Source organism: Setaria viridis, chromosome 5 (assembly GCF_005286985.2).
Source record: "Setaria viridis chromosome 5, Setaria_viridis_v4.0, whole genome shotgun sequence".
In the NCBI taxonomy this organism is placed as follows: domain Eukaryota; kingdom Viridiplantae; phylum Streptophyta; class Magnoliopsida; order Poales; family Poaceae; genus Setaria; species Setaria viridis.
The window spans coordinates 15,629,714-15,693,874 of NC_048267.2; the positions used below are offsets into that span (position 1 = coordinate 15,629,714).

Consider the following 64,161-nt stretch of genomic DNA (forward strand, 5'->3'; position numbering starts at 1 on the left):
CCAACAAAGGATCGAACATTTTGGTCCATCCTACTCACTTTTCCTCTAACGGATCACACATCTGTACATATTTTTCCCAAAAATTAGAATTCATTCTAATTTGTACCCGAGGATTAATGTGGCAACCGTCCACATTCCAGCACCATGTTATGTCACATCCTCCACGTCCACGCAGCCAGTCTTCCTTGGTTCTCGTGTAGGCATGGTTACTTGAGACCAATTTATACTATTCCCTTATTTAATTCCCAATGGATCGTTCTCCTACTCACATGCTCATAGAAACCAAGATGGATCAAATTTTATGTTTCATTTAATGAGAATGTAGTTGGAATAGTGAATCTATTTTTTGAGAGATCGAAAATCAATATGGAAGGATTATGAACAAAAAATGTGATTCTATTTGGCTATCACTCAAAAGCAAGGAAATCCTTGCTCACCTTGCCAAAATTCAAACCAAGCGTCTTTTTCCCAATAAAGGATCGCAAATGTTAGTCCGATCTATTCAATTTTTCAAGAACGGATCATACGTCTGATTGATGCTAATATAATGCATAAGAAGAACGTACAAATCTTTCTTGCATGGATTACAATAGGATTAAGGTAGCATAAAAGTTCACATAACTTCTTCATGATTTATCTTGCAGAGAGAGCACTAACAGAAAAAGGCTTAAGGCTGCATCTTCTCCTTTTGGAATGATTCCATTGCGTCGAGGTGGTGTTGGACGTTGGTCCTTAGAACCTCCAACACCCTGAAGAACACCGGCAGCTCGTCCGCCCCAAGAGCTTCCATGTCCACCTTGTTGGAGGTATGCCCTAGAGGCAATCATAGAGATGATGATATTCCATTTGTATCCATGATTTGTATGTTGTGTTCATTGAATATCCATTGAAGGCTACTTGAATTGATTTGCAATTATGTGAATTGTATGTGAAACTCTTTACTTGTATGGTTATTCTAAAGTTGTCCCTAGTCGGAGTTCATGTGAGGACACACATGAATATTAGACTAGCACATGTATTAGTTGATGACTATGTTTCACAAGTCATGGACATGGAGATGTTGAACTAATAATGTGGACACATGTGGAGACATGTGTTAGGACTGACCCAATGCGAGAAGTAGTTCTCTCTTTAAACAACATATATGCTTTGTCCTTAGACCTGAGATTGTCGCATGTATTCTAGATGTGGATCGACCTACTTAGGGGCTATCAAACGCTACGCCGTAACAGGGTAGTTATAAAGGTAGCTTTCGGGTTTGTCAAGAAGCATGCTATGAGACATGGTCAATCAAGATGGGATTTGCCCCTCTCTGATTGAGAGTGATATCTCTGGGCCCCTCGAGTGATCAGATCCGAAAATGCATGGCCATGCTACGTACGGTTAAGAGTTAACCTACAAAGGGATTCCGAATCACAGGATCGAGAAAGAGCGGTCGGCTTGAAGCTAGACCAAATATCGTGAGGCAAAGGGAATAACATGTATATTATGTTGTGATGGTTCGTCTGATATGATCTTCGTATGCGTATAGGAGTTGGCACGTCTTGCTAGAGGCCGCTACCGACTATTGGGCCGAGTAGGAGTACTCGGGCCATGTCTATACGTATTCGAACCCATAGGGTCACACACTTAAGGGGCTGGAAGCCCAATTCGGATCTGATCCGAGTTGGATTAGGTTTAGGAGTACTAATGGGCCTCGGATCCAGAGGCCCGTCAGGAACCCCTATAAATAGAGGGGTGGGGGCGCCCTAGGGTTTACACCTTTTGGCTGAACACACTTGCCGCGCCTCCCACGCCCTCGCCTGTTGCAACTCGCGGATCTAGCAATCCGGCTTGCGACGCTTCCTCCCTGCACGTGTGGATACCTTGGAGGTGTTGCGCCTGCAGCACTTGGACGAGCCATCGACGAGCCGCCGATGAGCCACGACGAGCCGACGACGAGCCGCGGTACCGGAGGCGATCTTGCTGTGCACGTGGACGAGCTGCTGAGGAGCTGCTGGACGTGATCGACTACGTACGACTACGTTGATCGACTACGTACGACTACGTGATCGTCTTCACTGCATCGACGCACATCTACATCTTCCGCACCAGTAGTGCGTCGAGTGGTAATCCCGTGATCCTTATACGGCAGTTCTTCCTGGTTTTACGCGGTAGAAATTTTGATTTGCGCTAGCGTAGCCTACCTCGTATCCCAACACACCTCCCACCAGTTCTGTTTTCCTGCGCTCGTCTAAGCCGCCAAGATCTTCGACCATGCGGCAGCCTGACGTGCCCTTTCCGCCTCGACCAGGAAAGTGGTCTCCTCCACCTCCCACTTCATTCCGTCAACCCTAGCGGCAGCCTCCCCCACCGTTTCAGAACAAGCTGGAGCAGCTATGGATCTCGGGGAGGTAGGTGCAGATGATGGAATCGATAGTGGGTTCTCTGTAGGCTTTGGGCTCGTCGGTGGGGCAAAATGCGTCGACGGTGATGTGGGTGCTAAACTCCTAGGGGAGGTCTTTTGTCAAGGAGAAGAGTGTGTTGGTGCACTCTGAGAAGCTTGTCTGGCCCTGAGCCATGCTGGTGGATTTGGGCATAAGGATGAGCAGCTCGTCGGGCGGTGGTGGAGATTGGAAAGATGCAAGGAAGAGAGCAGAGGCAGTGAACAATAGGGGATTTCTTTTGTGCCTTAAATAGGAAGCAGAGTATAGAGGACTGTCAGCTTATATAAGAAGATACACAACATAAGTTCCTCTGTTCTGAAATAGTAATGAACAAACCATGACCATTCTTATTAGATCGCATTCTTAAGTACACATACATGATACATCCCCACAGATCACACTCGTACAGTGGCACAGGTGCACACACACACACAACAACGAAACCATACAAATTTTAAATACTAAACTGGTGTACTGTCACTAGGCACCGACAGGTTAAAACCACTGATCCAGACGATACAAATAAAGTCATCTCTGTTACACGAAAGTGTCATAACACGCAGATGCAATGCATTGGACACGAACATGGCACTGAGGAGACAACGGACACAGTCATGGAGATGGAGATGGCATAAGCTTATTCTGGCATATTTGCGGCAGCACGGAATGCAGCAAAACGAGGTTCGTCGCGAAGATAGTCCTCCAATGCACGATGCCTAGCCCTCGAGTCCAGGGTAACATGACTCGAGTGACCAATACTAGAAACATGTTGCGGGATGTCACGAATACACCACGTTCAGTGGGCAAGAAAGCGGTAGGGCATACAAAGTGACCATTGCGAAGCACACGAGTGTAACCGTGGTCCTGTAGCCAAGCGAACTCAGATTTCTTCAGCTCCTCTGTTTCATCGTCATCCACTTCTTCCATGTCGTACAAATCATATGGATCAACGAAGCCTAGCTGCTGCAGAGGTGGCACAGCATTGAAGTTGCCTGCTCCGTTCGTTTGACCAGCCATCCTCCTATAGACACTTACCAACAGAACTAAAAATGATAAGCAATGACCACAAGCAATGATGGTAACCTATAAACAAGATGCGGAAGCTATGAGCTCACCTCTCACAGGGTGCAGAACCAAGTAGGTCGCCTAGAACAACCACTAACAATGCGTGTAAGATGAAGAGCCAATGAGAAAAGACCTTGGAGGCATGCCTATTTATTGAAGCATCATGACCGATCAACAACGCAATGCACCTTCTCCCAGCTCACACCTCACGGGATTACAATAGCCATGAAAATACGTGGGATGCTCGGAATATGCAGGCCTACACAGATCAGGAATCCTGCCACAAGAATAGAGAGAATATGCAAGCTTTCATTCACGGGTAGGCATGCAAAATATTCGGTGGGTACACGAGTGCGCTTTGGTCAGGATAAAAAGAAGGAAAATCCTCACATCCACATGAGTTATAAAAATAGACACATAGGCATTATAGTTGGAGAAAACAGTCGGTTAGCAACTGGAAACACACCCATGTTCACTAAAGCGTGGGCCTCTTCCAGATATTCATCTCCTGCCTGTGTTGTATGCAAGATGAAATGCACCTAGCTTTGCTGACAAATGGGTTCGATAAGAGCGCACAATCTTGTCGATGACCCCGTAGCAAGTGCAGCTTACCAAAGTTTCATTTCGCACCCAGGAACATGAAAGCGGGATCTTCAAATTCTGTATTCCCTCGCCTCCCCCCCTAAAAAATAATAAAAACATGGCTACCGTAGTGCCCCTCCAAATTCCCGCCTTGTATTTCCAAAATCAGTACTCTCCTCTCTGATGACCGTAAAGTCCAACTAGATCTACGATGGTGGCTGACCTTGGCGGCAGCGGGGTACCTCAGCGGTGGTGGCAAGCTCCACGGGCGTCGAGTATCAAGGTGCGGCATGGTCCACGGCACTCTTGGAGGAACATCTCAGCATCCTTGTGGCGGCGGCACCCATGCTTGTGCAGCTGAGCAGTTGATCGAGGATGTCGCGCAAGAACTGGCTACCCCATCCAACCATGAGCCACTGCACCTTCGAGCTGCACAAGTGAGAATCTCATTTCTTTTTTCTGTAGTTCCCTCCAATTTTCTAGATCTACATCTACTTCACCAGAGAGCACTCTGCTCAAGTTTATTTCTATCTAGAGTGGAGCCTAGTTACGCCTCGAAGTGGCCATGACCCCCATGCTGCTGGAGTATTTCTTTAGCGAAAAATAAATTTCTTGATGTATTGTGTTAGATTTGAGATCCTTCTCTTACCTTGGCTACTCTAGATCTATTTGCAAGGATAGCATCTGCATTTCTATGGTCATGGTACATTATGTTCCTTATATCTAAGATAATTGACCAAATACTTATTGTGTAGGGCCTACTATCATGTTCCTACATTGCTAAAATTCAATCACATGTCGTGGTATGTAACTAAACAACTCATTATCCTACTCCTGTATTCTTTACTTTATTCAGTTGCTTTGTTTAAGATTGAAGTTTGACTTCTGCTCATTTCATTTGTAGGTTGAAATATTGAAAACAATCCTTAGGGTTGCAGTACAAAATTCTAGTCCTCATGATTTGCAGTAAAGTCCCTTCCTTGATTATGTGGCCGTGCAGCTAGCCTCAGCTACAAGCTCAAGATCTGAAGTTTCTTTGGGAGGGCTACAAGAAGCTGCAGAACTAAGACAACAAGTTGTTCAACAGGAGAAAATGATTTGTAGGCTCAATTTCAAGGTGGCCGTGCTCGATTGGATTCTTTAAGCCAAGGATGTCGTGCAGCTTCGTGCGGATGTCGTCTTAAGGCCGGCGACCCCCTCCGGGCTAGCATCTCCCTCCCAGTTAGCGTGGCTGTGGGGACGCACTAGCACAGTAGCGTGGTGGAGCTCGGTTGCCCGAGGAGTGCTGGACCGAGAGAGAAGAGAAGGTAGAGGATGACAGAGTGACATACCCTGCATGACAGGCACCCCACCTCACTATCAAAAAGCTAGGTTGTCAAACGACCTCTGCTTTTGGAGAAGGCAGCTTTCAGAAGCCACCCTTCCAGGAGCAAAAGCTAAAAGCCAGCTTTCAAGGAAACCAAAGCTCAAACAAACAGGGCCTAAGCTTGAGTTTGAAGCTTTTCAAACTTTTACCTCTTAGAAGTTATTCATACTTGAAAAAAATTAGGATGTGAAAGTTGAAAGTAAAATTTACTTTATTTGATGTAGCCATAGGTTTATTAATTAGATCCAGACCGTAAAAAAACATTCTGCAAGTTCAAATTAAACTTTTGCATGCCAAAAAAGTCATTATTTTGCTAGTTCAAATTCAAATATGATAGATGTTCCAAGTTCATGTTTTTCCCCCAAAATAATTATTTCTTGTACAAATTCATGGATATTGGCAAATTCAATGTTTGAACTTTGAACTATTTTACTGAACGTTGAGGTAAATGTGGAGTATTTATAAGATCAATCTATCTCTTTAGTGGATTTTTTGTAAAAAGGGAAAACTTCCCGGCCTCTGCGACCACACACAAGTTTTACAATATTATTATCCCACACGATGATCACAAATAATAAGAAAAAAAATCTGTGATACATGAAAAAAAATATTTAGGCTTCGTTTGGATGTCAATATTGGAGGGCATGGAATTGAATTGGGTTCAATACCAAATCAGCTATGGTATTGAAATGAGGTGCAATTCCAATTCTGTTGTTTGGATATCATTGTATTGGTGTTTGGAATCTTAGCAAAGAATTCAATTCAATTTTCTGTTTGGATGTACAAAAGCAGAATTGGTATTTGTTCGGATTCTTCCACCATGGCTAACGACCACTACTCCGGCAACCCCTTGCCGCCGTTGCCGCACAAAGGGTTCTCCGGCCCATGAAGAGGAGAGTGGCGGCGCCCCTCCTAAATCCAAAGCACCGGAGGAGGCCAGGCGAGAGGCGACAGCCTTCACCTCCTCCCGCTCCGGCACGTCGGTAGAGGAAGAGGAGATGGGGGCGGCTCGCCGGTGGAGGGAGGGGAGGTAGGGGCGGCCCGTCGGGATGGCAGTAGGGGACTGGCGAGGAGCCGCGCGACTCGCTGGCGGAGGGGCGCGGGGCTCATCGCGGAGGGAGGCAAGGGAGGGGTGGCGCAACTCCTTGCTTGCCCCACGGCCTTCGCCTCCTCTCGCTCCAGCGCGGTAGCAGAGGAAGGGGAGATGAGGGTGGCCCACTAGTGGAGGGATGGGAGGCAGGGGTGGCCCGCCGGGAGGGTGGTAGGAGACTGGGGAGGAGCCGCGCGGCTCACAGGTGGAGGGGCGCGGGGCTCGTAGCAGAGGGAGGCAAGGGAGGGGTGGCGCGGCTCCGTGCTCACCCCGTGGCCTTCGCCTCCTCCCGCTCCAGCACGGCGGTAGAGGGAGGGGAGATGGTGGCGGCCTGCCGGTGGAGAGAGGGGAGGCAGGGGTGGCCCGCCGGGAGGGCAGCGCGCGCCGCCAGATGACGGGCGGAGGGAGGGAGCTGTGGTGCGAGGGAGATGAAGGGGCGGGGGAAAGACAGATTCCAGTGAATACCGAGCGGGTTGGGTCTTGAGGGTGAAGGGGTGAGGGTGGGATAAATACCGGGTGGTGTTGAGTTTGATTTCCAATTCTGAATTCCAGGACATCCAAACAATTGGCATTCGGAGCTACCAATTCCAATTACCAATTCTGAGCTCCAATACTGACATCCAAATGGGGCCTTACAACATTTTCATGTGTCCCAACCCTAAGTGAGTAGGAAAATTCGTTAAATGCCACCTTATGCAAAAATGTAGGTAGCTGAAGTGCTACCTAATTGTAGGATATGAGAGAAGAAATTGTATTGGGTATATAAGCCGGAAATCAACAAAACAGGGGCTCGATTAAGATGTAATTTATAGCAATGACACCGTGTCTTTCTATCGTGCTCTAAAAACCAAGACTTGCCCCTAACCAGTTGTAGGATGAACACTTTTTCCTAGTGCTAAATTATATGTTTTATTGCTGCTAGTCATGCTGAAATGATAGTTAACTTCTTCTTTTTTTTTGAAAATTTAACTTGGAACTTCAAAAAGCCTTTGGTGGTGAGAGCGTACTTTTGATTTCACTTGAGAGAGAGAGAGTACTTTCGCTACATGGACCATGGAGACTATGTTAGTCAATCTCATTACCACTTAAAACAAAGCAACAGCTCCGCTTCTTTCTAATTTAATATCACTGCCGTAGGAAATGGGGCATTGCACTTGCATTAGAAATGGCTAGAAGTTTTTTTAAAAAATAAGTCATCAAATATATTCGTAAGGCTTAATTCAGAACAAATGACTTTGATAATAAATAGAGCTCTTTTACGTTGCACAATACTACTATTTACTGGTATATTTAGTGGTATATAGTATATAGAAGATCTAACCATCCATTATTATGGATAATTTAGTAACTATTATATTGTAGAAAATGATGTTTTAAATGGAATGATCTTTTGGACTTTATGCTAGTGTCAAAAACATATGACAGTGATGTCAATTTTATTTTTTTTCCATCATACCCTTATACTACCTATACTATATATGTATACTACTCATACCATAGATGAAGTTTTCAAAAGTATAAAATTAATCTTGACCATCGGATGTTTTTTATACTAGTCCTTTTCGAACATTAGTATAGTCTAGTATTGTGCACCGTAAAAGAGCTCAATAAATAAAATTGATGAGGATATCACCATCAACGATACATCCACGCCGACACAAGTACTAGTTTCTAGTCCTATTACTCGCACCTGTGCTTGTCAAATTAATGATCAAGTAAGTTCACTCTTAAATTCCTATCCATCATATTTATACCATGGAGACACGTACACTCTTGTTTTGATTAGGAACCAGGGAGAAGACCGAAACGGAAAAGGATTCGCGTAGGCTGGATTCGGACTGCAGGACAGCACCAAATTGTGATGGTCACCACAGTCACATACGGACTCGGATTGGGGTGTTCAAGTACTTCATGGAATCCTTAGGAAGTCTATTTTCATATGGATCTAGACTCAAGTCCATATCTGTTATGAGGCGGCCGCAATGACCCAATTACTATCAAGAGATTTTTTATCCAAAGGTGTCGCGTCGCCTTATTTTGGCCCAATGGGCCGTGTATCAAGTCGAGTTCATTAGGGAAACGTCCTAAGGTTGGAGCACGATCCCAACACCCTGGTGGTCATCCTCCCACCTTCATATACCCCTTAGCAACCACCAAATTGTTGGGTCTTGTTTAGATCAAGTTTAGCTCTCGCTACTTGCTTGTAAGCGCGTGTGCTGGCTCAGCCGCCTGTCTTCTTGTCTTCGGAACCCCACCTTATTTGAGATTGAGTTTGAAACCTTCATCTACATTGTTATACTTATTCTTACTAGTTCTTCGATTGCTTGCAGGACGAGTGCCCTAGTGGCCGGGTGACGCGCTCCACAAGATCACGGCAACCATTGAAGGTGGTGTATCAGTTGCTAAGGTGTAGCATCCTTGGAAGGCTGTAATTGGGCTGTGAACGTCGTCTCCATCCACCAATTGAGTTATCCCATGCCTCTCATCCAAAGATCAGAAATAAATTCTAGTGAGTTCATATCAAAAATGAAAGTCACACCACACAAATCCAAGAAGAAACGAATGAACTTGATACTATATGAAGGCTGATTTATGGCCCTTTGAAAGGTACCAAAATATAACTAATGGGGTTCCAAAATTAGCAAGCAACACTAAAATTTGGTACATTCATCAGTATAATTTGATGGTACTTTTTGATACGCCTTTACTATTGAAGGGACCGTGACTACCCTAAGATAGGGTGGATTGGATGTTCTAAAAATTAAGACTCCAAATACATGTAAAAACCTATTCCAAATTCTATCTATATGTGCACTAGGTTTTTCTATGTGTTGCTATCTCTATTGCAAAAGAGTTTTGCAGCCTAGGTTCCAATTCTATAAACTACACATAGCAATTCTAGGAAAGGTAAACGCGGAAATAAAGTACAATAAAAAATGTGAAAGGTAAATGAGGTAAAGAAGGCAAACTCCCTTCACGGCAACACGACAATTTTTACCAAAGTATTGGAAAGCAAAGCTTTCCACTATTTCGAAATGTCCGCGCAAGGGCTTAAGCTCCCCGCGGTCAAGTAACTCCGTAGGATAGCCGACGGACCTTCCCCACAAACAAGTGGGTCTCCACCTAGACAATCCCGGATGTTCCTCGCCGCTCTTCACTTGGTAAAGCTTCGATAAAATACCAAGGGCCTCTCCTCCCTCTCACAAGCACCGGCGTCCCAAGCCAAGAAACTAGCCATTGCAACTTCTGCGTATCACCGACTGATTCGGTGGTGTGCAGGATGTAGCAACTAATGAATTGGTGCATGCCACCTCAGCTAGCCGTTGGGCAACTGACACCCGAGCCCCACATGCATCATCGACTGATTTGGTGGCATGTGCTGGGCATCAACGAATGAATCAGTGACCCCTGAGCCACAGTCTTCATCTATCTTCCTTCACCGACTAATCCACCTCCTTGTTTACTGGTCCCACTGTATGAATCGGTGAGGTGATAAATACGCTTCAAACCTCACGGACTGATTCGGTGAAGCTCATTGTTAACACTGAATGGGTTGGTGGTCACAGTGCACGTGCTTGTCTTGACCCTACCGCTGTCCTATGATCACCGACTGATTCGGTGATGTCGGTGACTCTCCTAATCATCACCTATGAATCGGTGATTGCATCAGTGCATTGTCTTTAGCAGGATTCGCTTCAAATCTTCATGTGTCTTTTGTCCCGGTTTCAATACCATCATTTATAAGCCTAGATTTTTACAATCATTTGGATGTTATAGAATTCTTCTAAGTCTTTCTTTTTCTTCTCATTTTGATGGCTTTGAAATTCATCCTCGGGATTCATAAGACACCTACAAAGATACATCTTGCAAACATATTATTCCTAATAACTATGTTGTAGTTAATCACCAAAATCATTACGGCCTAGGCTATTTTCCTTACAACTATAAATATGATGAAAAAAGTTTTTCTTCTTGAAAAAAAATCGGACTACGTAAACTCATCAAGCTAGGAGAGTTTCACGACAAGAACCACATCTATTTTAGTAGATGACACCGACAGTAACTGTTGCGTCCAAGTGATGTTGACCAGTGGCGCATTTTCTCACGTGTGGTTTTCCTTCGTGATGACGCCGTCGGTGCATGGAGCGAAAATCTTATTGGGCGAACGTACGCCGATGGCCAATAGTGACGAACGAGGAGACGTGGCGCATTCTCCTCCAAGCGCTCCAATCACCCATCGTCTTCATCCTCCAGCAAGAAGAGAAAGAGGAGAGAACTCAGAGAGAGAAGAGGACGGGAAGGCTACCGGGGTGGGAGGTGGGCGGAGCGGCCGGTGGCGAAGGCTGGCGGTTTAGGGTTAGGATTTGGGTTTCTGAGTTGGGGAGGGTTCCATGGCTGGCGGGTGGAACGGAATGTCCAGCGGCGGTTGCGGGTTGTGGGCAGCGAGGACAGCGGCGATGGCGCCGCCGGCCGGGTGGCGGGGGACCCCCGGTGGGTGGTGCCGGCGGCGAGAGCGAGCGGCGATAGTAGTTAGCGAAGGGCGGGGAGGCGCGATGGGGGTGGTAGGTGGGCGGAGCGGCGCGGTGGCTGGTCGCCGCCGGGCGCGGGCGGTGGTGGAGGCTGGCGGTGGCAGTGGTGGTGCGGCAGAATAACGAGGTGAGAAAGAAAGAAGAACGAGGTGAGGAAGAAAGCGGAAGGAAGAAGGAAGAGAGGGGGAAGAGATAAGGTGGGTCCCACTGTTCGCTGGTGACGCGTGCGCGCTCAATAGGAGCCCCGTGCGTGGCCTGTATCCAACGATCGAGAGAAGAAAATGACAGTTAATTCCCACTAAGCAGGGAATCGTCTTTGATCCGACGACGATGCCATCTCCTGAACGTTGAAATCCGCATAAACAGTAGTTAATCTATAATCTTCCCGTTCTCGTTGGCGTAGATCGCGATAAAGGCCGTGCTCATCCTCGCACCATGGTGATCCGCGCGTGAAAGCATATATGGAGAGCCGGACCTGGATCCATAATTAGTCAACCCGATCACCAATCGCGCGCGCGGCGCGGCGTCGCCGAAGCTCTCGCCTCATCCTGTGTAATGGCAATATATAAGAAACACCCTCGTTACAAGCACGCTGGTGTTCTCCAATATTTAAGATTACTTTTTTTGGCCAAGTTGTCACAAGCAAGTGCATGCATTGCCCATTTCCCCATGCTATATATTCCTTTCATCTCTTTTAGCCAAGAGTTTGGAGCTCATTTCTTTTTTTTTCGTTTTCCTTCCATCTCTTTTAGCAGTTTGGGAATTTGATCGTTAGATCCACAAACATTTAATCTGTCGTCAACAGTTTAGCTAAGTACAGCGGCGCATCCCTCTTTCATCGATACAAAATGTACCTTCTCTATTTTGAACGGGAGTATTTCAATAAGAATACATTTTGAATGAACAGCCATTAGGAGATAGATTTGCATCTCTTTGCCCTGCTAAGTAAGTCGAAGATGCTCTCTGGCTCTCTGCCAGGCCACGCACGGGGCTTTTCTTTGTTGTTCACGCAGAGTAGGCGATGCCCGGCCAATTTGACTTGACTTTGTAAACTTCAACCAGCTGGTACTGCATACTATAAACACAACCCAGCAGCAAAATCACATGGCAAATGGAACTCATGCCTAGGAATTCGAACTGCATGTGACCAAGTATCTGACCTGAAACTGAATGCACTGAATGACACTTAAATTGAAAGCATGAGCCATGCAAGGTGATGGTTCGGTGCCAAAAATATTCTCCACTGGTGAGATTCGCTTGAGCTAGCTAATTTTGTAGTAGGACCCAAAAGCAATAAAAAATGCCGTTTTTTTTTCTCTCCGGCCAAAGCCACGGAAGGGGAAGAGAGCTGATGCAAAGATGATGTTCCAATCTTTGGCAAGGCAAGGATTTGCTGTTGTCTAGTGCTGAAGAGTAGATTCCTGTGCTGCCAACTCATCAATCGATTTTTTTTTTCTCCCACTGGGCAAACTCTAGGCAACCGTTCCAAACGTCTCATGATTATAAAAAAAAATTCGACATGCAGGGTCTTACGTGTCGTGAAAATTCCCGAACCTCGGCCTCACCCTTACACAGGACCCGTAACTCTTATGAGACTACCATACGGGGTAAGATAGTCCCCGAACTTTTGCCAAGAGAGAAGACTTTCTCAATAGACCGAGAAAATCCTCGAACCTCAGCCCCACCCTTACACAAGATCCGTAACCCTTATGAGACTACTACTAGGCTGGCGACCACTACAACTACCTCAAGTAGGAGGGTCGGGCCTTGAACTATGCTTTGATTACAGTGATAGAGAAGAGAATTTTTTTTAACCCTAGCCTGAAATTCACTCCCACAAAGAATCAAACCCAGAACCTCTATCTAACCAACTCAACTAGAGTCCCATTCGCTCTCATATCATTATGTTTAAAAGTAATAAAATTAGACATACAGATTTGTTTGGTTTATGGTCGGGATGCAATTTTTGTTCTCTCGAGGACAATGTATCGACCCAACACTCATTTAGTTGAATTTATATATATTTTAAAGCAATAGAAGAGAGATAAAAACTAATGAACAAGCTAACTGACCCAAAACTGTTCGGGGTGCCACTACTTGCACCCCTGTTTATGACCTAGTAAGCCAAGCAAATATTTTGGCCCTGCCCACGAAGGCTCTATTTGTTTGGGACAAAAAAAAGAAGAAGATAATGCATTTATAAAATTCTGTCATAACTCGGTTGTGCAAAAATGTAAGCCCTGAGTTTGGGTAGCAAAAAAATTTCCTTGGCCACAAATCCACTGTATTTTTGGTTGCCCTAATTTTGGCACCGCCCCAATTTTAGCATTTTTTTAGCTTGGTCCCTTGGAGTCGTCAACCAAACGGTGCAGCCAAATGTAAGAGAGGGCCCAAGTAGTAGAAAATATTATTATAAGAGGAGTTATTTTTAAAATTTTATTTGATCTAGATGGTGAAAATCTGTGTACGCACTACAATATGAGGTACACCAATCTTGGCGCTGTCTCAGCGCCAGTGTAGAGGAGCTATAAACCTCGTATGGGTAGTCGTTTGAGCAAAATTTTACTGATGACATGACATCGTTACGTGCAAATTTCGCTCTTGTATGTTGGGAAAATGGAAGTACTATGTATGTTAACATTAACACTAAGGGTGCCTTTGATTGGACTTTTGGAAGCAGTTTTGCTTCTTAAAAACCAAAAGCCAACCAAAGGGGTAGGAACTCATAGGTGCTTTGGGGGCAAAAGCAGCTTTCTCTCTGGTACAAAACCCACAGCAGCTTTCCCCCGCTTTCTTCGGCTGTGGAAACGATATTTTCGAAAAAATTACCTACTTACCATCGGTTATGAGCATACCCCTTCGATTTCTTTCTCTTCCACGTCAACTCTCTCTCTCTAGCTCGTTCCTCTCACGGCGGCCCCTGCTCCCTCTCTGATGATGCCCCCCCTCCCCACTCCAGCATCCCTCTCCGCCTCCCTCCACTCTCCTCCTCCTAGGCCGGCGGCCCCTCTTTTTCTCCCAGGCCGGTAGGGCGGTGCTCCAATGGCAGCCGAAGCCGCGTGGGCTCACCTGTGCAGTGGAGGTCGGTTCCGGCAAGCATGGCGGCGGAGAGAGGGAGGTAGTAGGCGCAAGGGCACAAGGGGTTCACCTGAGCTCGGTTTTGATGGGTGCTTGGGGTCGAGGACGGCCGGAAGTAGTAGGTCGTCGGTGGTGGGCGGAGCTCCAGGTGCCGGGGCGCATGGGCGGCTGTGGGAACCGAGATTCCCAGCGGTCCGGTTGTCGAGGCTCGTCGGAGGTGGGTCAGAGGCGGACGGGGGGGGGGGAGTTGAGGAGGTGCGGGCACGAGGGATTGGAGGGAGCTGGCCGAGGCGTGAGGGATTTGGCTGGCGGCCTGTCTCTGCTCGTTGGAGAAGAATGGGGAGGAAGGAAAACGGGAGGAATGGGCAACCGCCACCACCATTGCAAACCTTGTTGGTCAGGACCCCTCCATCGCACCCGGCTGTGCCCATCCACACCCCTGAGCCCGGCCATGCCCCTCCACACCCCCGGCCGGCGGCCTAGCACGCGCCCTTCCACCATGCCCGGTCGTGCCCCTCCCCTCCCCCACCGCCTGGGATGCACCCCTCCGCACCATCTGGCCACGCCGCCACCCACACCGCCCTGGAGATGCGAGAGGGAAGAGAGAGGAAAAGAAGAGAGAAAAAAGAAAAACATGTCACTGATTGTGGGGCTCAAATGTCAGTGAAAGGGTTTCTACAATTGCACATCTGTTTTCAACTAAACGGCTTTCAGTTTTCTCACAGCTAACAATTCACAGCCCACAGCAGATTTTTTACAGCTCACAATATCTTTTTCACAGCTCACAGTCCAACCAAACACACCTTAAAAATGAAGTGCATGTAGTAAATTACTGAAGAGAAATATTTCCTCTTCTTCTTTAGGGAGAACCTAACGTACTTAGAATATATACATAGCGCACGTTGGTTAGGCGGCGGTCTCATCTCCGATCCGTAGTCGCAACAACCCAAGTACAATTTCAGTTTGTTGTTTTCTGAGACCAGCATAAATTATGGAGCAACAATGGAACTGTTTTATAAATCCTAAAGAACTGCCACTGGTCGAACTTTTTGCAGCATGACCAAATTTAATGGAGCTTTGTTAATTCGCTAGTCTGCTTGTCGCTACTGCCGTTGCGAGTTTGCCACGACGACGACAATAATATATAGACGTGTGCATCATTGCTCATCTAGCCTGCACAAGTCTTTAGTTTGGATATCTTCGTGTTGGCGCGTCACATGTATGTTTGTTGCGTTGCTAGCCAACTGTACACTTGTACTACTTGGGGTCGTGGGCACCTACCGCTCGTGCCACCTTTGTTCGGCTGTTCCAATCCCACTCTGACCGAAACACATGCGATCGCCGATGCAATCCATCATTTGACGCCAACAACTGCTCAGTTTCCGATCGCCACTACCACCGAAAGCCCGGACTGGAAACCCTTTTCATTCGCTAGCTACTATCTCACTCTTTTCATTTGCTGTCAAGGTCAAGAACAGCATTGTTTACAGTTGGGGTCAGTAGCCGTCACAAATTGACACACGCAACTGGAACAGAGTAGGTGTGGCCACTGGCCAGTAGAGATCGACGACCGATATACAATACTGTTGTTAGCTCTCAACCGCAGTACATGAGTACAGCGATGCAACCGGCAGCATATCCAGCTAAAACCCCAATGATGCAAGCAGCTGCTTGGGACTCCGTAGATTATGTGACGCCAAGCCTGAATTCCCGTGTCGATCAGGCCGCCGAGATTGGCGACAAGATTTATCAAACCGCCGCGCGAGCCGCGGCGATCGAGCGTGGCCGGTCGTGTTGATGCCGTGCCACCAAATTAACCAGACGACGAGTGGAGGCTTTCCGCGTCCGGCCGGTGACGGCGACACGGCAACCACCGGCACATGCAGGTACGCACGGCCCGACGGTGACCGGTTGAGCACCGGACAGGGCTCGGCCTGTCCGGGACACTGCCTCCTTGCCAATCCTTAACGTAAGTAAAAGCACGAGTCCTGTGGACAAAGGCTCGGCAGCTAGCGACGCTGATTACGGCATGACTGGCGGTACCTTCTGGCAGTCATCATAGAACAGAATCACCTCCTCTTTCTTGTTTCCTAATGTGCCCTTTTTAACGATCTCACCACTGCCAGCTCAGCTGTAACAAGGATGCAAAATATGAGTGCGCAGATCGAATACCTGTAGGTGCCCGCATGCACGAGGCAAAAGCATGCTGCTAGAATTGCGGCGCACATCTAAAATTTCCAAACTGTATTTACATCACTAGCTAGACCAATAATTTGAAGGAGGTACATAAACCATGGTCCCAACTGATTCTTCATAATCTGAACAAGACCCACAAAGTTAATGCATCTGCATCGGCATTGCAATGTCATGCTGCCTTTGACGTACCAAAATACCATGTCAGCCAGAACTGATCAGGCACATGTAAAAATTAAAAATGAACAGAAGAGCAGTTTCAAGACTTGCATAGATCATGTGATGGGTTCCTTCACAGAGTGGCGTCATGTTTCTCTGGACCTCTTTTCACATGCTCCCCAAATAGAAATGTGGGCTGCATCAGTAGGCAGCTTCATATTAATAACTCGTTAAAAAGTTGATACTTGCCTCCCTTACATCCACATTAACCAAATGTCCTACTGTTGTGATTGTATACACTACTGTCCTAATGTCCTACTCCCTCCGTCCCAAAAATTACTATTCGTTTTGACTTTTTTAGGTACATAACTTTTGCTACGTATCTAGACATAGCATATATCTAGGTGCATAGCAAAAGCTATGAATCTTGAAAAAGACAACGAATAGTAATTTGGGATGGAGGGAGTACTTCATAATTCATATATGGAATTGTTAGACAGCAAGAATTTAATTACATGGAGGATACACTAAATGATCAATACAACAGATCTTGGCTTGCAATACCATTCATTCGAAGTGGATAGTTACAGCTACTATCTGGTCCAATTTAGTTTCAATTTAAACATTTGTCATCTTGGGAAAGATTGGGCAGTCAAAGACTCCAGTGCTTCTATGCAGCCACAGATCTTCAATATTACCTGATTGCCTAAGTGCTTGTAGTGGAACAAATAACCTTTTTTGATCGAAAATAATAGGGGAAAATGATGTACAAAGCCTACTCAGACCAGAAAATCAGAAGTAAAGGCTATAAAAGGATTAATCCAAGACAAAGGGAAGGACCCTAACAGATCTTTTAGTCTGTGCAATGCTAGATACAACAAATAAAATCGCAATAGTATAAAAGGAGACAATATCAGTTGATTTAAAAAGCAGATAGAAGACATGTAAAACTGCAGAATAAAAGGAAATAAACGAGTAGTTTAGTAGGGTAATAGACATGCGCAGTAAGAAATAAACAAGTCACAGACTGCTAGCAAACTAAGTATGTTAACCATATCCTAGATAATACTGCCATTAAAGAAGTATTCAGATCACTTAATCTTTAGGTTGACTAGGATTACAAATAATATTGTATACATGTTATATTATATATAAATACACGCCAATCTGAAGCAAAGAAACTAACAGCTGGTCGCCTGGTACTGGGCAGGCCTCTAGTGCACCTTCTCTGACTGTTAGAAAAGATACTATTGTGATTTCTACTTCAGCCAGGAAAAAAAATGGAAATAAAAATGAATGCAAGATCAGGCCATGTCATGTCTACAACTCCCAGATGGATATCATGTATCTTGTGAGTGCTGCATCAAAATGTATAGGAACCTATGTGGTTTCAATTGCCCGTCTTTGAGGCAGCACCTACAAGCCTGAAGCAGACTAAGTAGCATGTTTTTACAAAATGGATATAATAGGCATACAGCTGCAGGATGCCTATAAAGTTCTAATGCAATTTATGCCAATCCTGAAGCAGACTAAAGTGGCATGAGATGCAGTTAGACGGCGCATCAGAAGTGCAAAAGGGCACTTTAAGTTTCATTTCACGCACTAACATGAATGCGCATGCACAAATTGGCATCGAAGGCTTCGTTTGCCTGACAAAATGTATATCCACACGGATGGGCTGAATTGAGTTCTAATTCTTAGCCCATCCTGCCAATCCATATGGTTTGAAGCAATATTTGGCCCAGTAAAACAAACCCTACAAACAGAGTTCCATGACTTGAACCAGAATCAGGTAAAAGCAACTGAGAAAATAGATGGGCAGTTTTCTCCACTCAAACAGGCTACATGGCACTGGTATTGAGTAATTTCTACATCAAAACAGTAAATCTTGCAGATTTTGTTTCATCACTAAATGTTTCAAATGCTGCCATCCAATTTCAAGACTCCTAAGAGACCAAACAAGCTTATTTGTGCAGGTCTCCTGAAACAACAGATCACCGTTTTTAACCTCCTAAACCTTATCAGGATCATAGCAGGTTCTTCTGGGCAAGTAATACCCCCACTGCTGTACACATGACAACAGAGATCAGACCATCTCTAGATCTCAAGCGCTCCTTCCATGTCAAGGGCTCAGAGACTTTCCTCAACACTTCCTGAAACTGTTGTTTGGTGTCATCCAGTGACCCAGAATTGTCAATCACTATGTCTGCTTCCGACTTCTTCCAGTCCAGCGCAAGCTGTGCATTGATTCTGTTCTGAGCTTGTTCTTCAGAGCACCCATCTCTTGACATGAGCCTCTCGATCTGGGTTTCTGGATTAACCCAGACAACAATGACTGGATTTGTCCATCTATCCATCTTTGTCTCAAACAACAGCGGGATGTCGAGGACGACAACCTTGCATCCCTTCATCCACAGTTTTGCCATCTCCCAGAATATGCCAGAAGAAATATGTGGCGCCAGAAGACTGAAAGTGACCAAGAAACCGTGTACAATTAGAAATGCTGTCACTAAAGTGGCAACTGTTGGTAAAAGATGAATTAGTAATTAAGGCTAACTGAATAACTATGCCAATTTTAACAGAATAAGTCCCCAGAAGATGTTAGTGTGAAGGAATTTTTATGCTTAAGGACTAGTCATGAGATATATAAGTGCAAAAAACTGTGCAGACCAGTGTCACAGTTTATTATAGCATCTTTCAATGCAGTAAACATTAGTTTCTCCAGCATTCAAGGAGTACCCGTGTACACCTTATCACATTTTATTATTAGTACCAAACAAAGATCAATATTAATGCAGCACATAGTTTGGTATGAATAGAAGCATATGGCAAAACTATGTCATTTTCCATGCCAACCAAAAGATATTAGAGTATTTGATAAAAGAAATATGTGATGTTTCTCTTCCTAATATAATTATTTTTTAGTAATAACTATAGAAGTACATCCACTCATAAATCTGCATTCACAAAAAAAAATGTAAAATATTTAATTTAGTGAAAGCTGTACCGGTTAAGAAGTTGGCGTTTTGATGGGTCAGAAAACACAATTTGTCCCAAGCGAGCTCTGTCAATTTCTCCATTGTCCAACAAAATTTCTTCCCCAAAGGCTTTTACAATTTTCTTCCAACCTCCAGTACCTTTCTGCACTACATTCTACATATGCATAGGTCCAGAATTTAGTATAACGGTTATAGAACAAACATTTGTCATTTCTCATAGGCTTATGCTCATGGCACCAAGAAAAAAATTCAGAAGTCTAAAGTACCATTAGTATTTAATAGACATGATTTGCAGTGCGAGTTATGCATGTAAACCATGCTTGCTAGCAGCTATTGTGGTTTGCAAGTACAATAGTTGTTAGGTGGTATATTAAAAGGGCAGAAAAATATTGCTCCAGGCATTATGGTGGCACTGATTCAGTTCCATTTGGTAATTTGGTATCCAAGCTATTATTTAATATTCATCATGAATTAAAGGAACAATTGTATGAGTTTACAGCCTTCAACCCACACCAACTATGTTTGAGAAGTTGCAAATCCCTGTTGTGATGTTATTATTGGTTGAAGATCTGTTCTAACCAGTTCCCACAGGAAGAAAAGAATGACAAACTGAAACCAGTTGAGGAATCCTTTTTCGGAAAAAAAAAGTGAATGTTACATTTATCTGCAAAGCTTGAGATGGATGCCACAGCTCTATGTGAAAATTAACGGGATTTCTTCTTGGAACATAACATAGGCACTAAGAGCTAACCGGTGGACTCCAATTATCAACACTGAATGCTTAGCTCCACAGTGAGAACCAGGCTCTACCTCTTGTTTTTGCCAAAAGCATAATTGCCACGAATGTATGTGACAAGTAAGGGTTTTTCAGAACAAAAGGATGCAAAGACTAAATACGTACGGACCTGGTTCTTGATTTTGGTCAAAAGCACAGTTGGGGAAACGAGAGGCGTAATTGACAAGAGTCTGAAGCTTACAGTGAGGCCTAAAGTGTACCAAATTTAATAACATCATACAAAAGCCGGCAGCTTAAAGCTTACAACTTTGAGGCTAAAACTAAGTCGGCTTTACACGGGAAGCGTCAGTAAACTTTAGGATCGGGCAGACCGCATAGCATACCCGAGCAACGACGTCGGCGTCGACGACGGGGACGCTGGCGTCCTTGAAGAGGTTGGACACGGTGCTCTTCCCGGACGCGATCCCGCCCGTCAACCCCACCAGCCTCATCTCCTCGGTTTCCCCTTCTCGGTGTAAACGACAATAGCGTACATCCTCAGAAGCCGATCTTACTTTCACAGGGAACTGAGCACTAGAACGAGAGGAGATCCAAATCGGGGGAGAGAGAAGTTTACCCGGAGGTGTCGCAGTGGAGGGCGCTCCGGCGGTGTTGGATCCGGCAGCGATGGAGCCTGAAGCAGCAAGGGAGCGGTGTAGGCAGTAGGCGAGACGGCCGGCGGCGCAGGTGGTCTTGGCGGCGCAGCGATGGGGTCGTTTGGGCTGTCAACGAGCGAGCTCGACAATAGTTCGGGCCCAGGTCGAGGGAGCCCGCCTTTCTGTGGAGGCTGGCGTGTTTAGAAAAGACCTCATGGGCTCGTTCGTGGCGTCGTGGTGGCGCTTCGGGAGGGGATAGCCCAGGCCCAGACTCAGCCCCAAGCCGCCTCCTCGTCGAAGACGAGTACGCTGACAATAATGGTTATGCCCCGGCAACCACATCCCATCAGCAATGGAGACGACTTCCTTGTAAAGTTACAATTGGCAGCGATGGCCTCGGTGAGTGGTGGCAGTGCACGTCTGCCGTGAGCGGTTTGGAAGGATCATGTGCAGCCACTTATTACGCGCCGTAAAGCGATTTTGGCCCTTCTTCGGAGGGACCAAGATCGACTTGTGGTCGTGGAACCTATCAGTCGGGCAGCGGTGGCGGTGGAGAATTTTTGGCACCTCGGCCGTATCGTCGTGAATTCACCGTCTTTCGGACGAGCTCCTCCACTCCTCCGTGAAATCACCGTGTCCCATCCCGAAGCCGATCCACCGGGTTAAGGTCCTCGATTATTGTATTACAGGTACAGGAACCCGCCCCTCAGTTTTTGCCAGGCTGAATGATGTTCTCAGTGTTCATCTCAGCTTCATTTTCAGTTTCAGTTATAGAGCTTGATGGCGTTGAATGACGGCATGTTGCAGGATTTCTTCAAAGAAGGAACATCGGCAGTCAAATAGTATTGGGGAAAACGTGTAACAAGAATGGCAGGAAGGTAAATGCGATCCCCCTCTTCCATACTGGTAATTTTTTGGACCTAACAGCACCTTTCAAGATTGAACTTAAGTTGCATTTGCAACATATGAAAAAATGTAATGAGTAATGACTTCTCTGTTCACTCCAACATCAGGTAAATAATTTTTTTGAGAATGTCTGCAAGCTTTCAGAGGATGGTCACAAGTTTTGCGTGAAGACTGAAGAACAGCAGGCCAGTTAGCTTTGGGTAAGAATAAGACCCAACCTTGTAACTTCTTTTTCGAACATGGTACAATCATTCATCGATCCTAAACTATGTTATGTCTGTATCGGCCCAATCTAATAGAATTTGTTATTGAGTTAAAATTAAATTATGAAATGTCACCTGTACTAGTAGTATTTTCCTTCCGAGGAACACCATAGGATAAAGTAAAGTCATGTTACATTTTCTTTTTCACCTGACATAGTACGAACTGCTTTGGTTCATGGGCATTTCCTCAACTTTGCCTGGGTATTCCGTGCTTTCTTCTATATCAAAGCTGCTGATTGATTGTCCAGTGAGAAAGTTCTCTGTCTTGGTGTCACGATGCAACCATGGATGTTTTGAAAGTTTCCTTAGTCTGCTAAGCTCCTCGGAAACCTCCTTCATGGAGGGCCTGTTGTCACTGCACATATCCAAACAGTGTTTCGCTAGCTCTCCAAGTCCTCTGAGAAACTCCCTGCTTTCATGCTCTTTTATTTGACTGTCCAACAAGCATCAAGATTGTTCTCCTTCATAGCCAATAGAAAATTTGATGACAAGCTTCTTTGTGTCTCATGGCTTCCAAGTTTGGAGGGCATCTGCCCAGTGAGAATCTCCGAAAGGACAACACCAAAGCTGTAAACATCGCTCGTCTGTCAACTGGCATGTTTGCATATATTCAGGATCAAGATAACCACATATCCCTTGAACCATTGTCACAAACTGGGCTTCATCAGTTGGTGCTAGTATGGAGGCACCAAAATCTGATACCTTTGCCATATGATTCTCATCAAGAAGGATGTTAGAGGTCTTCACGTCACCATGTATGATCGGTGGATTTGCATAGGAGTGTAAAAAGGCAAGCCCATCAGCTGCCTCGTTGACAATCCTGAGCAGAGAACTGAAAGGGATATGCAATGTGCGGTTCTTGCCATGAATAAGATCAAACAACGTCCCATTTGGGATGAACTCGTACACTAACATCGGTACCTCCACCTCAAGGCAGCAACCCAGTAGCTTAACGATGTTCTTGCGATTGATCTGGGAAAGAATCAGCATTTCTTTACCAAACTCCTTCTTGATCAAATTTCTTTAGCTAGTTGCAAAGCTTCTGGCCAATCGTCTCGCCCCCAAGCTTGATCATCTAATCGACGTAAACCAAAGCGCGTTCATCAAGCAACGTTCGATACATGACAATTTCAAGTTCGTTCAACAGGCGGCCAGAACGCTGCACCGCAAGAAGAAAGCCTCGTTCCTGCTCAAATTGGACATATCCAAGGCGTTTGATTCAGTATCTTGGTCATTCCTTCTTCAGGTACTCCAAGCCATGGGCTTCGGTGTCAAATGGCGAGATTGGATTTCTGCCTTGATCTCCACTGCTTCAACAAGGGTGCTGCTCAACGGTACACCTGGACGCATCATTCACAATGCCAGAGAGTTAAGGCAGGGTGACCCGCTATCCCCCATGTTGTTCATCCTACTGATGGAACTGTTGCACAGATTGATCAAGAAGGCGGTTCAGGGCGGGGTGCTAACAGCACCTAGGGATCAGGCCATTCACAACCAGTGTTCCATTTATGCCGACAACCTTATACTCTTTGCTGCTCCTCATGTTCAGGAGATGATCACAATCAGAGAGGTACTTCAGTTCTTCGAGAACGCATCAGGGCTTCATACCAACCTGCAGAAAGCTTAATAGCACCTATAGCTTGCACAGAGGGACAGATCAACAGGATTAGGAGCATCCTACCTGCAAAGGGTAGCTGATTTCCCTATCCAATACTTGGGTCTGCCTTTGACTGTTGGGCGCCTCAAGAAAACAGATTTGCAGCCTTTGATCGACAAAGTTTCTGCAAGCATACCGACTTGGAGGGCGCCCTAATGAACAAGGCCGGTAGATTGACAACAGTGAAGGTGGTCATGAGCTCCATTTGCACTCACACGTTCATCTTCCTGAAAATCCCTGATTGGGTAGTGCATGAGATTGACAAAAGACACCAAGGGTCCTTTGGGCAGGGAAGGACAAAGCTCATGGCGGTCAGTGCCTGGTCACCTGGCCATCAGCTTGCAGACCGACTGATTTGGGGGGACTTGGCATTACTGACTTGCGGATTGCATCGCTAGCTCTCAGAATGAGATGGTTGTGGCTACAAAAGACCGATTCCAACAGACCCTGGAAACACCTGCCACTGGAATTTGGGTAGGATTCGGTCCTTCAACACATGTCCCAGGCGTCCATCAAGGTACATCTTGGGGACGGCAACTTGGCATTGTTTTGGACAGACAAATGGTTAGGTCAATCATCCACATGCATTATTGCTCCGGAGCTATGGAAGTTGATCAGACCGAGAATCAGAAGAACAAGGACAGTGGCGCAAGCGTTACAGCACAAGCAGTGGATTCGCGACATTGTTGGACGGGCTACAGTAAGCGCTATCGCGCAGTATGTGCAGCTTTGGCATGCGGTGGCTGGGATTCAGTTAGCGGACGAAGTTGAGGACAGGGTTTCTTGGAGATGGGCATCTCATGAGATTACTCTGCTAGATCATCCTACAAAGCCTTCTTCCAAGGCGCCACCAAATTTGCAGCGGCGAAACCGATCTGGCGAGCGTGAGCACCGCTCAAAGTAAAAGTTTTTCATGTGGCTGGCGGTTAAGGACAGATTATGGACAGCGGAGAGGAGGCAACGCCGTGGATTGCAGGATCAAGCGGCCTGTGCGCTGTGCGACTAGGAGTTGGAAACCTCTGAACATCTTTTTGCAAAATGCTCTTATACCCAACAGGTCTGGCACATCATCAGCACAGCTCTGAATATTCAGAATGTAACGCCAACACATGACACAACGTTGATTGACTGATGGCTGCACAAGAGGAATGGATTGAACGCGCTTAAAAGGAAAGTATTAGGAAGTATATGTGTACATTAGGAAGTATTTATTCTTTCCATGTACACTTCATATATTCCTTGTACTCCAAGCCATATCGGCCATATATAGAGAGAGAGAGGTCACCTCCCCTCATTAGAGTGTGTGGTGTTTCCCATACTTCTATACATGGTGTCATAAGATTAGATCATGGGCCTCTCCTTCTCTCCCTTGCACCTCCCTCCTGTCGCGCGAAACCCTACCCGCACCGCCCCTCCTGCCATGCCGCCGCCGCCCCCTCCGCTGCTCCTCCTGTCGCTCACGCCCCCCCTCCCAACCGTGCGCCATGGCCACCCACTCCTCCACCGACTCCTCCCTATTTGGCGGGGATCCTCTGACCTCTGGCGACACCACCGTCCCTGCTGGTGCCCCTGTGCTACCGTCTGGCGCGCCTCTTGGCGCCGGTGGTGGCACCCTTGTGCCACCGCCTCCTGGTCCGCCTCCTAGCCCTGGCAGTGGCACTCCTGTGCCACCCCCCGGCCCCTGTCCTGGCGCCGGTGGTGGCGTCCCTCCTGGTGGCGGTTTGCATCTTATTCATGCGTCGCTGCCCGTCGTCCACCCCTACGACATCGTCTCTGTCAAGTCTCACGTTCCCATGACGTTGACGATGAAGTCCTCCGCCTACTCCAAGTGAGCATCCTTCTTCAAGTCCATGTGCAGCAAGTTCCGCCTCAAGTCGCACATTGACGACACGGTGGCACCCCATCCCCACGACCCTAACTGCGATCAAGCAAATTGCTGCGTCCGCTCCTGGTTCTTTGGCTCTGTCGACAACTCCGTCCTCAACCTCGCCATGACCAACGACGATCAGACCGCCTAGGATCTCTGGCTCGTAATTAAGGGACTCTTTAGCGCCAACAAGCAGTCTCGAGCGATCTTCCTCATCCACGACTTCCACTCCATGACGCAGAATGACTCCTCCATCACTGAGTACTGCCAGCGCAAGAAGACCTTCACCGACGCCCTCCGCAACGTCGGCCATTCCATTCAGGACTCCCAGCATGTCCTGAATCTCCTCCGCAGCCTCAACCCATGCTTCTCCAACACCGCCGATGACATCGCCAATTCCACTGCCGGCTTCCCAACCTTCGCCTAGGCACGTGACATGCTCGCCTTGAAAGAACTTTGCCTCGCCAACGATGAGAAGATCTCCAACTCCACCGCCCTCCTCGCCAGGAACTCCTCGTCGTCTTCATTCTTCGGCTGTACAAGCGGGTGTCGCCCACCGTCTGGTTCTGTCCAGACTGGCGGCAGCCGCAGCGGCCGCGGCAACAGCAGTAGCAGAGGCCGCGGTGGCGGCAGCGGTGGCAAGAAGAAGTGGCAGAAGAAGGGCAGTGGCGGCTTCCAAGCACCCTCAACAACGGGCCCCCACGGCCCACTGGCCCGTGGTTCTGCTTCAGTCTGGGGGCCGGCTCCTACGGCGCTACGGGCTACCAGTAGGCTGGTGGTCAGTACCCATCGAGCAGTGGGGGCTGGTGCGCCGGCGCCCCTAGCCTCCTCGACCCCCCTCCGCAGGCCCACGCCGCCTACGCCCCTATTCAGGTGCCCACTCAGGTGCCAACCTGGGACCAGGCGGGTCTGGTTGCCGCCCTAAACCAGATGGCACTGCAGAACAGCGGCTGGGTGGTTGACTCAGGTGCATCCAGCCACATGTCATCCTCAGATGGTATTCTTCTTTCCCGCCTCCCTCCCTCTCACTCTTCCATTACTGTCGGTAACGGTCATACCCTTCTCGTCACGTGTCGTGGCAACTCCACCCCCACCTCCCACTTTCGTCTTAACAATATCCTTATTGTTCTTTTTCTGATTTGTAATCTGATTTCTGTTTGTTAATTTACTAAGGACAATAACTGCACCATAGAGTTTGACACTTTTGGTTTTCTATCAAGGATTTTCCGACCAGATGTGTGATTCTTCGCTGCAATAACGCCGACGATCTTTACACTATGCCTCCAGCAGCCAGCTTTGCAGCGCGCCACGCCAGCTTTGCATCTCTGTCTTAGTCATGGTCCTGCCGCCATTGCAACTCTTAGACAGACTTCATCTATTGCTTGTAATAAAGATAGTCATACTCTATGTCATTCATGTCAATTAGGGAAATATGTAAGGTTACTTTCTCACATTCTAGCTCTCGCAGTTCTGCTCCTTTTGAGTTAGTTCACTGTGATGTTTGGACTTCTTCCGTAGCTAGCATTTCTGGTTATCGCTACTACCTAGTCATTTTGGACAACTTCTCGCATTTTTGTTGGACATTTTCTCTAGTTCACAAGTCTGAAGTCGCCTCACACATCATTGATTTCTACACCTATGCTCACACGCAGTTTAGTCTTCCTGTTCGAAGCGTCCAAGCTGACAACGGGATCGAGTTTGTCAATAAGACTCTCACATATTTTTTGACTTCTCAGGGTATCCACTTGCACCTCTCGTGTCCCTATACTTCTCCCTAGAATGGGAAAGCCGAGCGTGTCTTCTGCACCCTTAATAACATGACTCGCACCTTACTCATTCACGCCTCCATGGCCACCTCATACTGGGCCAAGGCGCTCACAACTGCCACCTATCTTCTGAACCGGCGCCCCTACTCTGTAGTTTAGAATGACATTTCCTACCGCCTCCTCTATTTCTAGCCTCCCGAGTACTCTCACTTGCGTGTATTCGGTTGTCTTTGCTACCCTAACCTCTCATCCATGGCACGCCACAAACTTGCTCCTGGTTCCGCACCCAGTGTCTTCCTCGGTTATCCCTCATCTCACAAGGGGTATCGCTGCCTTGACTTGTCCACCCGTCGAGTCATCATCTCTCTCCATGTTGTCTTCGACGAGTCTGTTTTTCCCTTCTCCTCCCACCCCACCCACCCATCGCAGCTCGACTTCCTTTTGTCGAGTCCCTCCGATGCTCCTGCTCCCACCTTGGTCGCTCCGTCCTCGGACGTTGAGCAACCGCGGTCCTCACCCGTTGTTTTGTAGAAAATAACTGACTGACGATGACTCCTTCATGGGCGGGATGCCACCCTCTTCCTCGCCCGTTGGCCTCACCAGCAGGTCCACCGGTAGTGCCATCCTTGCTCCCTCCCTCAGGGGCCCTCCTCTTCGCCTAGCACCCCCAGCCCGCTGGTGGCGCCCCTACCCCGTCACTACACCCTGCGGCCACCTGCAGCCTTGGTGCTTGCCCCAGCGCCTCCTGCACCCCGGTGCCCGCTGCTCTGGCGCCGCCTCCCGTGCCCACAGCCCCGGTGCCCGCTGCTCTGGCGCCGCCTCCCGTGCCCACGGCCCTGGCGCCTGCAGCTATGCCGCTACCTGCGCCCGCCCCATCACCACCTCCTGCTCCACCGCGTCCTGTCACTCGGTCTATGACTGGGCCATCAGCCGGATTTGACAGCCTCGACTTCTTCTTCGCCCTCTCTGATTCCGGTGAACTACCACAGTGCTCTGGCTGATGCCAACTGGTGTGCTGCGATGGTCGACGAGTTCCAGGCCCTCCTCGACAATGACACCTGGTGTCTCGTCCCTCGGTCGCCCGGTGCCAATGTCGTGTCAGGCAAGTGGATCTTCCAGCATAAGTTCCACATCGATGGGTCCCTCTCCCGGCACAAGGCGCACTGGGTGGTTCGTGGCTTCTTCCAGCGTCATGGCATCGACTACGACAAGACCTTCAGTCCAGTTGTCAAACTGGTGACGATACGGACCGTCCTCAGCATCGCCTCTTCTTGTGTTTGGCCGATCCACCAGCTGGACGTGAAGAATGCGTTTCTTCACAGACACCTCACGGAGACTGTCTACTGCTAGCAGCCTCCAGGCTTCCTCGACCCCGCCGCCCCAAATCACGTCTCTCCTGCAGAAGTCCTTGTATGGACTGAAGCAGTCCCTGAGGGCATGGTACCAGCGGTTCGCCTTCTTCCTTCGATAGCTCGGCTTCGTCACCTCCACCTCCAACACCTCCCTCTTTGTTTGTAAAGAGGGGCCGAGCGTTGCCTACTTGCTACTCTACGTTGACGAAATCGTCCTCACCGCCTCGTCCTCGACCCTTCTCCGGCATATCATGGGGCGCGTTCACTCTGAGTTCGCCATGACGGATCTTGGTGACCTGCACCACTTCCTCCCAGGGCCTGTTTATGTCCTAGTGACAGTACGCCCTGGATCTTCTTCAGCGTGCTGGCATGGCTAAGTGTCACTCTACAACGACTCCCGTTGACACTCATGCCAAGCTCTCGGCACACGACAGCGCCAAGATCTAGGATGGCTCTGAGTATCGAAGTCTCGCTAGGGCTCTTTAGTACCTCACTCTGACTAGACCTGACTTGACGTATGTGGTTCAGCAGATGTGCCTCTTCATGCATGACCCGCACGAGCCCCATCTGGCCCTGATCAAAGGGCACGCTCTCCTCCGGGCTTCCCATCGGCACCGGGCCTGTCCTGTCTCTGACTGCCTACTCCGACAGCAACTGGGCTGGCTGCCCGGACTCTCGATGCTCCACCTCCAGCTTCTGCGTCTACCTCAGTGACAATCTGGTGTCTTGGTCCTCCAAGCGCCAGACCAAGGTGTCTTGTTCCAATGCTGAGGCGGAGTACCGGGCTGTGGTCCATGTTGTGGCGAAGTGTTGCTAGCTTCGCCAACTTCTTCAAGAGCTTCATGTACCGCTTGCTTTGGCCACTGTTGTCTACTGTGACAACGTGAGTGCTGTCTATATGACAGCCAACCCGATGCATCATCGGCGCACAAAGCACATCGAGATTGATATTCACTTCGTCTGTGAGAAGGTGGCATTAGGTGAGGTTCGGGTCCTCCACGTGCCGTCTCTCACCAGTTCGCGGACATTATGACGAAGGGCCTGCCAACTCCTTTGTTTACTGAGTTTAGGTCTAGTCTTTGCGTCCGTGATCCTCCCGCTGCGACCGTGGGCGGGTATTAGGAAGTATATGTGTATATTAGGATGTATTTATTCTTTCCATGTGCACTTGATGTATTCCTTGTGCTCCAAGCCATATTGGCCATATATATAGAGAGGTCACCCCCCTCATTAGGGTGTGTGGTATTTCCCATCTACTGCTCTACAGAAAGGCCTAGACTCCAACTTCATGCTCATTTCGTGAAGAATTTGGAAAGAATGCAACGACCGGGTCTTCAACAGATCACCGGCGAAGCCCCCTGCACAGTTGGCTCAAGAAATTTCAAATAAAGCCCACCTTTGGTGTGCTGCTGGTGCCAAGTTTCTCACCACTCTAGCATGGCCAGTGTCAGTCGGATCGCTTGAGCACACATAGCTCTTTAGCTGTTGTAGTTCAGTTTGTTGGTTGTTGTTACAATTCAAATAGTAACTAAGTGTTTCTGACAATCCATGTGCGTATGCCCGGTTGGCCCGCGTTGTAACATTTCAAACATTCTCTCCTTCTTAATATAAAGATACGCAGCTCTCTTGCGTATTCTCGAAAAAAAACCAAACTCCTTATGCCTATCATTAATTAACAACTCTCCTGCATATTCTCGAGAAAAAAACCAAACTCCTTCTTATGCCTATCATCAATTAACGCACATCTTTTAATTGCCACTGGTATGTTGTCCTTCGTGACTCCCTTGTAAACAGTGCCATGTCCTCCATGTCCAAGAATTTGGCTTTTGTCAAATTTATTTGTTGCTTGTTCTTGTTCTAGTCCTACTTTAGTAAACACTGTAAATGCAAGCCCCTGGTCCGATTTCATTTTCTCAAATAACAGGAGCCCTCCATGTTGCTGGAAATATTGTTTCTTGACATTTGTCAGCTTCCGTCTTTCAAAAACCACATGTGTGCAGAATATGACAATCACTAGAACAATGGAGCCAATACAAATACAGATTGATATATATCAAGGACTTAAACTACAGACAAACTTCTACTCCCTCCATTCAGACTTAGAGGGTGCATATTTTTCTAGCAAAATAGACCGATGAAGTAGCAAAAAGTGACCAAACTAGCCTCATTTATTGCTTAAGCATGCATTGGGCGTGCGTTTTTACCTGGGACAAAAACCATGAGCATTCGAGCTTAGCTGCCTTGTTTCTCTCTACATGCAGCTAAAGACACCATGTTGTCTAGCACACCTCATGCATGAGTGCAAGTTGGAGTGAAGCGTCAGCTGAAAACATCAGTCCCATGGGTTTGTATTTAGAGCGGTCCCAATGAAAAGTTTCAGTTAAGCTGTTTCTAGAGTGAGACATCAGCAAATGATACTTAATTGGTGGTTGATACTACATTCCAAAATGCACAGTTTTTTCATTTCAATGTTCTGACTGCATTTAATCATATGATACATTGCGACTTGGAAACAGGGTCCATGGGTTTTCATTTGGCTGCATCATTTCTCTTTTCTTTAAAGTTTTACTATGTAAACGCCATTACTTATGTGATACCCTACTAAATGAGAATGAAACTTTCATTGGGAGTGTAGCACTCCCTATTAAATGAGAATGAAATTGCCAATGGGAGTAACCTTAGTGGCCATATCTTTTGGTAGGAACCCGTTAAGATTGGTGGCCGATCTTTCGATGAGAGGGCGTGGGGTAACTCGATTGGTGGATGGAGACAACGTTCATGACCCTACTACAGCCTTCCAAGCTACACCTTAGCAACCGATACACCACCTCCAATGGCTGCCGCGATCTTGTGGAGCGCGTCACCCGGCCACTAGGGCACTCGTCCTGCAAACAATCGAAGAACTAGAAAGAACAAGTATAACAAGTACTGAATTTACTAGATGTATATGAAGGTTTCAATCTCAATCTTAATATTGGTGAGGTTCCGAAGACAAGAAGACGGGCGGCTGATCCAGCACGCGCGCTTACAAGCAAGTAGCGAGAGCTAAACTTGATCTAAACAAAACTCAATCTGTTTGTGGAGGCTCCAATCCTTATTAATACCTAGGAGAATGGTCGGGGGGTGTTAGGGTCATCCTTCAACCCTAGGACATGTCCCTAATGGACCCAACTTGATACACGACTCATTGGGCCAAAATAAGGTGACGCAACACCTTTGGATAGAAAATCTCTTGGTAGTAATTCACTCATTGCGGCTGCATCAGAAAAGATATGGATATGATTCCAGATCCATATGAAAATATACTTCATAAGGATTCCAAGGAGTACTTGAACGCCCAAAACGGAGTCCGGATGAGGTCGTGGTGGCCGTTGCAAATTGGTATAGAGCTGCAGTTCGAATCCAGCCCCAAAACGTGTTGGATTGGATCTCTTTCCTTCCTTGGGCCAAAAGTGATGTGGTGGCCTGGTGAAGGACATTGGGAATACTTAAACTTGGGCCACAATCTACTTCTATAATCCTCCATGCCTTCCATGTGTGTTTAACACTATTTTTGATCCACGTATGTATTTCTGAAATTGACAACGAACACACATAATGGTGCAACATCAATTCATTAAATGTATCAAATACAACCATGGTAAAGAATTGTTTCACTTGTGAATCAAAAGTTACTAATGTGATTGTATCTGAGCAGGTGATGTCCTCATCAGAACGCATCCATTAATTGGGAGCTTAAGGTAGATGCTAAATTTGATAATTATGACTTGTCTGAACTTCAAATGATTTTAGCTGTTGCAAGTACTTTAACGAAATATGCTTTGACTAAATGGAAATATATTTGTAGACACAACAAAGTTCCACCAACTAGAAAAGATTTTAAAATATTTTTTCGAGATGAATGTATTCTTTCATATTATGTTGATCATTTGCTTGGCAAACTGGACAAACTAACATAGGGTAGTAAGTCTGTGAAGGTATACTACCATGATTTTAAGATTTGTATCATGTTTAGTGGATTAGATGAATGCATGGAAGATGTTATGAGTAGGTTCATGAGAGGGCTCAATTCTAAAATTCGAACCTTGTTAATTAGCAATTCTTATAGCTATATTGGTCAATTGTTTTGTCTTACTCTCAATGCTGAAAAGGAGATTCTATTATCTGTGACTACTTGCAAGAATGATGTGACCCATTATACCCAAAATTTATCCACTCTTCATGCTAATGAAGAGCAACAAATAGTGGAATCCACTGCTGTTTTTCCTTTATCACAAATTGATTTACTTGTTGTTCCTTGTGATAAAGAGGATTTGTGTGCTGATGACTCTCTTAATCCTATGCCACAAGTAGTGAAGAAGTGTTATACTTTTGGTTTGAAACCATTTAAATGTGTTGAATAAAAGCTTTTTCATCCTATTACTTGTGCACAAGATAAACTGAATTTGTTATTATGTTTAAATACTTTGAGTTATATTGAATTTGATATTGTATGTAATGTAAATTGTCTAAAAGAGAAACTTAATTTTGATTCTAATTTGCCAAGTTTTAATCATTGTTCGCTTCATGCAATTAGCAAATACGACACCAACGGAGAATATTTCGTGCATAAAATTTATATTTGCTCTAATCTGAAATATCCTTTTGGGCTACAATACCATGATCAAATAGGAGGTTGCACTAACACTAATAATGTATTGCAAAGTTTTCCTAATTTTTCCCATATGCAACAAGGTCCCCAAAAAAGGGGAGCATTGCTGGTTGTGGCCGTGCAGCATAGCCGTCGCTCCGTGCTCCAACATCAAAGCAAGCACCTTAGAATGCCATTGGAGCAAGTTGAGGATGACTTGCAGCCAAGAAGGTAAGAATGATGAGGACATTACCTACTCAGATACAACCATATTAGTAACTTTTGATTCACAGGTGAAACAATTCTTTATCATGATTGTATTTAATACATTTGATGAATTGATGTTGCACCATGATGTGTGTTCGTTGTCAATTTTAGAAATACATATGTGGATCAAAAATAGTGTTAAACACATAAGGAAGGCATCGAGGACCCAAGAAGTAGATTGGGGGCCAAGTCCAAGTATTCCCAACGTCCTCTACCAGGCCACCACGTTACTTTTGGTCCAAGGAAAGAAAGAGATCCAATCCAATATATTTTAGGGCTGGATTCGGACTGCAGCTCTATGCCAACATGCAACGGCCGCCACAACATCATCCGGACTCCATTTTGGGCATTCAAGTACTCCTTGAAATTCTTATGAAGTCTATTTTCATATGGATCTGGAATCATATCCATATCTTTTCTGATGCGGCCACAATGACTGAATTACTACCGAGAGGTTTTCTGTCCAAAGGTATTGCGTCACCTTACTTTGGCCCAATGGGCCGAGTATCAAATTGGGTCCATTAGAGACACGTCCTAGGGTTGGAGCACGACCCCAACAACCTCTTGGTCATTGTCCTAGGTATTAATAAGGATTGGAGCCACCACAAATAGATTAGGTTTTGTTTAGATGTAAGTTTAGCCATTGTGATACCAACTGATAGGAACCCGCTAGGGTTTGATTCCCGATCTTTCAATGAGAGGAGGTGGATCACTCGATTTGGGGAAGGAGATAACGTTCACGGCCCGACTACAAACCATCCAAGGATGCTACGCCTTAGCAACCGATACACCACCTCCAATGGTCACCGCGATCTTGTGGAGCACGATCAACCAAACCACTAGGGTAATTTCTGCAAGCAATCGAGGAACAAGTAAGAAAAAGTAGAATAAGTAACTCAATTGCAAATATGAAGATAAAAACCAATCTGAACTCACAAAGTTGGGGTTCTGAATTGAATAGAACGTATGGTCTAGTCGACACACACGTCTACAAGTAAGTAGCAATGGCTAAACTTACATTAAAACAAAACCCAATCTATTTACGGTGGCTCCAATCCTTATTAATACCTAGGAGAATGACCGGGGGGTGTTGGATTCATCCTCCGACCCTAGGACGTGTCCCTAATAGACCCAACTTGATACATAGCCCATTGGACCAAAATAAGGTGACGCAACACCTTTGGATAGAAAACCTCTTGGTAGTACTTCGGTCATTGCGGCCGCATCAGAAATGATATTGATATGATTCCAGATCCATATGAAAATAGACTTCATAAGGATTCCAAAGAATACTTGAACGCCCAAAACGGAGAACGGATGAGGTCGTGGCGGCCATTGCAAGTTGGCACAGAGCTATAGTCCGAATCCAGCCCCAAAACGTGTTGGATTGGATCTCTTTCTTTCCTTGGGACAAAAGTGACATGGTGGTCTGGTGGAGGACGTTGGGAATACTTGGACTTGGCCACCAATCTACTTCTTTGGTCCTCCACGCCTTCCATGTGTGTTTAACACTATTTTTGATCCACGTAAGTATTTCTGAAATTGACAACAAACACACCTCATGATGCAACATCAATTCATCAAATGTATAAAATATAATTATAGTAAAGAATTGTTTGACCTGTGAATCAAAAGTTACTAATGTGGTTGTATCTGAACAGGTGATGTCCTCATCATCTTTGGATCAAACAAATTGCTTTAAAAAATTGTGGTACATTGTTGCTTTGAGAATTGTGTGCGCCCTCTAAAAGTGAACATTTATTTAAAAAATACTCCTAAATAAAAACAGTGTGAGCAGTGGTTTACTAGGTTGGTATCTGAGTTGCAGGAGTTTGTATTCTTATTCAACTTTCTGCCTGGAGGACATGAACAATGGTACCCTCCTTCTATGTTGTCGCAAGCTGCACCATTGGGGCACGCTTTTGGATTTTGCTTACACTCATCGACATCTGCAGTAAAGAAAACGAACGGATTACTTTAGCCCAAGTAAGTGACTGAAAATCGATATCAAACTGATCTGCAGAGCTAAGCATTAACTCATACTATGAAATGACTTGAGCTATGGTACTGTAGAAATTGATAATGAACAAGCTAGAAAAGATCGTAAAATTTTATTTTGTTTCTTTCCAGATAATTGATTATTTGAGATGGTATAATTAATCTTGAATGTTTTAAACTAATAACAGCCTTTACATAAATTACCACTGAATTCAGCATTCAAGATTTTTGTATATGAACTAAAGATAAATGCTCAACAAAGCAAAGAAGGGTTCCCTTCATACCCTTTTGTGCAATTGCATAGATACCCAGGGCCATTGGTTGAATCCACACATTCAGTGTTTCTATGGCGGCATGCGTAAGAGGACATGTTTCTGGCCAGCTCACATGTTACATTTCCAATTGCCCAGTTAAGCACCATTGGCTGCCGCCCCTGGTAGGTCTCATTAAATCTTTTAGTGGTTATGTAGTTGCTGCTGAAACTAAATGACTCTGTTTCCCCCTGAGCAGCGTAGCTGCATGGGTTGAATTGCCAACTATCTGAATCATTGTATACTTGGTAGAAGTAGACATCGTAGCGTCTTAAACCCTTGGGTATGGCATTAGTATTTTGGCAGCAGCCTACACCCAGGCACGAACCATTTGTCAAGGTCCTTCGTCTCTCACACACAGATGCACATGCAGTGGTATATACTGCCCTGTTATATTTATTGTAGATATATGCGAGTGTGTTGCAGCCAAGGACTATGAAATTGTTGTCAAGATTGGAGAACCGATACGGCCATGTGGAGAAGTCAAGCCACCACAGGTCGCGTTCCATTCTTCTTGTGTTAGGATCGTAGCAATATGTCGAGGTGTTGTACAACACCCGAGTTTTGCCACGGGACATTGATTTCGAAGCCTTTTTCTATTGCACAGCCTGTGCCAATGCCAAATGGATAAGGAACTCGACATCTCCGCAATGTATCTGGCAGCCGGGGCCAGCCTGAGCTGATATAGATGCTAGGTATAACAAGACTGCAACTCCGAGCAGCAGCAATGATGCCATACCAACTCAAAAATTGTGTTGCCACAGTAAGTCTGCTCTGTGTTGAAGGAAAGAAAAAATAGTGAGCTAAGTTAATTGCTTGTTAGATACTATGTACAAGTTCTAAGATATACTTTAATCTTTTGTCTGTAATAATTATATATATAATTATCTTTTAGCAACTGACCTGAAAACAAAACAACTGGCTTGATGAGTACCAAGCTTGTAGTCATGCGAATGAAATGCTTTGTACAATTACGCGTGCTTTGATATAGGTTCTTTTAATACATAGTATCTTATAAATGTTACATGTGCGGAGTATTTTTTTTTCCCTTTTATAGGTTCTTTTATACATTGTACCTCACGAATGTTTCTTTCTTTTCTTTTCCTTTTGTTTTTGCAATGAGTTAGGAATGATATTTTCCCGTTGGGTTGTAGTATATATCTACTCTAAATGTCAGAAGTCATTTTTGGGGGCAAAACTGAAATCATGTTGGTAAATGTAAAAGAATGACAGGATAGGTTAGGTTAGCATCAAAAGTGAGTCCTTTCTGATATATATATAAAGAATTGTGAAGTGACCAATTCAGGAAATAGTAGTTTGTACAGAATATTCATATGAAGATTGGCTCAGTTCCTTTTTGTACAGAGATGCAGATTCAGGTTGCTGGCTTTAAGGCGCGGATTAATTGAACTGGTCAAACTAGGCTCAGGTCATGATATGAGAACCAGTTGAAGGGAAATGGATAGGCTACTCTAGCATCACAACTACCACGTCACCTAGGAAATTTGTGAATAAAGGGATCATGGATCGTTACCACTAGATGCGCAGCGCAGCGGAAGAAAAGTTGGAGCAGAGCTGATCCAACATAGTCGCGCATCGGTGTAGAGGAAATAGTCGATCTCGTCCCACGAACCGATATCCACATCCTCATCCCATCAGCAACCTCACGCCGCCGTAGCCGATCAGCACAGTAGCAACAGCAGCAGTGCCTCCACGGAATCCACACGTGCACGAACGGAATGCCGTGCGCCGGTGTGCTAGCACCGCACGCTCGGCTAACATTTCGGGTGTAGGCCGAGTGGGGAGGGGTGGCTAGGGTTTGGGCGAGATGGGGTGGTGGCGCCCCTAGCCCCCTCCCACATATATATATAGAGCGTGCTAATGTGCTTCCACCTTATAGACCCATTGATACCTTAATCCCTCATGGATCAATATCCTTTGGACCTTTAATCCGAATTGTTATGATTGCCTTTTAGGCATATCACCAACAATCTCCCACTTGGACTAGAGATAATCATATAGGCAATTTTTTTCAACATTCCAGCCCCTTAAGTGTGTGACCCGTTAGGTTCATGTGCAAACAGTCGTGACCAGAAGCCGTTTCCAAACCACAAGTCAGCAGCGGTACCTAGCAGGACATACTGACTCCCGAATGTACGTAAAGATTTTATCGGCCGAACCTAGGTACATTCATCCACATACTAATCCCTCTGCCACACGATACCAGTCAAGCTCAAGGTGAGATACGTGCCACCCTTGTGATAGCTCGACCATTCACTCGATCAAATAGTGGATTTAATTCATGACTAACCTTTAGTCATTGTGATTAACTCCTTAATGGCATGGGCATGCACTTCCCAATCCAACCATCTTGAGGGGCCCAAAGATATCTCTCCTGTTATTTAGGAGGGGCAGATTCCATTTTGATCTGCTCACATCCCATTCCATATTTCATGATACACTCGAAGACTACTTTTATAACTACCCAGTTACAAAGTAGCGTTTGGAAGTCCCAAAGTGCACCACTACACATAGTGAGAAACAATGGTGATCTCAAGTCTAAGGACCTAGCAGGTGTACAACTCGAGACCAACTGATGGCACATACAGAATAACAATCCCAGCAGTGTCTCGGGGTGGGTCAATCCAACACCATGTTCACTAACATGTGTTCACATTATTAATTTGATATCTCCATATCTATGATCTGTGAAACGTGATCATCAATTAATACATGTGCTAGTCTGTGTCATTATTATCCCACGCATAATGATATAGACTAGGGATCATTTAGAATAACATCATAATCAACAAAAGAGTTCCACGAACCAAGTCACATACTTGTTAATTAATGTAAATGACAGGTACTCAAGGAATGAATAACACTTTATTCAATGGTACATAAACATAGTCATGACTCAAGTCTCCCACACACACTAGGATCACTGATATAAGTATCTAATACCCATAGATCTGGTGTGCGCATCATGCTTTGGTTGTGGAAGAGGCTTCGTCAATGGATCAGCAACATTCAAATCTGTGTGCATCTTGCAAATCCTCACATCACCTCGATCAATGATCTCGCGAATGAGGTGATAGCACCGCAGTATATGTTTGGACTTTTGGTATGACCTAGGTTCCTTTGCTTGTGCAATAGTGTGGCGGAACCACCTCGGATTAGCTTGATTAAGCACGGTTAGGTCGCCTAACATGCGACACTCCTGCTTAACTCGAGCTAACACGAAGCGCCGTCGGACTTCATCCGATTTAACCACTTGAACAGGATCGAGTTCAGCGAAACTCACACGAGGTGAGCGGTTACAGAGAATACAACAAGTCCACAGAGTTAAACAAGTTTTACCCATTTTGGTTCCACCATAAAAAAAAATCCAACATTAGGGTTTACAACAAAGATCAACAGAGAAAGCTAGCGGAAGACTTCGTCGGGGTCGGACGTTCGGGCGAGGCCAACCAGAACATCACTGAGTCCTCTCCTCACCGTCCGAGGAGGGGTCCCACTCGACCGTCCAGCCTGGCGGGAGCTGGGGCGGCCAAGCGCCAACAAGGGAGGGGTCGGGAACTGCAACTTCACCTGAAAAACAGGAGCCACAACAAGGCTGAGCTACTAAGCTCAACAAGACTTAACCGGGGAGGAGCCCACTACTCTCCCAACTAGACATGCAAGGCTTCTTGGCTGAGGGTTTGTTTTGCCAAAAGCACTAAGTAACCTATTTTCAAGTTTTAGCTCCGGTTCTAGATTTACTTACCAGTCTAGGTTGTGCAACCTATTCTAAGCAAACATCGAGCCAAATCAAGTGTGTAGATAAAAACAACAACATTGCCATCATCAGATTCCTCATTTACTCAGGGTGACATAGCGATCAAGTAATCTCAAACTGTGAGAGGCAGACGAATCGATTCGAGTTCTTTAACCATGCATGGTGAACCTAGCCCCACGACATCCGCGCACCCGGAGGTCGCTTCCTGTGTCGGCCTTCCCCATCAATCCCCTAACCCGTGTCGGGCCCATTTCCTTTGGTGCAAGGTTCCACAGACCCGGTCTCTGCCGTCCTGTGACCACGCTTTGCCACCACGTGCGACAACCAGCAGGGGAAACTCCGTTCCAAGAACAATGGGGCGACCACTCACGTCTAGGTTCAATCAGGTACTAGGCTTCCTCATCCCATACTAAGTATGAGGCTAGTACTTTCAAACACTTGATCACGAACACCACCACTGTCGGGCCTTAGCAAGTTTTCATAGACAGACAGGGCAACCATCCGACCACCAAAGTGTTACCCAAACCCTGCCCCGTCCATCGTCCTTATAGTTGTAACAGGAGAGTAAACACGCAACTCCTACAACTCGCGAGTGACAGGAGATCACTCGGCTTCTATCGTCTCCTATTTAAGCAATGCAGCTATTCGGTCCAACAGCTAGTGTTCATATCAAGGGTTACTAAGTCATGCAGCTAGGGTTTCACACAACTCCTAAACGTAAATGCACAAACATGCTATTCGGAAGGCATGTGCAAGTTTGGCAACAACACGTAGGATTTTCATGCAACCGGGGCTTGCCTGCAAGCAAAGGAAAAGGAAGCTGCTCGACTTCTGGGGCGACTTCGGCTTCCGCGGGCAGGAACTCGGCTACAGCTTCTTCTTCGGGCGCCGGGTGCAGCTCGTAGAAGCCGTCGGCGAGGTGCAGCTCTACATGAATGCAATGCAAGGGTTAGCTTAGACGGTTATTTCAACAGCAACAGTGGCTCTCCTGAGCCCAGAAACTTGCGACAAAGAGCAGGAGGTTGAGACTGTTTGAGAGAGCTGATGAGGATCAACAGGTAAGGGTAGGAAGGGAACTAGTGGTCTGATCCTTGAACTAGAGGATGTGATAACTGGGATCCTCAGACGTAGGCGCTGAAGGGTTCCCACGTTTTACACATACACCCTTGAGTTGAAGAAAAAGATCACAGCCAAGCCCTCGGGCGAGGCGGACAAGGGTCGGCGAACAGACAGGGTCGGACGAGACGGAACTGGGGTCGGGCGGATAGGAGGGGTCGGGCGAGGCGGACTTAGGGTCGGCACTCACCTTCTTCCTGAAAGGAAGGCTTGGGGTCGGGAAGGAGCAGACTTGGGCGCGGAACTAAAGCTTCGAGCAGGGACTAAGACCGGCGATGCTCCGGCGGCGGCGCTTCTTGCGAATCACAAGAGAGCTCTACGCAGCACACGGGAGCAAGCTGCGGGGTGACTTGGAGGAACTGAGAAGGAACTGGGAGAAGAAATTTTCCAGAACTAGGTGGGTGGCGCTAGAAGCTCGAGCAGGGGGGGCTAGAGGAAGCTAAGGGTAACAAAGACGGAGGGAACTCTGGCGACGGGGGCATTCCTTTTATAGCTGCTGGAGCAGAGGAACGGAAACGTCGCGGAGAGAGAGAAGAGGAGGGGAGCGGCGCGAAGGCCGGGGAGAAGCAATGGAGTGCTCTGCCATGGCGGCGATTGAGCAAACCGGGCGGTGCTGCAGAACTCCGGGGGTGACGCCAGCGATCATTGCGCTACTCCGTCAGGGCGGCGTAGGCGCGGGTAGACCGGTGGTTGGGATTTGGCGGAGAGCGGGCGTCGTCGTGCTGGAGAGGTGATAGAAGCGACCGGTTAAATGGCGCTAGGATCGAGGGCGCACAGGTGGGAGAACAAGCGGACGCGGCGCGGGGGAGAGCGCGGAACAACAGATTGTCGGGCGGCTTCTGACAGAGCGGGGAAAGGAACTGTCGCGGTCGGGGTTGGCGGTGGGGGAATCGTCGTGTAGCGACGACCGGGCGGCGCAACTGTTGCTGGAAGGGACGGAAAAGACGGGCGACATCGGTCTCCGGGGCCGGGATCTGGTATCACGATGATGGGCGCGGGAGACGAGGCTCTGCAGAAAGGGGTGCAGAGGGCTTCCGCTGCCATTGGGGAAAAGGGCGCGGAACCCAACTCTGTTCCTTGCCAGAGACAAAACTGGGCGATGGCGTCGGAGAAGACGAGCCACGCGGCAGGAAAACTCTGAGGCGGCCATGCAACTCAAGTGCGGCTGACGCGGGGGATCTGGAAAAAGGATCTCACGGGTCCACCGGGGGAAAAGATCGGACGGGTGAGGAAGGTTAGCAGGATCCGACGGAGGGCTGAACTCGCCAAGGTCGGGAAAGGAACGAAGCAGTAGGGGTCGGATCTCAGGGGTCGGAACTGGCGGAAGACTGAGCACTTAGGTGCGGTCAACAGAACAACTGACTGAGGTTAAGGGCTGAGATCAAACCTAACTGGGAAAGGTTAGGGGTCGGTCGTTACAAATAGCTCTGCTATTATCACAATAGAGATCCATCGGACTGGACGCAATAAGAACAACACCCAACTCAGAAACAAACTTTCTGATCCCAACAGCTTCCTTTGTAGCTTCAGAGGCTGCAATATACTCAGCTTCCATCGTCGAATCAGCTACCGTCTCTTGCTTGGAACTTTTCCAGCTCACTGCCCCTCCATGGAGGCAGAAAACAAAATTGGACTGCAATTTGGAATCATCCTTGTCTGTTTGGAAGCTAGTATCGGTGTAACCTATTACAACGAGTTCTTCTTCACCTCCAAACACTAGGAACGCATCCTTAGTTCTTCTGAAGTACTTAGGATGCTCTTTACAACTGTCCAATGAGCCTCACCATAATCTGATTGATACCTACTCGTAACACTTAGAGCATAGGATACATCTGGGAGCGTGCATAGCATGGCATACATGATGGATCCAATAGCCGAAGCATAAGGAATCGCTCTCATCCTCTCTTGCTTGTCAGGTGTCGTAGGACACTAATCCTTGCTAAGAGTAATGCCATGTGACATTGACAAGAAACCTTTCTTAGAATCTTGCATATTGAACCGATTTAATATCTTGTCAATGTATGTGTCTTGGCTTAATCCAATTAGCCTTTTTGATTTATCCCTATAGATCTTTATGCCCAAAATATATGCTGCCTCTCCTAAATCCTTCATTGAGAAACTCTTTCTTAATGAAGATTTAACAGCCTCAAGCATTGGAACATCATTTCCAATTAGCAATATGTCATCTAAATATAGGACCAGAAAAACAAGTGCAATCCCACTAACCTTCTTGTAAATACAAGGTTCTTCTACGTTCTTGATGAAACCAAACCCTTTGACCACTTCATCAAAATAAAGATTCCAACTCCGAGATGCTTGCTTCAATCCATAAATGGTCTTTTGAAGTTTGCATATCTTCTTAACATTTTTAGGATCGACAAAACCCTTAGACTATGCCATGTTCACATCCTCACTTATTCCATTAAGGAAAGCCGTTTTGACATCTATTTGTCATATCTCAGAATCGAAATATGCAACAATTGCTAAGAGAATCCGAACAGACTTTAGCATTGCGACGGGTGAAAATGTTTCATCATAATCAACACCTTAAATTTGTTTGAATACTTTTGCCACCAATTGTGCCTTATAGTCGTGAACATTTGCATCCATGTATGTCTTTTTCTTCAAAACCCATTTGCAATCGATAGGTCTCACACCATCGATCGAATCAACCAAGTTCCAAACTTGATTGTCGTGCATGGATTCTATCTCGGATTCCATGGCTCCAAGCCATTTCTCATAGTCGGGTCCTATTATTGCTTCCGTGTAGGTCATGGGCTTATCATTGTCCGTCACGCTGCTCCATAGTTAGGAGTGTCAACTTTTGACTTGCGCGACGTGCCCTTGTAAACTTTCGTAGGGCTGGTGCTTCAACAATAGGTTCAGGTTGCACAACATCTTATACATCCTGTGTAGGTTCAGTGGGTGCTGAAACGTTTTCAGGTGTTTCTTGAATTTCTTCAAGTTGCACCTTGCTCCCACTAATTCCTTTTGAGAGAAACTCTTTCTCCAAGAAGACACCATTGCGAGCGACAAACACTTTGCATTCGCTTTATTATAAAAATAATATCCTTTAGTTTCCCTTGGATACCCGACAAATAAGCATTTGCCTGACTTTGAAGTGAGTTTGTCTAACATCAAACGTTTGACATAAGCCTCACATCCCCAAACTTTGAGGAAAGACAATCCGGGATATTTTCCGATCCACATCTTATATGGTGTCATCTCAACAGACTTAGTTTACTTAGTTTCTAGAACATAACCCCAAAAGAACAGTGGAAGATTAGTCTGGCTCATCATCGATCTGACCATGTCTAATAAGGTTCGGTTCCTCCACTCAGAGACCCATTCTATTAAGGCGTTCTAGGCATTGTCAACTGTGGAACAATTCCACGTCATCTTCATCCCACAGTAAACACGCACTATAAACATACACGTGACGGGGTTTGCATTATTTGGGGGATGAGGCTATTGTAATGGAATGATTGCTCACCACATAATGGTCGATCAATTTCTCAACTCTTGAAGCTGTCTAATTAATAGTAATAGCAAATCGATCCAAGATAGATCGGTTGCGTGTATGCATTCATATGGTTGAGTGTGCGTATATTTATGTGAGTGTATGTATATGTATTGTGTTTCGCAAAAAAAGATGGGTCACGAGTTAGGCTCAGCCACTGTCACATTCAAACTTGTAGACAAAATGGTGATGATTATTATGATTATAAAACAAGAATAACAAATGATAGCACTATCCAAAGTTCATGAAAAATTGATGTGTAGACAAAAACGTGGATCACTAATATGCCTAGAGAGTTATTACGACAAGTGCTACAATGTGGTCATGAACCACATACTAAAGTCAAACTTGCTCGTGTGTGCAACTTGAGATTTGGAGCAACAAACCACAGTTATTAGCCTATTATAGAGTCCGAACGCATCAAAAACCAAAGCTAAATATTAGCATGCTTCTAAGTTATGAAAAAAATAATTGGCTATCATTTGGTAACAAGTGTAAATAAATAAGGAATAGTTCATTACTACTTAGGCTATGATACGAATATCTAAAACAGTACGTGACATTGAAGATATCGATTTTCATGTAAAAGAGAAACAGTTCAAAACAACAAGCCAAAAACAAAGTTAACATGATACACACCATTGAATGTATCAGTGTCCATATAGAAAGTACTGCACCAACATGTGGCGTAGTTTATATCTAACTTTAAACTAGAAGAAATTATTTATAGCAATAAAATTAACATGAACCAATATTTTCAAATCGTATAATCGAACCTAATCTTTAGATACCAATAAGACGACTAATCGTGATTAGTCGTCAATCAGCCCGATTAGTCGAGGCTAGTCGGTCCTAGTCGTTAGTCTAGTCGTCCTAGACCGATATACTAGAGTACCAAGTATATAAGATAAAGCTATGATTAGGATAATTTTGATGGTTAGGTGGTAACTTAGTTGTGAGTTTTGATTTGTGAAATGTCCACCTTAACAACAGTTCCTAATTCCACACTCTTGGATCTTACAATCTTACCGTGGAGGTGTATATCTTAAACCTAATAGGTCCAAATGACAGTCCAAAACAATCTAAGCCCATGTGTTTTTCAGTCCAACAAATTTCTCTCCCTCAAACCTAGTCATAACCTATTCGGACGACTAATCGCGGTTAGTTGACGATTAGTCGGACGACCAACTTTCTAGTCGGGCAAGTCGGATCCGTGATCCTTATCGGTATGAGTTGAGCAATAAGGATGACTAATCGCGATTAGTCGGATGACTTAAAAACATTGACATGAACACATTTTCCTGAATAGCATAAAACTTCAGAGCAAGTATATATATTATTATATCATATCAACTATGTAGCCCACAGAATTACCTGCCTAGGTGCATGATCTCTATCAGACAGACGGACATATATCTCCCGACAAAGCCCAACAAGTTCAGTTCTCATGACTGAATTTGATTCAACAGACCAACCCTGTATTATAGAAGAAAATAAATCCATTGCAACAAACTGCCTCAACTCAGCCTGGTTTGAAGCAACAGTGAGGTGAATCAGTGCACCACAAAAGGTTTTAGGAGAAATGGGGCACCATGGGATTTTTTCTTATAGCAGCAGGCATGTGCAAACATAATGAGAACTATCTTTTCTAGTTGAAGCGGCATTTGCCATTAGACGACAAGTCAAGTGATGAACAGCAATACAAAAATAACTAAGTAGAATCAAATGCGCATTAGTGTCACAACCACTTCAACATTTGCATATCGAACCACAAAACCCGTCAAACAACAGTTCATGGATGAGGCATAGTATAATAACAGCACGTCAAGTAGAATGACTGGCCTCAATCACGCAACAAAGTTGAGGCATGCCAAACTCATTGACGTCATTAAAAGGCAACTTCTTGGAAATTTGGATTTATATATGGGGTATTATTAAAATTTTAGATTAAAAATGGCTAAAATAAAAAATAATACCCCTACAGACGCTCCTGAATTTTCAAGCCCTGATTCTGCAGCTGCAAGGATCCACACTGAGAATTTGGAACTGTGTCATTACAAAGTGTGAGCTTTGTTACAATGCTCTTGCAGGCAATGGAGGCTTGAACATTTCTGTAAGTAAAATTCGCTTGGCTGGGGATTACAGGCACCGAAATGTACAGAGAATGGTCAGCTTTTCGTGCAGCTGCAAAATATCCATGAATTCTGGTAAGACTAAACTCATGTTACATTTCTGTTTAAATAAGTTTCCATCAACAAAGACGTGCAATCTCAACCTACAGAAAGCAACAGTATAGCTTAGGAAAAAATCAGCCAACTTTGAGATTCAGGGGCTTCGAACAAAACTTCAAATCAACCGTCGCTGGTCATTGTGAAGGCAATGAGAACGCAGGACAAGGTGAAGATGATCGTCCCTGCAGCGAAGGCCAGGATAGCCCTCTGGGAGAAGCCCTGCTTTTCCTGGCCAGCCAGCTCGACCTCTTTCAGCAGGCCCCTGATCTTGTCGATGTCCGAGTCCTTGGCAGCATGGACCAGCCTGCTCTGGACCTCATCAAGCTTGGCCAGCTGTCTGGCTCGGTTGGCATCTCGGACGGACCAGATGAAGCCCGTCATCCTCCACAGTAGGACGCCTACGTAGATTGCCACAATGCAGTCCACACTGTAGTGGTGTCGCTCACGTATCTCCCTCTGCGCACTATGAAGGACGAGGAGCCATATCACGACGGAGATCCAGCCCCCATATGCTTCCTGCGAGGGTGAAACAGATGGAAACCGAGTTAAGATGGCACGACATCAAATTTATGTTGGGTAATTGCTCAGCTCTAGTCTTGCTCTCCCTTTTGCTTTTGCTTTTGCTGAAAGTCAATGGAGCAGGTGAGCTCCCTGGCCACTGCCTGCCGTATATGGCAGCAGTGCCATGAGTAGATGGGCTGTATGCCCTGTCATGTATAGAACTAGTAGTAGATAGAGTAGTTGGTAGTTCCACTCATTGTATTATGTACTCTATGTTGACTTTTGGTGCTATATAGCATGAGGAGCAGCTGCAGCTCCAAATCAGTTCAGCAGTAACAAATTGAGTTTGTGTGTGTGCTGAGCTCTACTTCACCTTCTTCCACCTCTAGCAGGCGAGTGATTGTCCTTTGTGTGAGTATAAGCTCAGGGAGCTTTCCTTGGCCATTGCTAACATGTGGGCATCAGAGCCGCGTTCTGAGCGATCAGGCAGCGATGGCTGAGCAAGGGAGAGGGCGCTGGCATGCCTCTGTTGGGCGTCGGCCATCTCTGTCACCGGAGCGACACGGGGCGACGTTCGTGGTGAAGAAGACGGTGTGGGACATCGGCGGCGCGCAGTATCCTCTCGTCACCCGCAGCAACTATGCTGAGTGGGAGGTGATGATGAAGGTGATGATGAAGGCCAGGGGCCTTTGGCGGTCCGTGAGCATCAGCACCGACGACGAGCAGGACCAGATGGCGATGGAGGCCATCTTGAAGGGTGTCCTGCCGGAGTTCTCCGTCGCGCTTGGCTCCAAGGAGACAGCGAAGGAGGTGTGGGACAGCTTGAAGACGATGCGGCTCGGCAACGACCGCGTCCGCAAGGCGAAGGCGCAGCAGCTCCGCCGGGAGTACGAAGCCATCGTCTTCCGCGGCGGCAAGGCGGTGGAGGACTTCGCGCTTCGGCTCACGACGATGATGAGTCAATTGGCGTTGCTGGGAGACACCATCACCGAGGAGGAGGCCGTCGCCAAGTTCCTCCGCGTCGTCCCCTCGCGCTTCACCCAGATTGCGATGTCCATTGAGACTCTGCTCGAATTCAGCGAGCTCATGATTGAGGACATCGCGGGGTGATTGAAGGCGGTGGAGGATCGCGTCGTGGACGGGCCAGCGCACGCGCCCGCCGGCAGACAGCTGCTGCTCACGGAAGAGTAGCGGGCGACGCGAGTGCGGGAGCGGAAGACAGGAGAGGGACCCTCTGTCATAGGCAGCGGCGGCTCTGGCGGAAGAGGAAGTAGGCACAGCAGAACTAGGAGAAGGTGCGGCGGCGGCGGCAGCACAGGTGGCGGCGGACAGGCCTCTGCCAAGGACAAGTGCCACAATCATGGCAAGTTCAGGCATTGGGCTCCAGTGCGACTTGACGAGACTCAAGCGTAGGTTCACCTCAGGAAGGAAGGCGGCGAAGGAGGAGAAGAGAGGCAGCAGTGGTACCTGGACTCCGGCACCAGCAACCACATGACCGGGGATGGCGAGGTCTTCTCCGAGCTGGACACAGGCATCATCGGGACCGTGAAGTTCGGCGACGGCTCACGCGTGGACATTCGGGGGCGCGGCACGGTCATCTTCAAATGCCAGAACGACAAGCACCGCGCCCTCACCGATGTGTACTTCATTCCCCGCCTACAGAACAACATCATCAGTATTGGCCAGCTCGATGAGCGAGACCGCCAAGTACTGATTGATGGCGGTATCCTTCGAATCCGCAACCGCGACCATCGCCTCCTCGCCAAGGTGAAGAGAAGCTCCAACCGGCTCTACACACTAGACTTGAAGATAGGGAGGCCCATCTACCTGGCGGCGCACCACAACAACCAGGCGTGGCTCTGTCTTGCCCGCTTCAGGCACCTGAGCTTCGACGCGCTGGCACGCCAGGAGATGTCCGCGGCCTGCCCAAGATCGACCACGCCGGCGAACTCTGCGATAGCTACCTTGCCGAGAAACAGAGGAGGAGCACCTTCCCTAAGACAACCAACTTCCGCGCCGAAGATCTTCTACAGCTGGTCCATGGGGACCTTTGTGGACCAATTTCGCCAGCAACGCACGGCGGAGGGCGCTACTTCCTCCTCCTGGTGGACGACTGTAGCCGCTACATGTGGCTGCACCTCCTGGCGAGCAAGGACGAGGCGGCGATGGCGATCTGGCACTTCAAGGCGCGCGTTGAGGCAGAGTCCAGGAAGAAACTCCGTGTGCTGAGGACTGGTCGTGGTGGCGAGTTCAACTCCATCGAGTTCGGCCTCTACTGAGCGGAACAAAGCGTCCAGCACCATCTCACCGCGCCATATTCCACTCAGCAGAATGGCATGGTGGAGAGGAGGAACCAAACCATCGTGGGGATGGCGCGGAGCATGCTCAAGGCAAAGAAGCTGCCGGCGGCGTTCTGGGGCGAGATGGTGAGCACGGTGGTGTTCATCCTGAACCGCTCGCCGACAAAGAGTCTGAAGGGGACGACGCCATTTGAAGCCTGGCACGGACGCAAGCCGAATGTGTCCTTCCTCCGGACCTTCGAGTGCGTCGGCCATGTGAAGGAGACGAGGCCTGGGTTGAAGCTGGATGACAGGAGCAGGCCAATGGTATTCTTGGGCTATGAGCCGGGCAAAAAGGCCTACAGGCTCTATGATCCGCAAGCCCGACGGATTGTGGTGTCGTGTGATGTGATCTTCAACGAGGCAGCCAGCTGGGACTGGGAGTCCGGTGGCGAACGAGGAGAAGTAGGCGGCGGAGGCAGCCATTTCACCGTTGAGTACGAGGAGCATCACACCGGCCGAGAAGGAGAGGTGGCGGAAGAGCAAGGGGGAGCATCCCCTATCCCGGGAACAGGGGAAGCCACACTGCCACCTTCCCCGGCGGGAGGATCCCCTGTTCCAGGAGAAGGGGAAGATGGAGGAGAAGCAGAAGGGCTGGCGGGAGTAGGTGGCACACCGACGACACCAGCCGAGGGAGTGCAGTACGTCACACCGCCACCTGTGATCTCGCCGCACCTCGACGCCAGCTACGATGGGGAGCCGGTCCAGTTCCGCTACTTGGACAACTACATCGGCGGCACAGAGGCTCCTGGCTTAGCGGCACACGAGCTGGGAGAACAAGAGCTGCACCTGGGCAGCGGGGAGGAACCGGCCACATTCAAGGAGGCGGAGCAAGACCCTCGGTGGCGGCAGGCGATGGTTGAGGAAATGGCCTCAATCGAGGAGAACAAGACATGGGCGCTCGTCAATCCACCGGCAATTTGACGGCCGATTGGGCTCAAATGGGTCTTCAACGTCAAGCACGACAAGCAGGGCAACGTCGTGAAGCACAAGGCGAGGCTGGTGGCCAAAGGATTCGTGCAGCGCAAGGGAATTGACTTCGAGGAGGTCTTTGCCCTGGTGGTGCGCATGGAGTCTGTCCGGCTGCTGTTGGCTCTAGCGGCGACAAGGAACTGGGAGGTGCATCGAACTACAAGAAGAGGTGTACGTGCAGCAGCCGCCGGGGTTCAACGTCGCCGGAGAAAAAGGGAAGGTCTTCCGCCTTCGCAAGGCGCTCTACGGCCTGCGGCAGGCTCCGCGTGCCTGGAACACCAAGCTGGACGAGAGCCTAGTGTCTCTTCATTTCACCAAATGCGCCTCCGAGCACGCGCTCTACATCCGGCGAACGGCAGGGAAGACCCTAATCGTCGGCGTCTACGTCGGCGACCTGATCATCACCAGGTAGGAGCAAGATGACATCGCCACATTCAAGGAAGAAATGACGGTGATGTTCCGGATGAGTGACTTGGGCCTGCTCAGCTACTACCTTGGCATCGAGGTAGAGCAGAGCCATGGTGCCATCACTCTCTGCCAGAGCGCATACGCGAAGAAGCTCCTGAGCGGAACGGCATGGCGGACTTCAAGCCGTGCCAGGCACCCATGGAAGAGAAGTTGAAGCTGTTGAGGGACAACGCCGCAGAGAAGGTCGATGCCACACGGTACAGGAGCATCGTGGGCGGACTCAGGTACTTGACGCACACACGGCCGGACATCACCTTCGTCGTGGGCTATGGGCTATGTGAGCCACTTCATGGAAGATCCGCGAGAGGACCACCTCAACGCAATCAAGCACCTCCTCCGCTACATCGTCGGGATGACAGAGCTTGGGATCACCTATCCTAAGCAAGAAGGAGAGCAACTGGAGCTGATTGGGTACAGCGACAGCGACATGGTGGGCGACATCGACGGCCGGCGTAGCACGACGGGGATCATCTTCTTCCTCGGGTCGTGCCCAGTCTCCTAGCAGTCCCAGAAGCAGAAGGTGGTGGCGCTATCTACCTAAGAGGCAGAGTACATAGGGGCCGCCACCGCAAGCTGCCAAGGGGTCTGGCTAGGGAGGCTGCTGCAAGAGCTCACCGGCAAAGAGCTCCCCGCGTCGGTCCTTCTGGTGAACAACAAGTCCGCCATCGCATTGGCTAAGAACCCCGTCCTCCACGACCGCAACAAGCATATCGACACCAAGTTCCATTTCATCCGTGACTGTGTCGATGGAGGACGCATCAAACTCGAGTACGTTGAGACTTCTCAGCAGCTCGGGGACATCCTCACCAAGCCATTGGGGCGCCTTCGGCTCCAGGAGTTGAGGAAGAAGATAGGGATTGAGGAGATCAAGGAAGAACTTCACAATTAGGGGAAGGATTGTTGGGTAATTGCTCAGCTCTTGTCTTGCTCTCCCTTTTGCTTTTGCTTTTGCTGAAAGTCAATGGAGCAGGTGAGCTCCCTGGCCACTGCCTGCCGTATATGGCAGCAGTGCCATGAGTAGATGGGTTGTATGCCCTGTCATGTATAGTACTAGTAGTAGATAGAGTAGTTGGTAGTTCCACTAATTGTATTATGTACTCTATGTTGACTTTTGGTGCTATATAGTATGAGGAGCAGCTGCAGCTCCAAATCAGTTCAGCAGCAACAAATTGAGTTTGTGTGCTGTGCTCTACTTCACCTTCTTCCACCTCTAGCAAGCGAGTGAGTGTGCTGTGTGTGAGTGTAAGCTCAGGGAGCTTACCTTGGCCATTGCTAACAATTTAGAAGTGGGGAAAATGTAATAGACAGGTTAGCATGAATTGGTGGCCTTTGGAAGGCAGTAGTCTGGTCTCTGACACAACAGGACATATGGAAAGTGTAGCACATACCGTCCATGCCATTGCAGTAAGAACAGCAACAAGCATGTGTCCACTGTACATAAGGTCATTGCAACCACCACTAGCTTTCTTCAACAGATGGTACCATGAAGGCCCTTCTCCAGGAGTTGGCCTCAGAATGTCTACCAGGAAGCTCATACGTCCCCAGTCAAGCCTATATTCATCTGGGTAAGCTTGAACAGAAGCTGTACAAATAAATAACAAGAATTTAGTCTCCACCGCCGCACAAAACTGATATACAAGTTATATGATAGGACAAATGAACTAACCATAGGCCATATCATGTGTTATGACTCTACGAATAGCATTTGAATCAGAAGCATATGGAACGTAATATTTCTGTGTCCAAGGATGAGGATGCTGAGGTATTCGATAACGAGCTGCAGCACACCAAGGTCTTGCAGATGGAAGAATAGTAGCAATGAATGTTATTGTCCGAAGCAAACGACCAATTGCCATAGTGAACATATATCTTGTGGCTATACCAAGACCAGGAGCTTTGATGCAGTCAAACAGAACTGAGAACCCCAGCATGATAAACAACATCAAATAATGGTGAAGAGTGATCACATGAGCTCTGAGTAGATTGACGATGCTTTGAGGGAGCTTCTCGTTCAGTGATAGAAGAAGCCATTGACCCGTGTCAGGAAGCGGTGCAGCCGATCTGTTAAAACCAGCGAAGACCTCAGTTTACAAGAATCTGTGCAGATTTGGAATTCAAGCATGTATATATGTAGACCAGGAGTGAGTGCACACAACTAAACTACTTAGAGAAGGTCAAAGTTAAAAAAGGCAGTACTGCTACTATCTCCTTATCAGTGGGAAGCCAAGCTCTGTCGTCTTGAGTGGAGCTCTTATCTGACTAGAAAGGCATTCAAAACTTTATTGAAGAACGGCCATTTATTGAAGAAGCCATTTTGTAACCCATAAACAAAATAGGAAGAGGGGTCCTTGACTACACAGAGGCCGGGTTGTGTTCACAAAGTATCATAAATGCAATTATAAATTAACAATTAGATGCAAATCATGCCCAAATAAACTAGTAAATGTGAGAATCCCATCAAATCATAGTTGTCTGAATTTATTACATGCATGTATTGGTGATAGCATAGGACTAAAACGTATTGGTTCAGATCACTTATGTTTATTAGATTTCGAGAGCGATGCATATTCCTAAGGAATGTACTAAGCCCCAAGCTCAAGTGATGCTTATGCCTTCCTTACCCACTAAACTTCTAGATGCTCCTTGTATATCCCAAAGATGATTGATGCTTTACTTCAACTTTAATCTTTTTAGAGTGCCAATTGCCGTTAAATCAGAACAGGACAAGCAGTCAATTATCACAAACTCACAATATCAGGAAACTTAATCTATCTAGTCAATAGCAACAACGGATCAACAAGGTTCCATTTTAACCATCCAAGAATGCTACTTTCTGCTGCAATAAGCTAGACAAGATTTTGAGCACGTTTCATGGTAACCACATACTTTGTTTTTTACTCCTACCATTACAAAGAAATTTCCCCAAGATCCCCAAACTGCAACCCTCTCCCCCTTATCTTTTACACAACGAACAGCCAAAATCTCAGCCTCGCAGCTTCAACCATTTCCCACACACACTAACAAAACCCCCTAAAGCTCGCCAATACAAGCAAAACTCTACAAAATCACACCATGTTTCCACGAATAACTCCAACTTCGTACGTTTTAGCACCACCTACCAAAACAAAGTTTGCAGCTCAAAAGCTAGAATCTCTCCGAGATCCAGTGAGCCTCGGCCCCCAAAGCAACTCAATAGGTGAGCAAAACGATGCCACGCCGGCTGCGCCCCGGCTCCCCAAGAAAACGAGAAGCACCGACCTGTGCCACTGGAGCCCCATGACGGCGGAGACGAAGCGGACGGAGATGGCCTCGCAGAGGAAGGCGGCGAGCATGAAGGCGATAGATCCCAGGAAGGGCAGCGCGGCGCGCAGCTCGGCGGACCAGTGGCGGTAGAACGGGGCGCGCGCGGCCGCCGCGAGCGCCAGCGCCGCCCAGAGCGCCGGCTGCAGCCGGTCGTGCCACGCCGGCGAGAGGTAGCGCAGGTAGTCCACGCCCACGTACGCCGCCGCCGCGATGCCCAGCCCACCGAAGCCGAGGAGCCGCCGGGTGGACGCCCGCGGCGGCTTCGGCCTCGCTGCCCTCGCCTTCGCCATGGCCGGATCGCCCGCGAGGGTCTGCGAGAGGTCACTTGGTCATGGACTGATGTCAGTGACCGGAGTACCGGACACCCGAGTTGGGAACGCTCAAAGCAAGGATCTCCGAACGCTATGTTGGGCTTGGGTGGGCTCGGGCCCTAAGCTAGGAGCCTAAAACGCACAACCCCAAACTACATTTGCCAGGCACACAGACCAGCCCAATATCTTTGAGGCTGATCACATTTCTTAGCATCCCTCCAATCACAAATAACTGATTTATTAAAAAAAATCACAGTGTAGTCAATGCATCAATATCTCTTTAAATATTTCAAATTGGATTTTAGAAATATTATTTTGGCATATTTTTGCATGTGTTTCATACTAGTAATCAATTGTCAAATTAATGCTTCATACTTGTTATTTGTGAAGGAAAGGAAAAGTTCTTGTTTGTTATGCATTTTCCCTATCTCTTTTTTGATAATGAATAATATTTCGACTAACTGTGGATATACTTCATGTACACCATTAAGTTAAAAGCAGACGTAGATGCTTGCACAAACGCACACAAAATCTATTCCTATGAGCATGCACCTCGGAGAGAATGAGCTGGCCAATCTTACGTTGTTGTCGATGACATGTTGCCTAGAATAAATTTAGAAAAAATATTAGCATCCATACCGAGTCAAGGACTTAAATACAGGTGAGCAAGCTTCACCATAAGGAACCTAACCAGCTGAGCTGTTGAGTCCGTTGTTGATGTTGGCTCCATCTAAATACATTTGCTTGTTATTCGATCAAACATTAGCAACTTTTAGCTACAAGATTATATGCCATGAGATTAGTGTGCTCCTCGAACCAATGCTCTCCTGATCATGAGAGATATTTAAAGGGACCATACTTAACACATAGGTTAAGATTGTACAAAGATGGATATTGATTGATGCATAAAAGGCTTCATTATCAAATCATTTGCCGTCCAAAACTGAATTCGATTACTATCATTCAATTGAAAGGGACCTCACATTACTAAATAACTTTATAAAAAAAACTCTGCTTTTGAATGTCTAAATTTTTTGTTCATAGCCCTCCATTAAACTCCACTTAGCTTTAAATTTCTTCATCAAAATTGTTGCTTTTGGCGCTGGAGAAAAAAAAATACTTTGCCTTTACCAACGTGGCCTTGAGACTAGCGTCTTCTGCATCATACACCGTCGACGTGTGTCGGTCGGCTGTCACGACAAAAGCAAAACTCCACTGCCCCTGCAAAATGAACATGTTGGGAGATTATTTAAGCCTGAGCCTTTTAGGTGACAAAGCCAAGCTAATGCGCAGGTGCGAGCATTATACAAGCGCGCCGCGACCCTTTGCCTAGTGCTGTCCGTTCTGTACGTGTACCTGAGCTGGTCAGCTCCACATGCACAAGTGTATAGGTTGTACTTACCCTGCCTAAAGCTTAATGGAGGAGGTGAGATCAGAGCTGGAAAGACCAGCCATATTACCGGCTCCCTCGCCCAATCCTCATAACTAATCAGTTTAGAAATTAGCTTACCAGATCATGCTTATCATTCCATTTAATTCATGCTTGGTTACGTTCGTCCTATAAATACGTGTTCGTCTTCTCATCTCGTCAGATCAGCACGAAGCAAGTTACCCAGCTTGCTTGCGAGTGTGAGCAGCTAGCTAGCTAGCAGAGTGATCGAGCGTTGGTGAGCTGAGCTGGGAATGGCGCGGCGTCAGTGGAGCAACGGTGGCGTCGCGGTGGCGGCAGCGGTGCTCGCCGTGCTGTCCGTGCTCTGCTCGGCTCACCCGGTGCCGGGCGGCCACGGCGGCGGCGGGTTCCCGCTGCAGCCGCACTTCTACGACCACAGCTGCCCGCAGATGCAGGCGATCGTGGGCGCCATCGTGGCGAAGGCGCACGCGGAGGACCCGCGCATGGCGGCGTCCCTGCTGCGGATGCACTTCCACGACTGCTTCGTGCAGGGTTGCGACGCCTCCGTGCTGCTCGACGCCGACGGCAGCGGCCGGTTCGTCACCGAGAAGCGGTCCAACCCGAACAAGGACTCGCTCCGCGGGTACGAGGTCATCGACGAGATCAAGGCCGCCGTCGAGCACGCGTGCCCGCACGTCGTCTCCTGCGCCGACATCGTCGCCGTCGCCGCCAGGGACTCCGTCGTCCTGGTACGTGATATATGCAATTAACATATACTCCTTCTCGTTCTTCAGTACATGATGATGCCGTTTACTTTTTATTCCAACTTTGACTATTAATATCTATTAAACGAGTTACTAAAGTAAAATATGTAACATTATATCTATTGTCAAATGTACTTTAGATATAACTCGTCTTTTATACAAATGAAAAAAAAGTCAACGGCGATATATATATATGGAAGTATCGGATGGAGTATATAACATACACAACAAGCGGTAACTACTGCAGCGTTCTTGACTGATTTCATTGCCCCGATGATGGTGATGATGCAGACGGGCGGACCCGGCTGGGAGGTGCCGCTGGGGAGGAGGGACTCGCTGACGGCGAGCCTGAGCGGCTCCAACAACCTCATCCCGGCTCCCAACGACTCGCTCCCGACCATCATCGGCAAGTTCGCCAACCAAGGCCTCGACGTCGTCGACCTCGTCGCCCTCTCCGGTGGCCACACCATCGGCGACTCCCGGTGCGTGAGCTTCCGGCAGCGGCTGTACGGACAGAACAACAACGGGCAGGTGGACCGGACGCTGAACCCAGCGTACGCGGCGGAGCTGAGGGGGCGGTGCCCGCGGTCAGGCGGCGACCAGAACCTGTTCGCTCTGGATCCCGCGAGCCAGTTTCGGTTCGACAACCAGTACTACCACAACATCCTCGCCATGAACGGGCTGCTCAGCTCCGACGAGATCCTGCTCACGCAGGGCCGCGAGACCATGGAGCTCGTCCACCGCTTCGCCGCTAACCAGGGGCTCTTCTTCGAGCAGTTCGCCAAGTCCATGGTCAAGATGGGCAACATCTCGCCGCTCACAGGTCACGCCGGCGAGATCAGAATGAACTGCAGGAGGGTCAACCACTAAGGGTCATCCGTGGTAGCTCCATCTTTGCTTTTCTGGGTGTCTCGTGTTTCATTCTCGTTTTGCCTTCGGTAAAAAGTGTGCAGAAACAGATTGCAATTGTGTTTTATTGCTGTTTTCGGGTGGTATGTTTTCACATGTGTAATTTGCCATTGTTGTACCAAGAAATCATTCAATAAATGCCAATTGTTTGTGTCACTTGTTTCTTGTGATGGAGTCTTATGTATTTAGATGTGCATATTTCAGCCATGCCACGTTCTTTTTTTGTCTCACTTCCAGCATTAAAGCCCGGAAATTCCAAACGGCCCACGTCCTATCCAGCAAACCAAGCCTGCAGCACTCCTCGACCTTCCTTTCTTCCCCCGTGCTGAGTCTCGAGACTATGTCTTTCCTCCTCTCTCTCACCACATAATCGTCAATCAATTTGTCAAGTCTTGAGACTATGTCTAATTAGTAGTAATAGCAAGTCGACGCAAGATAGGTCGCGATTTAGGCTCAGGCACTGTCACATTCAAACATGTAAGCCCTTATCCAAATAAAACTTGAAAGATAATTGATCGTGAAAATGACATGCCTACCCATAAGCTAAGAAACAAACAATGGTGGTATACTAAAACAACTAGAGCTCTTTGTCGGATATTGTGCTCAAAATGAACTTTTCCGCGCCTCTTTACAACGTAGCACTAGGCAAACGCACGTAATTGGAATGCCTCGTTAGGGCACGAACAACGGGAGTCCTCGAGCCGTCTGTATACCTCCACGTCAGCGTAAGCATCCCACGTGTACAGATATAAATGAGGAAAGAAAATCTTGTCATCGTCTCGCGAGACAACGGCCACAGCCCATGCTCCGAGATCATATCGCCGCCTGTTCTCCCGTTGTACGTGTCGTCGACAACTAGTCCCTGATCGAGTGCGGCGCACGCGCGATGCTGTCCCGGACTCCCAGTTCTCTCTTCTATCTTCCCGAGCTTCTTCGATCCTCCCAAAGCTTCCGTTCATAGCAGCCATGGTCACCCACCTCCACTTCCTCACCTCCAAACATGCCCTTATAGGATTCCACAGTGCATGACTTCAAAACACCATAAGAAAAAAATGCAGATAGAAGAGTTGCATTGGAGAGGTTTGGTAGAATATGAAAAATCTTCTCTCACTAGTAGAGAATTGACTTTCGATACGCCCCCTTTTGTCCCGATTTAAAGTTGGCTCGGGACAAAAGGGGGTGCGCCACGGTAGGCAAAAATGGAGGGGAGAACTAGTCCCGGTTGGTAATTGCAACCGGGACTAAAGGCCCCCCCTTAGTCCCGGTTGCAACAGCTAGTTCCGGGACGTCGGTGGTGGGACCCTTTTGTCCCAGTTGGAGGCTCCAACCGGGATAAAAGGGTGGACCTTTTGTCCCGGTTGAAGCCTCCACCAAGGATAAAAAGTTTAGTCCCGATTGCCAACCGGGACTAAACTTTCAACTGGGACAAAAGGTGTTCCTTTTTGTCTCTGTTGGAGTTAAAGGGATAAAAACTCATCCCCACTATATACCAAGACAGAGACCTTTTTTCCTCCTCCAGCCCGAGCCAGTCCAGCACATTGACAGAGAGCTGAGCTTCACCTACTCTCCGGTGGTGCCGAAGCAAGGGAGGTGCTGCCCGAAGTTTTTTCCCTCATTTTCGTGGGAATTTCACTCAGCCAACACAAGTGTTGTGAAGGTTTGCTACTTCATCCTCGTGTTATGCTTTGATTTATGCTTTGGAGATGGAAAGATTATTTGCTAGAATGTGATGAAGTAGAAAACGAAGAGGTATTTTGAGCTAGAATATGAGGGAGATTGATGTGTCATATATAGTATGCATTCTTGTAGTGGTTTAAGAATGATGCTACCTTATCTAGACGGTTTATCTTATCAAATTCAATAAGGTTTTTCAAATCCATACTTGTTGAACTTGCATACCGTGTTCATCTCCGCGAGGATGTTCTCCGCCGAGCAGCAACGTATGTCAAGAAGGAGGTTCGATTCTATGAGAAAGAGTGGATACGGACATCGTGATCGTGTCTCCTTTTTCGTAGCATCGAACCTCTTTCATGATAAAGTGCGGTGCCGCCCAGTTGAGGACATGCTCACGAGATGATCACGGTCTTCAAGTTCAACAACTTCTGCAGTGCTAAGATAAGAATTTTTGTACATAGATGGCTTCTGCTACTTGTTGAACTTATCAAATTCAATAAGGTTTTTCAAATCCATACTTGTTGAACTTGCATACCGTGTTCATCTCTGCGATGATGTTCTCCGCCAAGCAGCAACGTATGTCAAGAAGGAGGTTCAATTCTACGAGAAAGAGTGGATACGGACATCGTGACCGTGTCCCCTTTTCCGTAGCATCAAACCTCTTTCATGACGAAGTGCGGTGCCGCTCGGTTGAGGACATGCTCGCGAGATGATCATGATCTTCAAGTTCAACAACTTATGCAGTGTTAAGGTAATAATTTTTGTACATAGATGGCTTCTGCTACTGGAGGAAGTGGCGATGATGGGGACGATCGTGGTTCCTCTTTCGGCAAGGGGAAAATCATAGTTGGCCCTCAGCATAAGCTGAAGAAAAACAGCGCACTGGAAAAAGCAATGCTTCGTTATTTGCAGCAACGTCATGAAGAAGCTATTGCTGTGGGTCAGGAAACTACTTTTGGTGGTCGTTATGCTCCACCCTTAGTCCCGGGTGTTTCACGTCCACTTAGTACTACCATTTTAGGCGGCACAAATAAACCTAAGGATGAGGCTGGGTCAGCGGAACCTTCGTCTTCACCGCCCAAGGATGCTTAAAGTTCTCATAGATAATAACCAGTGGATGGCTTGTTCTATTGTATCATGTTGTTTGGATTTTTAATTTAAATATGTGTATTTGGATCTTCATGTTGTTGTATTGTACTATGTTGTTTGGATCTTTAATCAATTTTCACGCGTAATCCATTGTCAAGTGTAAATCATTTTCATGCGTAATACGATGCAAATGGACCGGCAATGAATGTATAATGCAGACAGGCGGAGCAAGCTGTTTATTGATGGCTTGCATTATTTTCTCGAAGTGGCCAAAGCGAACAAGCCAGAGAATGGGTTCGTATGCTGTCCATGCTTCCAATGCAATAACAAGAAGGAGTATTCAAAGGATTCCTGGGGGACTATTCACAGCCACTTGTTTAAATACGGTTTCATCCCTAACTATTTGGTTTGGACCAAGCACGGTGAACGAGAAGTCGTAATGGAAGATGGCAAGGAGGAGGAGGAAGATGACACCATTCCGGACTGGGTTGCAGGCCAAGCTTTTGCAGGTACTACAATGGGCGAGGCTAATGAAGATGAGTTTGTAGAAAATGGCCCTACTGATGACCTTGGTCAGGTGATACGAGATGCACACAAAGATTTCGAAACTGAGAAGGAAGCAGCAAAGTTGCAGCGCATGATAGATGATCACCAAAAATTATTGTACCCAGGTTGCCAGCAGGGCCATAAAAAACTAGGTATGACACTAGAATTTGTGCAATGGAAGGCAAAAAATGGTGTGTCCGATAAGGCATTTCAGAGGATGTTGAACATTGTCAAGAAGATTTCTTCCCAAGAATAATGAATTACCATCCACAACATATGAAGCTAAATAAATTATTTGCCCTCTCGGATTGGATGTTCAGAAGATACACGCATGCCCTAATGACTGTATCCTCTATTGTGGTGATGAATACGAGAAATTGGATGCTTGTCCTGTCTGCGAAGCGCTGCGGTATAAGATCAGGCGAGATGATCCTGGTGATGTCGAGGGGCAGTCTTCCCAAGAAGAGAGTTCCCGCGAAGGTGATGTGGTATTTCCCTATAATACCACGCTTGAAGCGCTTGTTCAGGAACAAGGCGAATGCTAAGTTGATGCGATGGCACAAAGAAGAATGTATGGAAGATGAGATGCTGAGACACCCCGCAGATGGGGCCCAGTGGAGATCAATTGATAGAGCATTCCCGGACTTTGAAAGTAAAGCAAGGAACATAAGGTTTGGTTTAAGTACGGATGGATTCAATCTATTCGGTGAGTTGAGTAGTGGCCATAGTACTTGGCCTGTGACCCTATGTATGTTCAACCTTCCTCCTTGGTTGTGCATGAAGCGGAAGTTCATTATGATGCTGGCGCTTATCCAAGGCCCAAAACAACCCGGCAACGACATTGATGTGTACCTAAGACCGTTGGTTGATGACTTTTTACAGCTCTGGAAGGAAGAAGGTGTACATGTGTGGGATGAGGATAGACAAGAGATCTTTAATTTACGAGCATTGTTGTTCATAACCATCAATGACTGGCCTGCACTGAGTAACCTTTCGGGATAGACAAATAAGGGATATCGGGCATGCACCCACTGTTTAGACGACACATACAGCATGTATTTGAAGCACTATAAGAAGGTCATCGTCGATTTCTCCCTGCTCACTACCAGCTGAGAAAGAGCGGGATGCATTTCAAAGGGGTGCCAGACCATCGTAAAAAACCTGCACACCGTAATGGAAAGCGTGTCTTCGAGATGATGAAGGATGTAAATGTAGTCTTTGGAAAAGGGTTTTGGTAGCCAACCTAATCCGAACGACGATAACGGTCATGCACCCATGTGGAAGAAAAAGTCAATATTTTGGGAGCTACCTTATTGGGAAAAATCCTAGAGGTTCGCAAGCAATAGACATGATGCACCTGACGAAGAATCTTTGCGTGAACGTGCTAGGCTTCATGGGTGTTTATAGGACCTCGAAAGATACATTGGAAGCACGACAGGACCTGAAAGCCATGGGGCAACGAGATGACCTACATCCGGAAAAGCGAGATAATGGACAGCACTACTTACGTCCTGCCAGTTACACTCTCAGCAAGGAAGAGAAGGATAGCATGTTTGAATGCTTGAATAGTATGAAGGTCCCGTCTGGGTACTCCTCGAATATAAAGTGAATAATAAATATGAAACAAAAGAAGTTTACAAATCTCAAAGCCCATGACTACCATATGTTGATGACCCAGTTGCTTCCGGTTGCACTGAGGGCTGTTCTACCAGAAAATGTCCGGTTGCCGCTCGTAAAGCTATACGCGTTTCTCAATGCGATTTTGTAGAAGACAATCGATCCATCCAAGCTATCAAAGCTACAGAATGATGTGGTGCAATGTCTTGTCAGTTTTGAGTTGTTATTTCCACCATCTTTCTTCAATATTATGACGCACTTACTAGTTCACCTAGTAAAAGAGATTGGTATTCTTGGACCTGTATACCTGCAGAATATGTGGCCTTTCGAGAGGTTCATTGTAGTCCTAAAAAACTATGTTCTTAATCGTGCCCGTCCAGAAGCATCGCCAAGAGATATGGAACAGAGAAGGTGATCAAGTTTTGTGTTGATTTTATTGATTCAATTGACTCGATTGGGGTTCCAACTTCACTCCACGAGGGGAGGCTCTGAGGAATGGGCACCCTTGGAAGGAAATCAAGTTTCAGCAATGATACTGATTTATTCGACAAGGCACACTACACTGTTCTACAACAGTCATCCTTTGTGTCTCCGTATATCGAGCAGCACAGGCAGATGGTAGTTTCCAAAAACCCGACCAAATCCGATGCTTGGCTTACCCGTCATCACATGAAAATTTTTCCCTCCTGGTTGCGCCAACTACTTATGGTTAACTCGGAGATTCACCCACAGCTTGCCTGGGGACCTACTAGCACAATCGTGAAATTCCAAGGCTATGAGATAAATGGTTATACATTTTACACGAGAGCCCGGGACCAGAAAAGCACGAACCAGAATAGTGGTGTCCGCATAGATGCCATGGATAGAAATAATAGAAAGGAGTCGTATTATGGTTTCATACAGGAGATATGGGAACTCGAATACGGACCGTTGTACATCCCTCTATTTCTTTGCAATTGGGTGAAGCTAACTGCCGTAACCAAAGATCAGTACGGAATGACAATAGTAGATCTGAGCAAGACTGGATACAGTGATGACCCATTCGTACTTGCCAATGATGTGCATCAGGTGTTCTATGTGAAGGACATGTGTAGCAAACCCAAGAGAAATCCAAAAGAGACATGGGAGCCAAAGTGCCACATAGTTCTTCCAGGTAAAAGAAAAATCGTGGGAGTCGAGGATAAAACAGACCAATCAGATGATTATGATCAGTTTGATGGCATGCCTCCATTCACAGTTGAAGTTGATCCAAGCATCCTGTTATCCAAAGAAGAGACTCCGTACTTACGCCGCGATCATAATCAAGGAACTTTCGTAAAGAAGAAATTTTACAGCGTTGTATTGTAATGCGCTAAATTTACATGACCTTTGTGTAATACTTGATACAATTTTTAATTTACCCTATGTATGATTTCATGTGTTCTTAAATTTGTTAGGTGAAGATTTATTAGATAAACATGAACAATGTTAACCACGTACATACATGGATTTTTTTGCGCGTTGAAATTATTTAATTGAATAATTTCTTAATCACAGCGATGCAGTAAAATAAATATTTTAGAGGCTAAATGAACTAGTATAGAATTAATGACTAAATCATACTTATTGTCAATATACTCACTAATTAAATATATTTTTGCATGTACAAAATATGTGAAGGTTTTGTTTTTCATCCTGAAATGCAATGAAAACATAAATAAAATCCATTTCCAAAAAACAGGTGGGAGACGAAAAATGGGAAAAGGCCCTTTTGTCCCG

At 46.9% G+C, this 64,161-nt stretch overlaps 3 protein-coding genes and 2 pseudogenes across 3 annotated transcripts; 1 reads left to right on the top strand and 4 right to left on the bottom strand.

Moving 5' to 3' along the window:
- Positions 1-18,261: 18,261 nt before the first annotated feature.
- LOC117859349 (dephospho-CoA kinase) lies at positions 18,262-21,018 on the bottom strand. The gene is made up of 4 exons (XM_034742594.2): positions 20,840-21,018; positions 20,607-20,728; positions 19,496-19,641; positions 18,262-18,954 (listed from the first exon to the last, which is right to left on the bottom strand). Exons 2-4 carry the CDS (start codon positions 20,712-20,714, stop codon positions 18,516-18,518), a joined length of 693 nt encoding a protein of 230 aa, XP_034598485.1. The 5' UTR covers positions 20,715-20,728; positions 20,840-21,018; the 3' UTR covers positions 18,262-18,515.
- A 1,153-nt stretch (positions 21,019-22,171) lies between these two features.
- Positions 22,172-30,895, bottom strand: LOC117856269 (wall-associated receptor kinase 5-like; annotated as a pseudogene).
- Positions 30,896-35,324: 4,429 nt separating this feature from the next.
- LOC140222807 (wall-associated receptor kinase 5-like) lies at positions 35,325-36,612 on the bottom strand (annotated as a pseudogene).
- A 9,686-nt stretch (positions 36,613-46,298) lies between these two features.
- LOC117857129 (protein PHLOEM UNLOADING MODULATOR) lies at positions 46,299-54,461 on the bottom strand. Its single transcript, XM_034739626.2, has 4 exons — positions 54,059-54,461; positions 52,467-52,861; positions 52,189-52,382; positions 46,299-47,036 (listed from the first exon to the last, which is right to left on the bottom strand). Exons 1-4 carry the CDS (start codon positions 54,391-54,393, stop codon positions 46,641-46,643), a joined length of 1,320 nt encoding a protein of 439 aa, XP_034595517.1. The 5' UTR covers positions 54,394-54,461; the 3' UTR covers positions 46,299-46,640.
- Positions 54,462-55,909: 1,448 nt separating this feature from the next.
- Positions 55,910-57,633, top strand: LOC117857130 (peroxidase 72). Its single transcript, XM_034739627.2, has 2 exons — positions 55,910-56,553; positions 56,860-57,633. Exons 1-2 carry the CDS (start codon positions 56,098-56,100, stop codon positions 57,436-57,438), a joined length of 1,035 nt encoding a protein of 344 aa, XP_034595518.1. The 5' UTR covers positions 55,910-56,097; the 3' UTR covers positions 57,439-57,633.
- Positions 57,634-64,161: the final 6,528 nt, after the last annotated feature.

Bases quoted from the DNA above. Each gene is read 5' to 3' on its own strand.
- LOC117859349 (XM_034742594.2), bottom strand. From the start codon at position 20,714: ATGAGGCTGGTGGGGTTGACGGGCGGGATCGCGTCCGGGAAGAGCACC. The intron at 19,642-20,606 runs GTATGCTATGCG...ATGCATATGTAG, and splicing joins ACGCCGACGTCGTTGCTCGG to AATGTAGTGCAGAAAGGTAC. The intron at 18,955-19,495 runs GTACAGCTTTCA...GGTCACTTTCAG, and splicing joins AAACGCCAACTTCTTAACCG to TCTTCTGGCGCCACATATTT.
- LOC117857130 (XM_034739627.2), top strand. From the start codon at position 56,098: ATGGCGCGGCGTCAGTGGAGCAACGGTGGCGTCGCGGTGGCGGCAGCG. The intron at 56,554-56,859 runs GTACGTGATATA...GTGATGATGCAG, and splicing joins CCAGGGACTCCGTCGTCCTG to ACGGGCGGACCCGGCTGGGA.
- LOC117857129 (XM_034739626.2), bottom strand. From the start codon at position 54,393: ATGGCGAAGGCGAGGGCAGCGAGGCCGAAGCCGCCGCGGGCGTCCACC. The intron at 52,383-52,466 runs GTTAGTTCATTT...TTATTTGTACAG, and splicing joins AACACATGATATGGCCTATG to CTTCTGTTCAAGCTTACCCA. The intron at 47,037-52,188 runs GTATGTGCTACA...TCACCCTCGCAG, and splicing joins TTACTGCAATGGCATGGACG to GAAGCATATGGGGGCTGGAT.